The 59175-nt window shown below is 48.4% G+C and overlaps 2 protein-coding genes across 13 annotated transcripts in view; both read left to right on the plus strand.

The window, feature by feature from the left end:
• Window positions 1-7475: 7475 nt before the first annotated feature.
• Window positions 7476-46398, plus strand: Ilf3 (interleukin enhancer binding factor 3). Of its 12 annotated transcripts, none has more exons than XM_040729794.1 (21): window positions 7477-7671; window positions 27619-27719; window positions 28040-28078; window positions 28453-28697; window positions 29113-29290; window positions 32550-32697; window positions 33983-34074; window positions 34472-34567; window positions 35126-35237; window positions 35666-35763; window positions 36327-36438; window positions 36514-36624; window positions 38009-38208; window positions 38510-38677; window positions 39962-40099; window positions 40441-40617; window positions 40707-40863; window positions 40983-41036; window positions 44195-44557; window positions 45133-45261; window positions 45708-46398. In XM_040729794.1, the coding sequence occupies exons 2-21, from the start codon at window positions 27717-27719 to the stop codon at window positions 45842-45844; spliced, it is 2757 nt and encodes a 918-aa protein (XP_040585728.1). In that variant the 5' UTR covers window positions 7477-7671; window positions 27619-27716; the 3' UTR covers window positions 45845-46398. The 12 variants fall into 12 exon arrangements, with proteins under 12 accessions (XP_040585729.1, XP_021087712.1, XP_040585728.1 ...); XM_013119418.3 differs by having other exon boundaries at window positions 7478-7671; window positions 39974-40099; XM_005078545.4 differs by having other exon boundaries at window positions 7478-7671; window positions 28468-28697.
• A 7968-nt stretch (window positions 46399-54366) lies between these two features.
• Qtrt1 (queuine tRNA-ribosyltransferase catalytic subunit 1) overlaps window positions 54367-59175 on the plus strand; it is a 6636-nt gene continuing 1827 nt past the window's right edge. Inside the window, exons 1-5 of the mRNA XM_005078544.4 lie at window positions 54367-54643; window positions 54760-54828; window positions 54922-55060; window positions 57729-57807; window positions 57909-58024. Of these exons, the coding sequence (XP_005078601.1) occupies window positions 54401-54643; window positions 54760-54828; window positions 54922-55060; window positions 57729-57807; window positions 57909-58024 (646 nt within the window). The 5' untranslated portion in view covers window positions 54367-54400. The remainder of the gene's footprint in view (window positions 54644-54759; window positions 54829-54921; window positions 55061-57728; window positions 57808-57908; window positions 58025-59175) is intronic.

Here is a 59175-nt window from a genome sequence, read left to right on the forward strand (position 1 = left end):
TGTTCTACTGCATTCCCTCTTCTCTCTCCCAGGCACCTCGGGAACCTGTCTGCCTACATTGGCGCCCTGGAGCTTCGTCTGCATCCTACCCCACTCTGGTACCTCCAGCCTTAGTCCTTCTAAATACATCTTCGGCATTTTTCTCTTACTATTCCTGACTGGTTAGCATAAAAACAGCACTTCTCATCAAAAGCTGTGGATTGGCCTCTCTTTCCATGGTAGTTTTGGAGAACCCTTGCTGTGAATGACTTCACCTGATCCTAAATTGCAGCCATGCTTTCCTGAACAATAGTTAAGTTTTTCTTGATTTGGGTACAGAGCCGGCTGTGTTGAATTTGTTGAATGCCTAATGCAGCAGCATTGGTGCCACAGATCCTGTCAGGGCTATTCCTAGCAGGACCACCGGTAAAAGTTCTGGCTCTTCTTTTCTTTTTTCAGTGGTTTTGAGACAGGGTTTCACTGTGTAGCCCTGGCGTATTTTCTTTCTTCTTGACTCTAAGAGATGTAAGAACTGTAGGACCTCACTTCCTGGAAGCTCATCAAAGCATGCAACTGTCTCCCGGGGAGCAGGTGCCCACGTCTGGGGTGGACCAAGAGTGCAGTCTGCATCTGTCTCCCGGGGAGCAGGTGTCCATGTCTGGACCAAGAGTGCAGTCTGCCTGAGTTTCCCAGGGAGCAGGTGTCCATGTCTGGGGTGGACCAAGAGTGCAGTCTGCATCTGTCTCCCGGGGAGCAAGTGTCCATGTCTGAGGTGGACCAAGAGTACAGTCTGCATCTGTCTCCCGGGGAGCAGGTGTCCATGTCTGGGGTGGACCAAGAGTACAGTCTGCATCTGTCTCCCGGGGAGCAAGTGTCCATGTCTGAGGTGGACCAAGAGTGCAGTCTGCATCTGTCTCCCGGGGAGCAGGTGTCCATGTCTGGACCAAGAGTGCAGTCTGCATCTGTCTCCCGGGGAGCAGGTGTCCATGTCTGGACCAAGAGTGCAGTCTGCATCTGTCTCCCGGGGAGCAGGTGCCCACGTCTGGGGTGGACCAAGAGTGCAGTCTGCATCTGTCTCCCGGGGAGCAGGTGTCCATGTCTGGACCAAGAGTGCAGTCTGCATCTGTCTCCCGGGGAGCAGGTGTCCATGTCTGGACCAAGAGTGCAGTCTGCATCTGTCTCCCGGGGAGCAGGTGTCCATGTCTGGGGTGGACCAAGAGTACAGTCTGTATCTGTCTCCCGGGGAGCAAGTGTCCATGTCTGGGGTGGACCAAGAGTGCAGTCTGCATCTGTCTCCCGGGGAGCAGGTGTCCATGTCTGGGGTGGACCAAGAGTGCAGTCTGCATCTGTCTCCCGGGGAGCAGGTGTCCATGTCTGGGGTGGACCAAGAGTACAGTCTGCATGAGTTTCCCAGGGAGCAGGTGTCCATGTCTGGGGTGGACCAAGAGTGCAGTCTGCATCTGTCTCCCGGGGAGCAGGTGTCCATGTTATTTTTTCCAGGTTTTCCACCATAAGGCCCTTTATGGCCTTGACTCTTTGTTTCTCTGTGGAAGATCTCGTCCAGGTACCTTTCATGGCAAAGTTCACATGTATGACCAGTATTTAAGATAAAAGTAAAATTTCCCCCACAACTGTTCTTTTATTCTCTGGCCACTTGTTCACAGGCTGCCACTATCTGGGGCCATCTCCAAAAGGAATCACAGTCTGGTGCTGGTGGGTCAGTGCTGGCAACCTCAGGACCACCATATATCTTTATAACAATTCTTTAGGGCAGCTTTTTTTTTTTTTTTGGTTTTTCGAGACAGGGTTTCTCTGTATTGTTTTGGAGGCTGTCCTGGAACTAGCTCGGTAGACCAGGCTGGTGTCGAACTCACAGAGATCCACCTGTTGGGCAGCTTTTCAAGATAGGTTATTTCGTGACTTTGCTAGATAGACAGGAAGCAGTCTCCTGTGGAATTACTCTTTTTCTATCTGTGTTCATCAGCCAGTCCTCCTGGTTTTCAGTAGCTCCTTCATGGATTGCTCTTTTTCTTTCTTTTGACTTCTGTGAGGAAGGTCTCGGAGTATCAGGAGTATAAACATACCTTCTGGGGGCAAACAGAGGGGACTGCGGCGCTGTTGGCTTATGGTCTAGACCTTGGCTCTTCAGATGCACCTGGCAGAGCACGACCACCACAGCCCAGGTTGTGTGTGTGTGTGTGTGTGTGTGTGTGTGTGTGTGTGTGTGTGTGTGTGTGTGTGTGTTCAGGGCAGGCAGCTTCTAGGAGCTAGAGGATTTAGTCTCTATTTTAGTTCTTTGCCCCTTGAGGTAAGCAAGTCCCTTTCTCCACACATGGCTGCTTTGAGTCTCTTGATGATAGGGCCTATTTCTCTGCTGTAGGCATCAGTGCCCATCAGTAAAAAGTTTCATATCTGAATTGGAAAGCAGCTCATCCTTTAAGTTTGGCTGTGAGAAGAAAATCTCTTCTTAAAGTTTTTCTCCAATTGTGGAGGGATTCTCCTTTCTCTTCAGGCAAGCGTGTGGTTGGATTTAAGTCCTAGTAATGTTGCTATGTCTTCTTGGATGAGTGGGGAGTATGCATTTTCCTCAGTGTCAGGGTGGATGACGCTGAATGGACAGGATCAGGAGGTCTTGCCATGGTGCATACCTTCCTTGTGATGCTGAAAATTGAAGCCTGCAGAGCAGCAACCTGGGACAAATTTCATCCTCTGGTTCTCACAGTTCCTTTGGACACTGGAAGGGGACCCCAGAATCCTGTTGTGGTGCACTCTTCCCAGTTCCAAAGACTTTCAGAGTGCTGAGAGGCACAGGGGCATCAGTCTCTTTTACCAGTTTGGTCTGGTGAAGGAGCTCTTGTTGAGGGCTCTAGAAATGTTGTGGGAATCTTTCTGGACTAAGTACTCCAACACCGATGAGAGTGGCAGAGAAGAGACGTCATCGGAGGACCAAAGCCAGGGTCCTCTGAGAGGCTTCAGGCCTGGGGCCAGTGTGCATTCTCTCATTTTTTATACTCTGGGACCACAAGGTGGGGCAGGCAAGAAAGGGAGATAATAAACCTATGTGACAGCAGGTTGTTAAAGGCAACAACCTATTGTTCCGGCTATCATTTCTCCAGGCCATTCTGTCCCAGATAGCATGTGAAGTCATGTTTGGCAAATAGGCAGTACAAGCAGTACTTTAAGTCAATCACTGAATAGGTCACTAAGCCAGTGTCTAATATGTGGTCTTTTCTACCTTTTTCTACATCACCTGCAGGTGTGTGTACTGGATGCATGCCTGGTGCCCGAGGAAGTTGGAAGAGGGTGCTCCATACCCTGGAACTGGCATTACAGAGCACCGTAAGCCGCCATTTAGGAACTGGCATTGCAGAGCACCGTAAGCCGCCATTTAGGAACTGGCATTACAGAGCACCGTAAGCCGCCATTTAGGAACTGGCATTGCAGAGCACCGTAAGCCGCCATTTAGGAACTGGCATTACAGAGCACCGTAAGCCGCCATTTAGGAACTGGCATTGCAGAGCACCGTAAGCCGCCATTTAGGAACTGGCATTGCAGAGCACCGTAAGCCGCCATTTAGGAACTGGCATTGCAGAGCACCGTAAGCCGCCATTTAGGAACTGTAGCCCTGACTGACCTTGAATTTAGAGATTTGCACACCTTTGCCTCCTGAGTGCTGAGATTAAGGCTTGAATGTGTACAGCCAGCTAAAGATGTATTTAAGTTTCCTTTATTCTTTTTTTTTTTTACGAGACAGGGTTTCTCTGTATTGTTTCAGAGGCTATCGGTCCAGCCCGGCCTCGAACTCACAGAGATGCGCCTGCCTCTGCCTCCCGAGTGCTGGGATTAAAGGCGTGCACCACCACTGCCCGGCAAGTTTCCTTTATTCTTTTTTTTTTTTTTTCGAGACAAGGTTTCTCTGTGGCTTTGGAGGCTGTCCTGGAACTCATTCTGTAGACCAGGCTGGCCTTGAACTCACAGAGATCCGCCTGCCTCTGCCTCCCGAGTGCTGGGATTAAAGGCGTGCGCCACCAACGCCCAGCTAAATTTCCTTTATTCTTATTAATCTATGTATGTGTATTTGTTTGTGGGTACCCACAGAGCCCAGAAGAGAGCTGGAGTTACAGGCAGTTGTGAACTTACTGGTATGGGTGTTGGGAACCAAATTTAGGATCAGTTCCTGTTAATGATATGTTTTGTTTTGTTTGAGATCCTCCTGCCTCTGCCTCCCGAGTGCTGGGATTAAAGGCATGCACCACCACCGCCCAGCATGAAAGGTATTTTAATATGGGCTTATACAAAGGACGGGCAGGTAAAGCTCCCCAGTAAGAATTTCTCCAGACACCCATGGACTAATAAGGAACCAAATGTAGGTCCTCTGCAAGAGTAACAGGTGCTCTTAACTGCTGAGTCGTCCCTTTCTCCAGCCCCTCTTCAATTTTAAAAGTTGTGGAACAGCTGGGTGATGATGGCGTATGCCTTTAATCCCAGCGACTTGGGAGGCAGAGGCAGACCGAACTCTTTGAGGTCAGCCTGATTTAAAAACTACACAGAGAAACCAGGTCTCGCCAGGCGTTGGTGGCGCAGGCCTTTAATCCCAGCACTCGGGAGGCAGAGGCAGGCGGATCTCTGTGAGTTTGAGGCCAGCTTGGTCTACAAAGTGAGTTCCAGGACAGCCTCCAAAGCCACAGAGAAACCCTGTCTCGAGAAAAAAAAAAAAAGAAACCAGGTCTCTGAAAACAAAAGTTGTGGTCCAAACTGGATGTGTTGACAAAGGCTTTTCACTCTAGCATCCCAGAGGCAGAGGAGTGGGCTGTCTCTTCTGATCCGAGCTCAAGGCTAGCCTGGAGGAGAAGCTGTGTTTCAGGGGCTGGTGAGGTGACTCACTGGGTAGAGGTGCTTGCTCCCAAGCCTGAGGACTTTGAATTTGATCCCCTGCATCCACGTGGTAGAATGGGAGGACTCCCAGAAGTCGTGCTCCACCCTCCACACACATGCCCTCCCCGGTAAATAGACCAGTGCAGTGTAAAAAGAATGCTTTAGTACAACACTCAGCATTAGCTTTCCTTTCAAAGCCAGGCAGACTGGCTCTCATCCTTTAGCCTAGGAGTTGGAGGTTAGACTGGGTAATAAAGAGGCAGGTCTTGAAAGAAAGAAGAGGGAGGGGCCTTGAGAGGATTCAGTGGTGAGACGCCCAGCAGGCACATGGCAGCTCACAACCATCTGTAACTTTATTGATCCGACACCTCTTCTGCCTCCTGTGTGCATGTGGTGTAACCCAGACACACATAAAATAGAATAAATAAAATATAAAAAGAAAGAATCACTCCTCTAGCTGGGCTTTGGTGGTGCTCGCCTTTGATCCTAGCACTTGGGAGGCAGAGGCAGGAGGATCTCTGTGAACTTGGAGCCAGGACAGTTATGGCTGTCACACAGAGAAACCCTGTCTCAGGGCGGGGTAGGGGAAGCATCCAAGAGACAAGAAGAGAAAAAAAGGGTGGCAAATGGCACTTAATTTTTTTTTTTTTTTTTGGTTTTTCGAGACAGGGTTTCTCTGTGGCTTTGGAGGCTGTCCTGGAACTCACTTGGTAGTCCAGGCTGGTCTCGAACTCACAGAGATCCGCCTGCCTCTGCCTCCCGAGTGCTGGGATTAAACGCGTGCGCCACCAACGCCCGGCTGGCACTTAATTTTATCAGCATTTATGGTGACCAAATGAATGAGCAGCACAGGGAGAGTGAATGGAGCAGCTTATGACCATGGTCGGTGCCCTGTACTGAGCTGCTCACAGGTGGAGTGCACTGTTTTTGAGACTGGTTATTTTTGTATGGTGTACGAGGGTTCACAGGTTCCGTTGTGCACTTGGAGGTCAGAGGTCCATGTCTGTCTGGTGTCCTTATCATTCCCTGCTCTGTCTCAATAACCCTGGAGTTTGCTAACTCAGCTAGGTAGGCTGGTCAAGGATCCCCAAGGACTCATGCCTCCGCTTCTGCAGCCCTGGGTTCACAGGTGTGCACTATCATGCTTAACTTTTCACATGCACGCAGACAAGCAGCCTGAGTCCAATCTCAGGCTCCCATGTAAAGGTGGAAGGAGATAGTCCACTCTTTATACATTGCATGGCTACACACACACACACACACACACACAGTGACAGACACACACAGAGACACAGGCACTGAGAAAGACTGAGAAATAGTAATAATACAATAATACCTGTCCACAGAGGCTGGGAAGGTGGCTCAGAAGTTAAAAACACTTGCTTCCCAAGTTCGATTCCCAGTACCCACATGAAGGCTCACAATCATGTTAACTCCAGTTTCATTTGATTCAAACCCTCTTCTGACCTCCTAGGCACCACACACGTGATGCACAGACATATATGCAGTCAGAACACTCATACACATTAAAAAAAAAAATCCGTCTGCAAACAGACCTCAGGAAAACCTTATTAACCATGTTCGTCACTTGGTGGCGCTGTCAGAACAGGTTTGTCATTTTTAGACAGACCTTGTTCCCTGCGTCAGAAGCATCTTAGGCTCGTCTGGTTGAGATCGCAAACGACTTACAAATTGATTCATTTACAAATTTTTCTCCAATTTCAGATTGTGGATGAGATACTTATCTAAAATCTGTTTAGCGAGTTAAAATACAAATACCAACTTGTGTTAACTATTATTTATTGGTGTGACGGCTATAAATTCCTGCAGATACACAACGGATACGAAGAGGGAGGGGAGCTGGGTGTTTGAGACCTTTCTTTTTTCGTATCTTGTCTGGAGTCTGCCTTTTTTGTGTGTGTCACTGGGGTCAGTGTAAGCAAGCACTCAGCACCGAGGGAATCTATTAAAAACCTCAGCAGCTTGGTGCCACGGCCTTGTCTGTAACCCAGCTACGTTAGAGTGGAGGCAGAAGCGTCGCGTTCACCACGATCGCCCCGGGCATCATAGCAAACCCGCTCACTACAAAAATGGGGGCCGGCGAGATGGAGTCTCAACCCACCGGCGTCCGGCTGCGGCTGAGACCCGCACCAGCGTGAAAACCGTGCGCACGTGCCGGTCTTCCAGTCTGGTTTCCGGCAACGTACTGAGGCCGGCCAGAGCAGCACGGCGCATGCGCACGCGAGCCGGCGCGGTCAGCAGGCCCCCGCCCCTGCTCCGTTGCATCACGTGACAACGGTCGCTCCGAAAAACCGCCATCGGAAAAAGAAGAAACAAAACATATGAGTCGCGTCAGGTGATTCAGGTCTACCAATAGAGAAAACGAGACGAGAAACAACAACAACAAAAAAACTCCTGTCACCTGACAAAAGCGGAGGCCCGCCGCTGTCATGTGACTCGGCAAACCCGTGAGCACAGAGGCCCAGCACTCACGTCACGCACTCTGGAGCGGACCCCGCCCCCTCGAGCACGTTTCGTCCCACCCACCCACGGAGGGCTGGGCCGCGCTCGGCCGCCCACGTGACGCGGGGGCGGGGCCCTGCCAGTCACGTGGTCCCGCACCTCCCGGGCGCGCGCCCGCCCTCCGCTCGCCCCCGGCCCCCGGCTCCTCCTCCTCTTCTCGCCATTGCAGTTGGGACTGGAGCAGCCCCGGCGAAAACCGCGTGGCTTTTTTTGAGGGGGGGTTGTGAAGACTCCGCAAGGCTGGTGGCAGGAGGGCGGCGGCGGCTGAGGTCGAGGGACCGGAACGCCGACAAGGTAAGCGGCAATGTGGCGTCTCCCGCCTCCACCCCTCCCCCCTCGTCCGTTCTCCCACTTGTCAGCGCACGCCGAGCCGAGGGGACGCTAGTGACAGGGCGTTCGCCACCCTGCCGGTCCTCCCGGCTCGGATCTCCCACCCCTCAGCGTGTAGCTCCTTCCTTCTCCTCCGGCCTCGCTCCCGCGCTTGGCCGTTACTCTCCCCCATTGTGCGGAGGAAACAAAATGGCGGCGGCAGTGCCCCTGTGCGCGCGCATCCATCCTCCCCCTTGGTGGCCCCCTCGGCCGGGGCCTGGGCGCCGCTGTCGGGGGGTGCGCAAGCACTGGTCCCCCTTCCCGGGCCGCTTACTTTACCCTAGGCCCGGCTTTTGTCTGTTGCTTCGGCCCTGCGCAGGCGCGCACGTGTTGGAGCACACACCCCCTCACATCCCGGGCTTCCCGGCGGGCGAAGAAGAGACGATCTCCGTCCTTCACCAGCTTTCTCTCTTTGTTAAGCTACATCCCTGGCTTCCAGGAGCATGCCCGGTTCACCCCAGTTCCCAACGCGGGAAACATCTCTCCTTTGTCCCGAGCACGGTCCTCTCCCTAGATGATCGTTGCGGGGAAGCATTTCTAGATTCAGCGGGTCCTTAAAGCCCGAATCTGTAGGTTTCCTCCAGATGGAGACCCAAAGTTAGGACCGTTTGAGTTTCCGTTTTTCAGATCAGGTGACTTTCATTGATGGTGTTTCCCAAGTTGTTTAGGCTCTGCCTCCAGTCCCCAAAACGATGATGTGGTGTTGGGAACTCTGATCTGCTGGATTGACATGCTTGAAATCCTTCGAAGATGTGTGCTTTAAATTTTCTTTTATTAAAGTAGCTGAGTGATGGGAATTGACCGTAGGTTATTCACAATTCGGATACACTGTTTGGAGTGTATAACGTTCTGTTCGATTCTCCCATACGGATCCAAACTGGAGAAGAGTAAGCCATCTCTTAGTAAAATTGTTGGTAAGTTGCTGCTTCCGACACGTGGTGGACCAGCAAAGAGGCCTCTCAGTATCGGTGATACGCTTCGCTGTTGGGATTCTAGTATTTTGACTGTATCTTTATGGTTCAAAGTTCAGTTCTGTTTAAAATGCTTAGTATGGTGATGTATCCGCAGGAAAAGGAGAGGTGCCGTTGAAAGTTAGGGCTCATGTTTGACTTCCCCAGTGTCTTTCCCTCAGGTTTTTATGGATTTTGTGGATTGACTGGCATTATTCCACTGTTCTTTTGAGTGTGACCTCCTGGGGTAGCTACTGCAGTCACCCAAAATGTGAATGACGTGTGGGGAACCAGAGCCTCCTTCACAGCCCCAAAAGAGAAAGGCCACTGGCAGGTGTCCAGTAGACCTGAGGGTCTTTGCTTTTGGTCACTGGGGTTTATGAATGGGCTTTGCAGGCTCTGGGTATTGACTGGAAGTCTGTAGTCTAGATTGGAGGCTGGTGATTAGTGCCAGGCCGGCCTTGGCAGCATTGGGTGCTGTATCAGTCTCTGCTTCGAGCTGAAAAGTGCTGATTGTTACCTGTAAGCAAAAGTTCCTTTGTACTTTTTGTACAGTTTTCAAGACTGTTAAATAAACTGCTATTCCTTATTTTGCTCAAATTCTTCTGGTCTCAGCGTCTTACAAGACGTTTTGTTCGTAGACCTTGCTGGCCTTGAATCAGAAATTGCCTGCCCCTAAATCCTGAATGCTGGGATTAAAGGCATGTGCACCACCACCCAGTAGTGTCTCACTGTGTATCCCAGTGACCTTAAACTTGAAATCCTTCTGCCTCAACCTTCTGAGGGCTGGGATTATTTATACACTACCACACCAGGTCCAGTGTCTGTGTCCTCCAATGGAGCAGGTGGAGATGGGGTGGGGCGTATCATCCCCCCTCTCCCCAGCAATTTGCTGTATGGAGGGGATGATACGCCCCACCCCATCTCCACCCGCAATTTGCTGTATGGAGAAGGCGTCCAGGTATGGTCAGGATCTGTTACAGGTGTAAGGTGTAGATGTGAGTTAGAAGAATCTTTCTTTGGACAAGGTCCTGCTGGGTAGCTTCTGTGGCCTCTTAACTCTTTTGGAAATCTGTCTCTGCTTATTGAGTGCTGGGATCAAAGTCACCACATCTGGCCAAAAGTTCTCTCTGGGCTTCTCTCTATTCTCTCTGTATCCACTGAAGTTCAGGCTGGTCTCAAAGTGCCTCAAACCCTTTTGACCCTTGTTACTTTCCTTGTTCTAGAGGAATGATTTTTTTCCCCTGAGACAGGGTTTCTCAGTATTGTTTTGGAGGCTGTCCTAAGAACTCACTCTGTAGAACAGGCTGTCCTTGAACTCACAGAGATCCGCCTGCCTCTGCCTCCCGAGTGCTGGGATTAAAGACGTGCGCCACCAACGCCCGGCCTCAAGATTTTATCTATGTAGCTCTAACAACTTGTCCTGGAACCAGCTCTGTAGACCATGCTGTCCTTAAATTCTGAAATCTACCTGCCTCTGCCTCCCAAGTGCTGGGATTAAAGGCGTGCCCCACCCCGATTTAAGTATTTTTGATTTCAAAGTTTTGTAAAATGTTCGTGTCAGTCTCATGATCTCAGCGATTTGAAAGTCCTCTGCAGTTTGTAGTCTAAAGCTGATCTTAGGGATGGTGTTTGTCATCTTGCTGGCAGTCCTGGCAAGGTAGGACACAGCAGTCAACCCAACAGTGTCCATTGTTTGCGAAGAATCTGGCAGCAGAAGAGGCATGGAACAGTTTTCCCACCTTACCACAATCAAGGGTTAGGGTTAGGGTTAGTTGTTACAGGGCCCCATCATCTTCTTGGAAATCTCAAAGGTTACTGTTAGGAATGGTCACAGTATATTGTAGAAAATTTAAACATTTAAAATGCCTATTTGCAAGGTGGTAGTGTGTACTCTTAATCCCAGCACTTGGGAGGCAGAGGCAAGCGGATCTCTGTGTTTGAGGCCAGTCTACAGAGTTCCAGGACAGGTTAAAAGCTGCACAGAAACCCTGCCCTGAAAAAACAAATAAATAGAATGTCATATTCAGCAGTTCTCCATAAGGTTTGAAGACCACATTTTTTTTTTAAAGATTTATTATGTATACAGTGTTTTGCCTGCATGTATGCTTGCACACTAGAAGAGGGCACCAGATCTCATTACAGATGGTTGTGAACCACCATGTGGTTGCTCGGAATTAAACTCAGAACCTCTGGAGGAGTAGCCAGTGCTCTTAACTTCTGAGCCTTCTCTCCAGCCCCCTGAACACCATATATATCTATTAAGTACATCTGAGACACACAAACTTAGATCCTAGTTAACTGCTTCAGACTCAAACCGGAAAACACATACAGGAATCTAGATGAAGCATATTTCTAGAATTATTTAGTACACTCTATGATTACTACTATCACAGATTTTGAGATAATATTTATACCTTAAGAAGTTTTAGAGAGTCAAATGAAAACAAAGATTATGATAAGATTAGTCACAATGGAATAGTCCCTTATTTTTTGTTTTCTTCTGTCCCATATCAGGTGACAGGAGACAGAGATGATTTTACTTTAACAATAGGAGAGACCAACGCTTCCACCCCAAAGCCAGATCTCATTGTAGATGTTGTGAGTCACCATGTGGTTGCTGGGAATTCAGCCAGTCTTGTGGAAGAGCAACCATCTCCAGGCCCCACCAACTTTATTTATTTATTTATTTTTTTACTTTTTGTTTGTTTTTTGAGACAGGGTTTATGGCTTTGGAGCCTGTCCTGGAACTATGTAGACCAGGCTGGTCTCAAAGAGATCCGCCTGCCTCTGCCTCCGGGTGCTGGGATCAAAGGCATGTACCACCAACGCCCGGTTTTTTTTTTCTGGTTCATCTTTAATTTTTAAATGAATTGGAACCACATAAGACCATTTGCCACTCATGTCTGTAGAGGGCAGCAGTGACAAGCATTTGAAACTGCCTTGGGTGGACCAGCCACATGGTGGGAAGAAAATAGTGTCTTCCTGGGCTGTTCTGCCCTGGCCCTGGATGGTTGTCTGGTGGGAAGAGTTAGCGGCCCAAGCTAGATGGTAAAATCGGTGCCAGTGCTAGCTAGTCTGGTGCTGCCAGCCAGGATTTCAGGCCAGTTAGCTGGAGGTGGGTGATACTACTTGGCCATTTTACTCTTTTTCTTGGGATATTTTCTCTTGATGATCTGTCCTTTCTCTTCAGATGTTTCACTTTTCCAGTGGTCTCTGGATTCCTTAGTTGGAGGCTTTTCTCCTGGAAAAAGAAAAGCAAAACCATGTCCTGACTCTAACTCTGGAGGGGTTCCTTTTTTTTTTTTTTTTTTTTTTGCAGGTTATAGCTATTCAAGGGCAAAATGATTTTGGGCAACAGAAAAAGTAGTATCTTTCATTAAAAAAATTCATTTGAAAAAAATTTTTTTGGTTTTACGAGACAGGGTTTCTCTGTATTGTTTTGGAGGCTATCGGTCCAGACCAGCCTTGAACTCACAGAGATCTGCCTGCCTCTGTCTCCTGAGTGCTGGGATTAAAGGCGTGCACCACCACTGCCCGGCTTCATTTGAAATTTTGAAACTAAATATTCCCTTAGTATGTGTGGATAAATGTTCCTATATTCCCCTTTCTCTTTATTTTAGATCACAAAGACATTCACTTCGAATTTCAACCTGCCTCTTGAAATTGAAATTGGCTTTAAAATGAAATCATTCTCATTCTTTCTCTCTGTCTTTGTCTGTTGAGACAGGGTTCCTCTGTGAAACAGTCCTGGCTGTACTGAACTCGCTCTGTAGACCAAGCTGACCTCGAACTCCCAAAGATCCTGTTTCTGCCTCCCAAGTGCTGGGAATAAAGGCTTGAACCACCACCTGGCTATGGATTCCTTATAGTAGCTATTTTCATAGGGTTGTCCTGGTTTAATCTGGTTCTTCATTTCCCCTTATTTTTTAGTGTTAGGGGTAAATCACATTTTTTTGAATGTGTAAGCTGTCATTCTTGCTGATTTATTCTGAATTTGTTCCCGGGAAAATTTTAATATTCTAGTCTTAGTTAAGCATGAAGCCAATTTGCCACTATGTCATTATTTTTAGATATTTTGTTTGTTTTCCCTGTATGAGCTACATAAAATTTGATGTCTCTGCTAAGCTTTGCTATGTTTTGCCATTTCCATTCATGCTTCCCATGGCCAGGTATCTTTGCCATTTATTCCAGTGAGTGGTTTTCCATTTTGATGATCATACCATTGCACATGCATCATGAATTGGAGCAGATAGAGGTTTTCCTTCTGCTTTCTTAATTGTCTTGTAGTCAATAATGCTGTGCCAATTCTGTGGTTTCTTCCTCAGTACAGCACACTCCATTTCCCTGTCTATAGATAGACTGCTGCTTTCCAGTTTTGGTTCCATCAGTAGTTGATGAGCCAGCCAAGTGTTACACTCATTCCATTGGTCCCCACAGTTCAATAGGTGCCTTTCTTGGGGGAGAGCTGAGCAGTTTAGGGATGGGGTGTAAGACAAGTTCAAGTGGGACTTAATAATAAGAACTGGAATCAGATATGGGGCAAGTGCTGAAAGGTCAGAGAAGTAAAGGAGCAGCCACAAGAGAGACCTCTTTATTTTATTTTATTTTTTTGGTTTTTACGAGACAGGGTTTCTCTGTATTGTTTTGGAGGCTATCAGTCCAGCCCGGCCTCGAACTCACAGAGATCCGCCTGCCTCTGCCTCCCGAGAGCTGAGATTAAAGGCGTGCACCACCACCGCCCGGCAAGAGAGACCTCTTTTTTGGTTTTTCGAGACAGGGTTTCTCTGTAGCTTTGGAGGCTGTCCTGTAACTCACTTTGTAGACCAGGCTGGCTTCGAACTCACAGAGATCCGCCTGCCTCTGCCTCCCAAGTGCTGGGATTAAAGGCCCGGCCAAGAGAGACCTCTTAACCTCTACTGAATTTTCAGACAGAATGCAATGAGCTCCTGTCACCTTATATTCCTCTCTCTGCCTGGCTAGTGCTGTAGTTAGAGGCATGTGGCTCCCAAGTACTAGGATTAAAGATGTGAGCTACCACTGCCTAGCTGTTTCTCTTTTAGACTGGATCAATCCCATTTAGCTTTGAACTTAGAGAGACCCGACTTCTGTGGATAACTAGCGTGGCTAGCTCCACACTCTGTTCTTCAAGCAGGCTTTGTTAGATCACAGACAAAATATCAACACAATAGGGCAACTGAGTATTTAGTATGGGAAGGCCCCTTTGCTACCACATCCTGGTCGGGAAGAAATTCAGATAGGTACTAGTTCCTTTTATGGCTAAACCTGTGAAGGATTCTGCCTTTGAATGGATGCAGTCCATCATTGTAAGGGGAGCCCTTAACTATAGGATGGTTGACAATGACTGAGTATAAGATTCTCCATGTCTCATAAAATGTCTAGATTTGTTTCTCAAAGAGAGAATATTTATTCTCTGATTATGTAAAGTGTTTGCAATAGAAACCAACAGGCAAATGTTGGTGGATTTCTTTTTGCTTCGTGAAAAGTCCCAGTTTCACTAATAAATATGATATCCATAGTAAGGCTGTCCTCTGGTTCAGTATTGGTCAGGGTTGCATGGAGAAGAGCTTACTGGCAGTTGCAAAAGCTACTCTTTGTTCCTGTCCCCATTGGAAATTAGCTGCTTTTCTAGTAACTCTGTAGAGGGTTCTTATATGGGATGTGATTTCTCTAGTGTGTAAGCATACCAATTAGGGCCCGGTGTTGGTGGCGCACACCTTTAATCCCAGCACTTGGGAGGCATAGGCAGGCGGATCTCTGTGAGTTCGAGGCCAGCCTGGTTTACAGAGGGGAGTTCCAGGACAGCCTCCAAAACAATACAGAGAAACCCTGTCTCGAAACCCCCCCCAAAATACCAATTAGGAGCTCTGGCCCTAGAAGAACGTAAAAGGAGGACACCCAAAAGTTACCTGGCCTGCATGTCTGTTGAAGTATGCAGATATCCACACCACATACGCAATGAACAAATGCAATTACAAAAAAAGAAAGAAAGAAAAAAACTGGGTGTTGGTGGTGCACGCCTTTAATCCCAGCACTCGGGAGGCAGAGGCAGGCAGATCTCTGAGTTCGAGGCCAGCTGGGTCTACAGAGCAAGTTCTAGGACAGCCTTCAAACAATACAGAGAAACCCTATCTCAAAAAAGAAAAAATATAACTAGGTTAGTTAATATTGTTATTATTATTATTATTATTATTATTATTTTGGTTTTTCGAGACAGGGTTTCTCTGTGGCTTTGGAGGCTGTCCCGGAACTCACTCTGTAGACCAGGCTGGCCTTGAACTCACAGAGATCTGCCTGCCTCTGCCTCCCCCAGTGCTGGGATTAAAGGCGTGGGTCACCAACGCCCGGCTTTACTTTTTAATTTTATTTACTTACTATGTATACACTTGCCAGAAGCGGACACCAGAATATAGATGGTTGTGAACTACCATGTTGGTGTCAGAATCATAGTCAGGTTGTAGAACTCTGGTTTCTCAGAGCTGCATGTGTAGCTGTAGTCACTTCAGAATGAAGTTTTGCCAGGTGGTGACAGCGGCAGTGGTGCACACCTTTAATCCTAGCACTCCGGAGGCAGAGGCAGGAGGATCTCTGAGTTCGAGATCAGCCTGGTCTACAAGAGCTAGTTCCAGGACAGCCTTCAAAGCCACAGAGAAACCCTGTCTCGAAAAAACAACAACTAAAAAGAATGAAGTTTTATTTTCACTCTGGACAGGCATCTGTTCTCCCAGCTACTTGGGAGGCTACAGACTGGAGGACCTCCTGTGTCCATTGGACTCAACCTGCATAACACTGCAAGACTCCACCTTCTCTTCCCCTTGTGCAGGCTTGTGTGGTATATGTATCCATGCTTGCTTGTGTGTGTAGGTGATCGTGCACATGTGTGTACCAGAGAATATGGAGGGTCAAAGCTGAAGGCAGGTCTCGTACTCATTTGCTTTCTGTTTTATAGTGGCAAGGTTTCTCAGTTGAACCCAGAACAGATGTGCTAATCTAGCTAGACAGCTGGCTCAGGGAATCCTTTGCCTCCTAAGTGCTGGCATTGTAGCACTGTTGTGTGGGATCTGAGACTCCAAACTGGTTCTCATGCTTGCACACCTAGTATTTGTCACTGAGCACCCTCCCCATCTCAGAACTCTGTCTCTTTAACAACACTAACACTAGAATTGGGGGTATGTTTCACTCTTACCAGTCTTAACAATTTGCTGAAGACCATCCCCAGCACCTCCAGAAAAATGAAGAGGTTACCTTTGTTAGTAAGAAATCACACCTGTAAAGTACTTTTCAAAGAAGTAAACTCAGTAAATTGAGCATCGGCTTTTTTTTTTTTTTTTTTAATCTTGGCATGGTAGCATATACCCTTAATCCTAGCACTTGGGAGACAGGCAAACAGATCTCTGAGTTACACCAACCACTACAGCCCCTTCCTGTTGATCCTTACAGTCTACCCCTTTGACTCAGAGCTGTCTCCTTTCATCTTTGGGGTTTCTTCCTTTTAAAGAAATTATATGTGTGTTTTTTTGCCTACATGTATTTGTGCATCATATGTGTGCAGTGCCCAAGGAGGCCAGAAGGGTGTGTGTGATTCCCCTGGAACACACTGTTGTGAGCTGATGTGGGTGTAGTAACTGGCCCCTGGTCCTCTGTGAGAGAAGTTAAGTGCTCTTAACCACCGAGCCATCTCTTCAGCCTCTTTGAGTTTTTTGTTCAGGTTTTTTGTCTTGTTTATTTTAGTGGTACTAGGGATTGAATGCAGGGTCTTAATATATGCTGGGCAAAGCTCTGTACCATTGAGCTGTGCTGTAGGTCACACCCTTTCCTTTTTTTTCTGGTCTCACTATGTATCTCTGTTGACCTGGAACTCCTTATGTAGACCTGGCTAGTCTCAGAAATCCACCTGCCTTTGCCTCCTGAATGCCAGGATTAAAGACCTATACCCCCACACACACACACACACACACACACACACACACACACACACACACACACACACACACACAGCTAGAGTTATAGGAGGTTGTGAGCCACTCAGTGTGCGTGTGGGGAACTGAACTTTGGTCCTCTGCAAGAACAGCAAGTATCTTGAGACAAGGTCTTTTGCATTTGAGGCTTTCCTTGAACTGCTGATCCTTCATCTGAGTGCTGGGATTACAGTGTGTCACACATAGCTCATTCAGGACTATTTTATAATAAAAATAGAGTGCATGGCTTAAAGCCACATTTCCTGTAAAACAGGCATTCCTCTTCAGGACCGTTCCCCACAGTGTTGGGAACCTTACCCTGTATATAATTAGAGGTGGAAAGATGGCCAACATACCATAGGGTTAAGGCTTTTATGTAGACTTGCAACCCTGCTTCAAAATCAAGGGAGAGAATCTTTTCCCTGACCACTTGGAAGCTCTTAATCTCCATGCCTCCGTCACCCCCTGGCTTCTCAGAGAGGTTGGTATCCTAGTGCCCTAGCCTGAGTCCCAGCCTTGGAGAAAGGTGTGGATTCAGTGTGGAATAATGTGACTGGGGCTGTGGGCCTCTTGCCAGATAGTTTCTTCTTCCTAAAAACCTTTCATTTAGTAAGTCTCTCTGCCTATAGGAGGGCTGCTAGTGAGTTCATGAGATGCAGATCTGGGCTCTCAAAGACAGTGAGGCTTGCAGTGGCAGCCCAACCCTGGTTTTTTAGAAACACTGGAATTTTTAGAGATAACTAGGCCTTTTGCTTGTTTCATCCACCTGAATCAGGAGCCGTCTCCATGATAGTTGAATCCATGAGAGTGCACCACAGGCTCGCTAGGTGTGGTCATTGGCAGCCTGATGGCCCCTCCTGTCTGTGGCATCTGGATGAAGTTTAGGCAGCTGCTGTTTTCTCCTCAGCACTAGCTGTGGTAATTTGAAGTCACAGGGTTCTGTGAAAACAGAATACTGAGCTGGTGCTGCCCTTGAGGATAGATTCTTGTTGGTTCCAGTAGGGTTTTTCCTTGCTTGCTCACTGATAGATGCGTGTGAAGGCCAGAGGCTGGTTACCACCCCCAGTTGTCTTCCACCTTAGTCTCTGAGGCAGTGTCACTCACAGAACCTGGAATCTGTTCTTTCTGCTAGACTGGTCAGCCAACATAGGAATCTGCCTGTTTTGCCTCCCAAATGCTGGGGTTACAGACATGCACTACTGTGCCAGACTTAACTTGGTGCTGAGGATCCGAACTCAAGTCTTTAGGCATTTACAGCAAGCACTTGACCTACCAAGCCATCTTCCCAGGTCAATTCTTCATTTAAAAGATGGTGTGTGTGTGTGAGAGAGAGAGAGAGGGAGGGAGGGAGAATGTGTGAGTGAATGCAGTGTATGCTTGTGTGCATGCCTGTGCTTTTGGATACAGATGGTAGAAGAGGGTATCAAATGTCCTGTTGTTACTCTCCACCTTATTTCCCTTGGAAAGGGTTTCTCTCCAAACCTGAAGGTAGACTGACAGCCAGCAAACCCTGAGATCCTCCTGTTTTTGCCTCCTGTAGCACCAGGGTTTATAGGTAGGGATAGCTGTGCCCAACATCTTTCGCCAGTGCTGGGATCCAAATTTAGACTCTCATGCTTGCATGGCAAACACATGCATCCAGTAAGCCATCTCACCCAGCACCTCCATTATTTTTAAAGAAATAGGTGTATTTTTTAAAGATGCATTTATTTATTATGTATACAACAGTGTTCTGCTTGCATGCATGCTTGCACACACCAGATCTCATTACCAGATCTCATTGTGAGCCACCATGTGGTGGCTGGGAATTGAACTCAGGACTTCTGGAAAAGCAGAAAGTGCTCTTAACCTCTGAGCCATCTTTCCAGCCCCTTTTCCTGTTTTTTTATGATGCACTTAAGACCAAGGAGTAGAGTGTTGCCATCTTACAGAGTTATTTGGAGTTTGGTATTTATTTGCAGTTCTTTTGATTTGGGATGTTTTAAGTTTGTTTCTGAGGATATTATTTAGAAAAAAACTTTATTTTTGTGGATATTGCACCTCCATGTTTGTGTACCATGTGTGCGCAGTGCCTGCAGAGGTCAGAAGAGGATATTGGATCCCCTGGAACTGGAGGTATAGATGGTTGTGAGCCACCATGTTGGTTCTGGGAATTGAACCTGGGTTCTCTGCAAGAGCAGCCAGTGCTCTTAAATGCTGAGCCAGCTCTGCAGCCCCAGATTTTTTTTTAAACATTGATTTCGCTTTATCCCAGTGATACTTTATATTGTCTCTTACCATGAAAAATTTGTGGCTAAAATAAATACCATATTAAAGCTTAGCATCAGTAGTTGTTCCCTAAGGGCTTTAAGCCTCAGGCAGCAAGCACCAGGACCATCTGCTGGGAGACAGAAGTCCAGATCTCTCTACAGGGACAGCAGCCCTTGGTTCACCTCAGAAGTTCCCCTGGTCTCACGAGGCTTGGGTAGGAGACTTAATTTGATTTTTTTTTATTTAAAACTTTCCATATATTATTGTGCATGGGAATTTATTTTTTGTGGTCTATATCTGAGAGTGTATCTTATGGAAGTAGGTGCCTGAGGAAGCCTGAAAAGGGCATTGGATCTCCTGGAGCTGGATTCTTGGTAGCTCTGAACCACCTGATGTGGATGCTGGTGAGGGAACTCATGTCCCTCTGCAAGAGTAGCAAGGGCTCTTAATTACTACACCATCTCTCCTGCCCAGTTCTGTATCCTTTTGAAGTGACACACAGATCTTGAATATGCTATGTGGTGATTTGAACTTGGCATTCATTCTAGCCCCAGAAAATCCCCTTGGTGTCCCTATGCCAGATGTTCCTCGAAACCATCCTGTTCTGAGCTTGTCCTAACATTCAGGTTTTGCTTGTTGTTGGTTTTGGATCAAAGGTTGGTCCCAACAGTTTCTATAGCAGAAGACTTTCTGCCTCCTCCCAGGTGCTAGAATTAAAGGTGTGTGCCACTACGTCAAGTTCACGTGGTGTTCTGGAACTCAGGGCTTCATACATGTAGTATGTACCAGTTGAGCCACATTCCCATTGCTTGTTTGACATTTTCGACACAGGGCCTCTCTCCATAAATCTGGCTGGACTTGAACTCGGAGCAGTCCTCATGTCTCAGTGTTTTTTAAGTGCTGGGGTTACAGGCATGAGGAGTCACCACACCCTGCTCCACAATCTCCTTAATAAGTCAGCCTCTGTAGCCTTGGGTAAAGGGACTGTTCTTATAGTGGAGGCCAACAGAGTGTCCCCAAGACTTCCCTGAGGGGAGTGAACCATTGACTCCAGGCACCATACTGCATGAGGAGGGAAGGAAGATTTTTCTCCTTTACTGTTCTCTAGGTGGCCAAGACCCTAGGAATGGAACTAGGCTGCCTTAACTGTCACGGACCTACCATGTGATCTAATCCTGACATACAGAGATTAGAGATGCATGATAAATATTTGTTGTTTAAATAAATATGTCTTTGAGGCCTGAAGAGATGACTCTATTGGTAAAGTTCCTATAAGGAGAAACCTGAGTTTGGTCTCAGAACAAGTTTTTTTTTTTAAAGCCAGGTTGGGGGTTGGGAGTATAACTCTTAGTGGGTAAGAGCATGTGTAGCTCTTGGAGAGGACTTAGGTTTGCTTCCCAGCACCCGTATGTATGTTTACAACCATTCCTGTTCCAGGGCATCTGATGCCCTCTTCTGACCTCTTTGGTCACCAGGCCTTACATGGTGCACATACACTTGTGTGGGCAAAACACTTGTACACGTAAAATTAATAAATCTAATAAAATTTAAAAAGCCAGATACAGTGTTGCTTGCTTATAATCCCAGCTATGGGAACCAAGGGACAGGAGGGGATTGCTGGGCTTTGCTGGGTAGGCAGCCCTACTTACTAGAAGAACTCCAGGTTGGTGAGAGACAGTCTCAAAAAAGAGGTGGATGGCATTTGAGGATTGACACTTGAAGATGTCCTCTCCCAGACTCTATGTGCTGTCTGCACACTGATCTTCACATACACAGAAGGAAACTTCCTTCCTTCTTTCCTTCCTTCCTTCCTTCCTTCCTTCCTTCCTTCCTTCCTTCCTTCCTTCCTTCCTTCCTTCCTCCCTCCCCTCCCCTCCCCTCCCCTCCCCTCCCTCCCCTCCCCTCCCCTCCCCTCCCCTCCCCTCCCCTCCCTGAGACAGGGTTTCTCTGTATTGTTTTGGACTCTGTCCTTGAACTCGCTCTGTAGACCAGGCTGGTCTCGACCTCACAGAGATCCGCCTGCTTCTGCCTCCCAAGTGCTGGGATTAAAGGCGCGTCCCACCACCGCCTGGCGACATTTTTTATTAATGTGTCTGTGCACCACATTTGTGCCTGCTGCTGACTGAGGAAGCCAAAAGAGTAGATTTCCCCAGAACTGGAGTCATAGAAGGTTGTGAACCACCATGAAAATGCTGGGAGTTGAACGGGGTTCTCTGGAGGAAAAGCGCATACAGAACTGCCAAGCCACTTCTCCAGCATGCATAAATGTACTTCCAAATAGAAGCTGCATGATCATGCATTCAAATTTCACAAAGATTTGGCTTGATTGATAGTACTGTACATGGTACTTGGGATGACAGCAAGCTACAGCTAATGAGTATTTCCTTTGCCTGTCAGAATCCAGGCTGTGGTTGGTTTTCAGGATTCTGGATTTGTTTGTAGTTACTTGCCACTCGCTGTATTTTATCAAAAGGACCTAAGTTTATTGTGCAGTGAAAGTAAAGTTATGGGCTGGTGAGATAGCCCAGTGTGTAAAGCACTTTTTGCCAAGTCTAATGACTTGAGTTTATTCTCAGGACCCGTATGGTGGGAGGAGACTAACTCCTATAACCCTGACCACCACAGGCACACTGTGGCATGCATGTGTGCCCTCCTCCTCTCAGTTCCACTAGAGACACAACAACAGCTAATGGTGTGCACTGTTTTACACCTGTAACCCCAGCGTTTGGGGAAGCTAGGGCAGGAGGCAGGGTGAGTTGAAGGTCCATCTGGGAGAACTTGGCAGTATTTTCTCAACATAAAAAGTAAAAAGGAGCTGGGGCATGAAGTGGTATGACACTTACTTAACTCAGCATGCCCACTGCACTGGGTTTCATTCCCAGTACTGCAAACCAGAACAGAAGATCTGTCATGAGTGTCTCATGGAGCACAAATGAGCCCTAGGACAGCCACTTCCCAGCTTTAGCCCTGCTGAGTGCCTTGGAGTTTTTCTCATCCTTTTATATGTTCTCCCTGGAGTAATTTCAGCCATGTATTTATCTTCCAACCTCATCAGGGCCACTCCTCCCCTCCCCCTTTCTTCTCTTTTTGAGACAGGATCTCACTCACTGTGTAGTTCTGGCTGGTCTGGACCTGCTTTCTAGGCAGGATGACCCAAAGTTGAGCTTTTGCCTCCTGGGTGCTGAATTAAAGGTATTTCTTTTTTAAAGGTTTTTTTCCCCAATATTTTATTTATTATGTATGCAATCTTCTGCTTGCCAGCAGAGGGCATCTGATATCACTCAGGGTGGTTGTGAGCCACCATGTGGTTGTCGGGAATTGAACTCAGGACCTCTGGAAGAACAGTCAGTGCTCTTAACCAATGAGCCATCTCTCTAGCCCCTTGTTTTATTTTTTTGAGAAAAAGTTTCTTTGTAGCTTTGGAGCCTGCCTTGGAACTCTTTATAGAGACCAGACTGGTCTTGAACTCACAGAAATTCACCTGCCCCTGCTTCCTGAGTGCTGGGATTAAAGGGGTGCCTAAATTTTTTATTTGTACATCTAGTTATGTTTTAGTATGTGCACCTGTGTGCAGGTGCTGTGGAGTCCATAAGAGGGATGTCAGATCCTTTGGAATTGGAGGGAAAAGAGGAGGGAGGGTGTGAGCTGCCTCATGTGGCTATTAAGAGCTGAACTTGGGTCTTATGTTTGCTTTTGAGACATAGCCTTGGCTGTCTGCTGTGTAGTTCAAGCTGGCTTCAAACTCAGAGATCCCCCCTGCTTCTGCCCCCTGCATGCTGATATTAAAGGTGTGCCGTTATACCTGGCTAACTTGGATCTTTTTGAGAACACCAACTGCCAAGCCATCTATTTCCTAGTTACCACATCTAAGCATTACATTAAAAAGTCAGCCGGGTGTTGGTGGTGACACACACCTTTAATCCCAGCACTCAGGAGGCAGAGGCAGGTGGATCTCTGTGAGTTTGGACCAGCCTGGTCTATAGAGTGAGTTCCAGGATAGGCTCCAAAACAATACAGAGAAACCTTGCCTTGAAAAACCAAAATAAACAAACAAATAAAAGATCTCCCAGCACTTGGGAGGCAGAGGCAGGCAGATCTCTGTGAGTTCAAGGCCGGCCTGGTCTACAGAACTAATTCCAGGACATCTAGGGCTGTTACACAGAGAATCCCTATCTGGGGGGGGGGGTCTCTGTGTGTGTATAAGTATGAGAATAATACAGTCGTCTGTGGAGTCTGATGAAGGGCCCCTGGAGCTGGAATTACAAAATGCTGTAAACTGCTCCATATGGGTGCTGGGGGTTTGAACTCCAGTCCTCTACAAGAGCAGTCAGTGAGTGCGCTTAACCACAAAGGTGTCTCTCCAGCTCTCAAGTACTGGTTTCTGAGATGCATTTTCACTTAACATAGGCCTTTCTTGAACAGAACCCTGATCCTGATCCTGCCTCTACCTCCCAAGTGCGGAAATTATAGGTGTGTATAGGCATCCTTTTCCAACACAGCTATGCATAGTTGAGTTCCAGTATCTTCGTTGCCACGGGAAGAACCTGGATCAGCTGGTGACAGTAACTGTTGGGAGGAGGGGCTGCTGCCAGTGTCGGGTCAGGGGAACTTGGGCTTCACATTGAGGCAGGCTCATCTGCTTAGTTTTCAGGGGTGTTGTGCAGTGGCCCCTCTGTACTGCAGGTTAAGAAGAAAGCACCATAGAAAGCCAGGCGGGCAGCTTCCAACTCACAGGACTATGACCTTTCCCGCATTTACAGCCCAGGCATCCCATGCTCCTGCACTCTCCTCTTCCCTACTGTTTTCCTAGGAAGCCTTTCTCCTCTTTCCTGGTAGCCACCTCTACAGCTCTGTAGAGTTTAACGGTGGTGTTAAACTTTCTAACTTGACAGTGTTTAGTAGGCGGTTCTGAAGCCCTTTGGTAATTAATGTCTGTTTGGCCAGTATTGGCAGTTTGTCCTTGCAGCTTGCACCTTCTGAGAGATGTTCCTGCAGTCTTGGTTATAACAGTGTGGCTGGAGGGTGTGATGGAGCACAGAGTGCTGTGGATGGGCTGTTAGTAGGGCACAGAAGTTGAGTAGGTTGTAGTTTGCGTGTTGTTAAGAGAGTTGGTGTGTAGCTGCTTTTGCCCTGCAGACTTGTGTTACATATTTGGGTGTCTTTTTTTGTTTGTTTGTTTGTTTTTTGTTTTTTGTTTGGTTTTTACGAGACAGGGTTTCTCTGTATTGTTTTGGAGGCTATCGGTCCAGCCCGGCCTCGAACTCACAGAGATCCGCCTACCTCTGCCTCCGAGTGCTGGGATTAAAGGCGTGCACCACCACCACCCGGCCATATTTGGGTGTCTTAGCACTTCCAAAGTTCTGTCCATGGGTATATATATCTACTTGGTGCAGGTGTTTCTACTTTGTCTCTTTTGTTTTTTGTTTGGTTTTGTTTTTCGAGACAGGGTTTCCCTGTGGCTTTGGAGGCTGTCCTGGAACTCGCTCGGTAGACCAGGCTGGTCTCGAACTCACAGAGATCCGCCTGCCTCTGCCTCCCGAGTGCTGGGATTAAAGGCATGTGCCACCAACGCCCGGCTCTACTTTGTCTTTTAATTATAATTTTTTTATTGCTTGGGGGCTGGCACATGCTGTGACATGCCTGAGGAGGTACAGAGGACCTCTTGGGGGAGTAATGGGTTGTGAGTACCCTTACCCCCTAAGCCATCCTGCTGATTCTTCCTTTTAGAAATATTTTTTTCCAAAAGTTCTGTGCTTGTATATAATAGATTTTGATTATTCTCACCCCCCTGTCATATTCCTGCTGAATTCCTTTCAACAAGTCCCCCCTTGCACCAGGTTGATTTTTTTTTGTTGTTGTTGCTTTGTAACCCAATATCTTTAATTAGGGTTGCTTGTATAAGTGTGTATACATGGTTGTGGTGGGTGTTGTTCCATATTGGAGCATGGGCAACTTAACAATGGCTGCAGCTCTGAAGACAATGAATGTCTCCCTCACTAACTATTAACTACCAAGAGCTCTTCTGCAAGGGTGGGTGGGGCCTTAGAAGCTCCTTTTTCATCGATGCTAAAATGATGACAGGCTCCACATAGTCTAGATTTTGTGCAGTTAGCTACAGCTCATGAAAGCAGCTCTCCTGGCACATCTTTAGCTGTTAACGGTCTCTACCCTCTCTTCTCTTATGCGTCTGGAATCTTGAAGTGAGTGAATAGTGTTCCAGTCACTCACCTTCAACACTTGGACTGGTTATGAGTCTGCATCAATCCAGGTCCGCTGGAAACAAGGCTGAGCACTCTCCTTGCTTTTTGCATGTGACAGAAGCTCTTTAGGACCTTTTGTCTGACCCTGTCATGTCCTTATGGATCAGAGCTCCCACCTTTTTTTTCTTCTTCAAGCACCTAGAGTTGATAGTTTGGTGGGTGTGTGTCCGTCCTGCTGTATCACTCTGGAGACTTTAGTCTCCCTCAATGAATCTGGAGCTAGGCTGTCAGCAGAAAGCTGCAGCTGTCCTCCGGCTCTGACCCCTACAGTGCTGACATGAGAGACTTTGTTGGGGACTCAACCTCTGGTGCTCATGCTTAGCAAGCGCCTTCACCACTAGTCCATCCCTGCCCTGTCTATTGAGGTAGAGTTTTGCTGTGTAGCCTAGGCTGGCCTCAACTTTTTCACCCCTTGTTCTGCTTCCTGAATACAGGGGGTACTACCATTTCCAACAAGCAGCCCCCCCTTTGTTTTTGAGTCAGGGTTTCTTTGTGTGTGTAACCCTGGCTGCCCTGGAATTTGCTCTGTAGACCCAGTCTAGCCTTTATTTCACAGAACTCCTGCCTCTGTCCTCATCAAGTGCTAGGATTGTACAAGAATAGCACCCATACTTTGATGACTGTTTCTACTTGCAACATTTTTTTGGTAACTTATTAATCTTATGTTTTACTTTGTTTTTTTTTTTTTTTTCAAAAGAAAATTTTCCAAGACAGTGTTTCTTTGTGTAACAATCGTGGCTGTCCTGGAACTCACTCTGTAGATCAGGTTGACCCCAAACTTGCAGAGATCCACCTGCTTTTGCCTCCTGTGTGCTGGGATTAAAGGTGTACGCTACCATTACCTGGCTGATTTTTAAAAAATAATTTTTCTTAGATTGCTTTATTTTGTATAGTGTTCTGCTTGCATGTACGTCTGCAGGCCAGAAGAGGGCACCAGATCTCACTATACGCAGTTGTGAGCCACCATGTGGTTGCTGGGAATAGAACTCAGGACCTTTGGAAAAACAGGCAGTGCTTTTAACTGATGAGCCATCTCTCCAGACCTCAAAAATTTTTATCAAGTTTACTTGCACAGGGGAGGAATGTGCTATGCACACATGTGGTCAGGGGACAACTTGGGGATCTGTCCTTCCATTGTGTGGGACCTAGGATTTAAACTCAGGTCCTCAGGCTTGGTGGCCATCTTGCCAGCCCTCCTTCTTTGTTTTTTTTTGTTTTTGTTTTTGTTTTTTTTTTTTGCCAGAATGTTGTCATGTAGCTCATTCTGGCCTTGAACTCCAGACACCATGCCTGGATCACTTTATGTGTGCCACCATGCTCAATTTATATGTTTTGATGTTTCATTTTTAGCGCTGGGGATAGCACCCAGTGCCTGCAGTGTGTAAAGCATGAGCCCAGCTGCTGAGCAAACTCTCTTTATAAAGCCCAGCATGCTTTGGTGTTGGAATACAGCTAGTGAAATGAGCATTTGCTTAGCTCATATGGGTCTCTGTGGTTGAATCCAGAACTATAGACTAAGTAAAATCTTAATTTCTGTGACAGATGCCTGTAATCTAGCACTTGGAAGGTAGGGCTAGTGGAGAATCAGGAATTGAAGGTCATCTTCTCCTGTATAGCAAAATTTGAGGCCAGCCTGAGCTGCAGGAAATCTTAACCTTGAAAAACCAACCATGGGATTGGGGAGGTGACCTAATGGGTAGGAAAGCATGAAGATCTGAGTTAGACTTCCAGTGTCCTTACAAAGAGCTGGATATAGCCTTAGGAAAACTGTAACCCTAGTGCTGTGGGTGGGGCAGAGAGAGGAGGATACCAAGGGCTTTCTGGTTGCCAACATAGCTCTAGGTTTGATGAGAGGCTCTATTACAAGGGGATAAAGTGGGGAATAATAATAGAGCAGGGCACTTAAAACCTTTTGTCCTTCGTGTGTGCCTATAAAGACTTGTGTGCATGTACCACAACTTGCTTAGGACTGAGGGCTCTAGTCAGTAGTGGCTCATATGCCCATGAGTCCCTTTCTAGAATTGCAAAAGAAGTCAAGCTAGGCTTGATGGTGCACACCTGTAGTCTTAGCGCTTGGAGATGAAGCAGAAGGATTTGCACTTTGGGACCAGTCTGGGTTGCATAAAACCCTGACACCTCCCTCTGCTGTACCCTCCCCCCACGTGCATGCTATATAGGATGAAATGAAACAGAAAGCTCTTCAGTGTGTGGCTGCATTCAGATAGGTCTTCTGGAAGCCTGCTGTTTGTATATGAAGGGAAATTGGAGTGAGTTGTTTGGTGCCTTGGCTTGGCTGCCTGGGAAGACAGATTTGTCCTGCTGTGAGCAGGCTCCTTGTGAGCTACCACCTTCACCCTTGCTACCTAGTATATGGCTGCTGAGATCATCTGTCTCTGGGATATTTAAAACTAAAAAGGTTTTCTGATCTTATAGATAGTTGAAGTATTGGTAACTCCAAGGAAAGCTGTCACAATTTGAAAAGATAAGCCAAGACTGATTTCCAGAAACTACAAGAAAAAAAGAAAGGAAAAATGGTAAGACAGTTTTTTCTTTGCTTATAGACTCTATTTCTCCACTTATATACAAAGATGTCCATAGCATGTCCCCAAAACATTTGATGCTGTTAGCATTTTGTCTTAGTCATTTTGAATTCTCTAAGTAATTACGTGTCACGATGTGAATACAGTAGTCTCCCCTTAGCCGTGGTCTTGCTTCCCGCGGATTCAGTTACCTGCGGTCCACCGCGGTCTGAAAATATTAAGTGGAAATTTCCAGAAAGAAAAAATTGCTAAGTTTTAAATTGTGCGCCGTCCTGATGCCTGCGTCATTCACCTCACTTCATCTCATCACGTAGGCATTGTATCATCATCACTTCATCACAAGAAGAAGAAGGGTGAGTAGGATGATCAGCTACTTGGAGAGAGACCATATTCACATTCCGTCCTGTCTAAGCCCTTCCTGTGCCTGACTGACCAATTAAACTACCATACCTATGTGCGTAGAGGTTAAACCCAGACCGTATTTCGATTTTGGTGCTATCCGCGGCTTAAGGCATCCACTGGGGTCTTGGAATGTGTACCCCGCGGATAAGGGGGGACTACTGTAGTATAGTGAGCGATACGTAAGGTGCCCCATTTCTGCTGCTTGTGGAGAGTCTCCCCTAAGGCCCTGGGCCACATTCCCCTAGTCTATCTTCTGTGAAGGATGGAATGGTACTAAGTGGTGAGGGGTGGGCTGCTGGCTGTACTTGCATCATTTTTAGCGTAGTTTTCACATTTCCAGCGTCCCATGAGAATTTTTGTGAATGATGATCGCCATGTGATGGCAAAGCATTCTTCAGTGTACCCAACGCAAGAGGAGCTGGAGGCCGTGCAGAATATGGTATCTCACACTGAGCGGGCCCTCAAGGCTGTCTCTGACTGGATTGATGAGCAGGAGAAGGGCAGCAGCGAGCTCACAGAGGCAGAAAATATGGACACGCCCCCAGATGATGAGAGCAAAGAAGGGGCTGGGTGAGTCTCAGGTCCTCCCTCCCCCAGTGTGTTTGTGCGTGCCTGTGTGGGTGTGTGTGGGAAGGCTCAGGCCTTTTCAGGCAGCTTATGTAGCACAGACTTGCTACCTCACTGTGTATCAAAGCCTGCCCTTGAATTCTTGATGCCTCCTGCCTCTCCCTTGCCTAGTTCTTTTAGTGTTTTTTTGTGACAGGATCTCACGGGATAGCCCATGCTGACCTTCAACCTATTTTGTAGCCCAAGATAGCATCAGAATCACAGAAGTCCTTCTGCCTCAGCCTCCTGAGTGCTGGGATTACAGGCCTGTGTCACTGTGTGGCACATCTAAGTTAGAATCTCTTCTAAGAAGTGCCAGTCTCTCTGGTTTCTGGCTAGGCTGGCTTCCCATTGAGCCTGGCTTTTGTCTGTCTCTCAGGGAACAGAAGGCGGAACACATGACTAGGACCCTGAGGGGCGTGATGCGGGTCGGCCTGGTAGCCAAGGGTCTTCTGCTCAAGGGGGACTTGGATCTGGAGCTGGTTCTGCTCTGTAAGGAGAAGCCCACAACCACCCTTCTGGACAAAGTGGCTGACAACCTGGCCATTCAGCTCACTGTGAGTCACCACCACCACCACCACCATGCCAGAGGGGATCCTAGTGCTTGTGGAGAATATGGTCAGAGGAAGGGAAGGCCTATCTGTGCAATGTGCCAGTGAGCACCTCTTGTACCTGTCCTGTGTTCACCTTGAGAACAAGCAGGTCACCACAGAGCCATTGTGTGTCCATGGGAAATAATCCGCTGTTTATAGTTGGTCCCCAGTCTGCTAGTTAGCAAAACCTGTGCCCTCATGTGTGAAGCCTGGACCATTGGGCTAGAATATCATGTGTAGGCTGTATGGAAGGAAGGAAAGGTATTAACTCTTCATGGGTCAGACCTGGATATACTTAAAAGTCCACTCATCTGGCTGCAGCTGGAGCTCAGTGGTAGAGTTCAAGGAAAGAAAGAGAAAAACAATGTGCTCTTGGTGGCTTATACCTGTAATCCCAGCATTTAGGAGGCCGAGTCAGGAAGATTATGCTATTATAGTCTGTAGCCAGCCTGGACTACAGAGTAAGACCCTGACTCAAAAAAACAAACTAAAATAATACCTCAGTCTTTTCTTTTAATAAAATAGTGCATACGTAGTGATCTTTGATACTTATTGAACATTTACTGAGCCAGACCCCAGGTCATTCATATATGCGTATCTCCTCCACTTTCTTTGAGAGGCTGTCCACTTTGACCCACCCTCCCTTCCCTGACTTTTGAGAAAGAGTCTCTTATAGCCCAGGCTGATCTTGATGTCTTTGTCTTCCTGCCTCTAGAATGCTAGGCTTATAAGGAGTGGGCCTCCTTGGCCAGTTGTGGCTAATCTCATGCTTCTGAGTAATAGGGGTGAAAGGTGATCCCAGCATCCTCAGAGGGGGCAACCAGAGACAGCAAAGCTTCTTTACTTTCCAGAAAAGCTCTCCTAGATTTAACTTAAAAGCTAAGCATACTGAAATTCAAAGTTGGTTTACAAGGAGCAATACCTTAGTATGTCTCTAAACATTCCATAGTATAAGGCTTTTGGGTACATGCGCAGGAGAGTGATGTGAATGGAGATCTGGGAGATCAAGTACAGAGTGTTAGAAACTTGAGATGACTGTGATTGATTTCATAATTATTATTATCCCCTTTTATGTGGAAGAAAGAGCTTTGTGTTCTCTAAGGGTAGTAATGGACATGGTGGCTGCCTCACAACCTGTGTATACAGCTGTGTTTAGTGAATCTTCCCAAGTCCATCCCTAGTGTGTATACAAGGCATGCTCATTATGTCCATGGTTCTTGCTTGATAGCTGACATTTACCTTCCCTGGGAACTTGTGGCCATCTGGAGATAGGGAGAAGTGAGTAGTTGCCAGGGATGCTTTGAACAGGCTGTATGACACAGGATGGCCACCTCTCAGCAAGAATTAGTGTGGTCAAGAAATCTGCATGTCAATTTCCAGGGCACATACATGTCCTCCCTACAACATACACACTTTCCTTTTTTTGTTTTTTAAAGTAGATTCAACGATCTACCCTTTTTTTTTTTTTTAAGATTTATTTATTTATTACATATACAGTGTTCTGCCTACATACCAGAAGAGGGCACCAGATTGAATTGTAAATGGTTGTGAGCCACCATGTGGTTGCTGGGAATTGAACTCAGGACCTCTGGAAGAGCAGCCAGTGCTATTAACCTCTGAGCCCATCTCTCCAGCCCCCACACTTTCCTTTTTTGAGACAGCGTTTTTCTGCATAGCCCTGGCTGCTCTGGAAAGCTCTATAGACCAGGCTGGCTTGGAACTATGTTATAGAGATCCTCCTGTCCCTGCCTCCTGAGTGCTGGGGTTAAAGACCCCACTTTACTTCTTTTAACAAAAATAGTTTAAGAAGCTGGAGTTTTTTCCAGTTAAAATAAACTAGCTTATGTAGTTGAGGGTGGACTGTTGAGTATCTTGTAGACCTGCTCTGGGGGGTTGCAAGTGCTCCCGTGTCTGTCATTAGCTGTAGACTGGGCAGTGCACGTGCTTCTCTCCCATGTTGTCTGCTGATGGCTTCTCCCAGCGTGAGGACTCCCCTCTGTCATGGGCACAGGCTTCCCATACAGTGTCTCAGTGACATGGGCTTTGTTCTGCAGCCTTGAAGTATGCTCATGTTAGGTCCATGTTAGAAATTGGAAGCCTGAGACTTGAGCCAACACTGAGTCTAAGGCAGGAAAGCCCCTGGGCAAGAAGAGCCTGTCTCAAAAAATGGGAAAGAGGGGGCTGGAGAGATGGCTCAGTGGTTAAGAGTGATTATGCTCTTCCAGAGGTCCTGAGTTCAATTCCCAGCAACCACATGGTGGCTCACAACCATCTGTAATGAGATCTGGTGCCCTCTTCTGATCTGCAGGCACACATGCAGGCAGAACAGTATAAACATAATAAAAAAGTAAATACATCTTTTTTTTTTTTTTTTTTTTTTTTTTTGGTTTTTTTCGAGACGGGGGTTTCTCTGTGGCTTTGGAGGCTGTCCTGGAACTCACAGAGATCCGCCTGCCTCTGCCTCTCGAGTGCTGGGATTAAAGGCGTGCGCCACCAACGCCCGGCAAATCTTTTTTTAAAAATGAGAAAAAAGACTTTTTTTCCTCCAGATAGGCTTTCCCTTGTATCTCAGACTGGCCTTGAGTTTAGCATCCTGAGTGCTAGGGTTATAGTCATTACCTCCCTGGTTGGCTAGCTTTTGCATTTATTTATTTTTTACACTAGATTTCACTGTGTATTTGTGGCTTGCCTTGAGCTTGCTTTGTAGATCAGGTTGACCTCAAACAGCAGTGTCTTCTTGCTTTTGTCTTCAGGGTGCTGGGATTTCATGCTTGAATTGCATTTGGGGTTCTTTGGTTTTTTTCCTTCCTTTTCTTTCTAAATTGGCATTGTTGGTAGTGTCTTTATACTGCTCAGGCTTGCTGTAAACTCCTGGGCTGAAGTGATACTCTGTCTTCAGTTCTCCCAAGTCACTGGAATGGCTGCTTTTGTACTCACTAGCTCCTTTCACCCCTGCCGTTGAGATAGTCTTGTTCTGTGGCTGATGTCAGCTTTGAACTCATTATCCTGGCTTAGTCTCTTTAACTGCTGGGATTGTAGGTATGAGCCACCACAGCTGACTCTTCCCTTTAGATTTTAACATTCCTGGTGGAAACAGCTTCTCTGGTTATAGGGTTTGAGGCTCTACTAGTATTCATAGCCTAAGATCCAATGGAGTTTGTCGGAATTGTTGATTGCCTTACAGAGAAAATGTTTTGAAAGCTGCCTTCTTTTCCTCCTTCAGACTGTAACAGAAGACAAGTACGAAATACTCCAGTCTGTGGATGATGCTGCGATTGTGATAAAAAACACAAAAGAGCCCCCCTTGTCCTTGACCATCCACCTGACCTCCCCTGTTGTCCGAGAAGAAATGGAGAAAGTGTTAGCCGGAGGTAGGGAGGCCGAGAGAGGCCAGCAGAACATTGCAGACTTGGTGTTCCCTCTTGCTCAAATGTGCTATTCAGTTTTAGAATGCTTTGATTAGAGAGTGTCAGTGTACTCTGACTGCCTTTACTCTGAATTCATGTCTTCCAATGCCGTGTGTTCTTGGGAGTTTGACCCAACAGTGGCACTAAAAGTGAGTAGCACTGCATAGGGAGTGTACCATTTTGTTTCTCATACTCCTCGAATGGTCTTGAACCTCCTTGTTAAACTTGTTTCCCTCTTTGAAAAAAAGTGTGTCCCCAGGAATCTTCCAGTGGTTAGCAGCAACCAGATGGCTTCTATATGAACGGCACGTAGGAGTAGTGATCGACTGGTCCTGCGGCACAGCCTGGTGTTTTCATTTGGCCTCTGCCTATGGCACTCTTGGAGCTTTAGAGAGGCCAGGAGCTGCAGCAGAGTTTTGGATAAGGTTTTAAACCATTGTGCTGTCTTCCAGCCTCGTCTTGGCACTTCAGATGCTAAGCTAATACTTGATTGCACAATTCATGGTCTCCCTGCAGCCCTCCTGGGCCTACTGTCGGGCCTTATCCAAAGCCCTGATAGCTGGCAGAGTCAAACGATAGCCTAGCTGTACCGAGGTGCAGGCCGACTTGCTGACTTCTCTTTGGCACATGTATCTGATGCCAATGACCAAAGCCCTCTTAGCTTATCCACTCAGGGACGCTGGACCTTTGACCAACAGGACTCTCTCTGTCAAGGCCTGGGGCTAGGGCAGAACCACCTGGTGGGCGGAGGTGGTCCCCTGTGCTACAGGTGGATGCCTGTTTGTGAGAAGCAGTGAAGGGAGTTCATTTCCACTCCCCCCACCTTTTTTTTTTTTTTTTTTTTTTTTGGTCTGTTTTGTTTTTTGTTTTTCCTATTGTAAATTCTAGCCTAGCTAACTTATGGGGGAGAAGCAAGGGAAGGGGCTATTAGAAGATGGGATCAGCCTATCTTTTCCCTTCCCCACTGACTGTGCCTTTTAGAGTAACTTTTCTTTTTTTGATTTTGGTTTTTGTTTCTGTGGTTTAAAATTTTGGAGAGGGCCTCCCAGTTTTTTTTTTTTTTTTTTTTTGACTTCCTCTCAGAGCAGAGCTGGTGGCACTTTAGCCTCTCCCTTCCCCGTCCAGGGTGGACACAAATTGAGATTGTGGGAGACCCAGCTGCCCTTTAGGAAGCTGCCACATCCCCTTTGCACCTGACAGAACCCCTTGGTCAAACTGTGCCTTGTCTTCTTATTCCATCCATAAATAGAAACGCTATCAGTCAACGACCCCCCGGACGTTCTGGACAGGCAGAAATGCCTTGCTGCCTTGGCGTCCCTCCGACACGCCAAGTGGTTCCAGGTTTGCATTTTGTTCTTCTCTTTGTCTTTTGGTAGAGAATGCCTAAGTTTTACAACATGGCTAACTTTGACCATAAAGTGTCCATAACATTGACTGTAGCTGTGCTGATCTCATTAGCACCTGCGGCGTGCGGTTGCTAAAGGAGGCGCCTAAATCAATTTGACTTGACAACCCTGAGGAGGCTGGTGCTGAGCAGTGGGCTGCTTTGCAGTAAGAGTAACAAACAGGCTTCCACGCAGGTGGGGAGCTCAGTGCTGGCCACACACACTTGGTGGCTGTGCACCCCTGCAACCATTTACCCTTGGCAAAGCAGCACCATGAAACTCATTGTTCATGTTTGCCTGCCGTCTTGTGTGATGCCCTGAGTATGAAGTGCCTACATGCTTTCTTCCTCTAGGCCAGAGCCAATGGGCTGAAGTCTTGTGTCATTGTCATTCGTGTCCTAAGGGACTTGTGTACCCGAGTGCCCTCCTGGGGTCCCCTCAGAGGATGGGTAAGACACCTTGGGGGTAGTGTTTGTCCAGGCAGGCTCTTTCAGAACATGGCTTTCATATAGATAGCTTCGAGGTTGTTGACTTGGGGTGGCTATTGTGATCCATCAGACCCTGGGTTGGGGTGGAAGCAAGACTAAGCCTTCTTTGTGTATGTGGGGGTGGGGGCAGTAGTTCAGAAAGGATAGGTGTACCGGTGATCTTGAACAGCTTGCTATCAAAGGGCCTTAGGCCTGTTCTGCCTATATTCTTCTTTTGGTATTTTTTAAAAATTTATTTTATTTTTTAAACTGCCTTTTTTTAACAGCCCATTATTAAGAACATCCTTTTGAGTGGTTACAGTTTAAGCCTAATTACCCACTTATGTCTTCAGTGTTGTCCCTAGGCCCATCCTGCCTTTATGAAAATCTGCTAACCCCTTGCCTAGATGTCTGATGTTGGACTTTGGCCTCACTGGCTGACTTGAGTCTCAGGACCCCTAACCCCTCTAACTCAGTGATAGGGCTTCCTGGGGTGTCTCCTTCTGCAGCTGAAAGCTCATTGTTCCTCTTACCTTTTAGCCTCTGGAGCTGCTATGTGAGAAGTCCATCGGCACTGCCAATAGGCCGATGGGTGCTGGCGAAGCCCTTCGAAGAGTGCTCGAGTGCCTGGCATCCGGCATCGTAATGCCAGGTTGGGGCCTTGTGATTTTTTCAAGGGACAGGGAAAGGACAGGGATGAAGTCCTAACAGCCACTGCCTCACTGGTCCACTGCCTGGGTTAGGGATACAGCAGCTCCATGTTCCCCCCGGCTAGGGCCAAAGCACGTGACTACCCTCTTGCACCATCATATCCAGCCCTGTGCTGGGTCCGAAGCCATGAATCAGGGCGGACCCGTAAGCCAGTGGTGACCCACTCCACATGACTTTTCTTGCTCTGAGACACATGATTTATTTCTGTCAAGGTCTGGATGCTGAGTGGGTCACCAAGCTCGGTGTGTTTTCCAGAGCTGGGTGTGGATGGGGTGCGGGGGGGTAATACACCTGGTTCCCTCAGCCAACAACTCTTATGAGACGACAAGGGATAATCCTCTGCATATCTTCCTTGTTTCCTGCCTTCAGATGGTTCTGGCATTTATGACCCTTGTGAAAAAGAAGCCACTGATGCTATTGGGCATCTAGACAGACAGCAACGGGAAGATATCACACAGAGTGCGCAGGTATAGTCGTCGCCATTGCCAACATGAGCCCTTACCCAGTCTGCACTCACTGGCTCCCAGTTCCATTACTGGGCATTTGAAGGGCAGCCCCTGGATCATAGGCTCAGGTTGGGGACCAAGGCAAAGGCATCATGTCTGATACAGGGAGCCCCAATCTGGGCTTGTTTGTTCTGGGACCACATGTGATTGTTTGTCTGCCTGTCACCCTGCTCAGACTGCCATGTTGGCACAGCAAGGGCCGTGGGCCACAGCTTTGCTGTGAGAGCTGTTCTGGGGTTCTCCCCTGCAGGTCTACCACCTGGCTCCATGTGGGAACCAGCCCCCAGGTTGGGGTCTCCTGTACACATCTTGAGGGGGGTGGTCACAGGCTGGCACTCCCCCACAGCAAGGCTGGACCAGAGCTGTCAGGCCCTGCCCTGGCTGTCAGGGGACCCCTTGCTGACCTAGGGGAGACTATTAGCAGCACCCCTAGCTCCCGAATTGCAGAAGGAATTAGAGAGCACACATGTGGACGGTCAGGTGGCAGGAGGCAGCCACGTCAGACTCCTCTTCCCCTTCTCTAGCATGCTCTGCGGCTCGCTGCGTTCGGCCAACTCCATAAAGTCCTAGGAATGGACCCCCTGCCTTCCAAAATGCCCAAGAAACCAAAGAGCGAGAACCCAGTGGACTACACTGGTAAGGACACGTGGGCAGAGGGCAGGACTCTCTCGAGCACTGCTTGCATGTCTCAGCTGCTCCTACTCCTTTCAGTTCAAATCCCCCCCAGCACCACGTACGCCATCACACCCATGAAACGCCCCATGGAAGAGGATGGGGAGGAGAAGTCTCCCAGCAAAAAGAAAAAAAAGATCCAAAAGAAAGGTAGGAATGTGCCCTGGCTGGTACCCCCTTTCCTCTGGCCTGGTTACTGTGTATCTGGAAGTGATGAGTGTACTGTTTTGTTTTTCTTGGGCCATATTTTAGCCTTAATTTTTAAATCTGTAAATTTTTTTTTTTTTGGTCCGGGCGGGCCAGCCACCCGCGGCGGGGCAGAGCAAGGGGCCGAGCCCACGCCCATCCCCCCGGCCCCGCGCCCGTTTCCCTCGGCTGAGTCCCTCAGCCAGCGGCCTGGGGCTCTCCGGTCCCGCCACCCCCGCTGGGACATTCTTGCTCCCCTCGACCGCTCCCGGGTCCCCGAATCCCAGGGGCGATCTGGGAGGAGGTGGGGGAGGTAGACGCTGTTATTTAGGTTACTGGAGGATGTTTGAGGGAAGAGCGACCACATCCTGCCCTCCCCGTCCCCCGGAGCAGATGCTGGACCTGCTGGGTTCTTGCTGACTGCTCGTGCCCTGTCCGCGCGCCCCTCCGGGGACCCGCAGCTTTGATAAGTCGGCGGTGAGATCGAGAGCCAGTGGGTGATTGCTCCTGAGTGTCTGGTTTCTGCCGTGTAAATCTGTAAATGTTTAAGAAGAATTTGTGTGGGTGTGCATGTGCCGTGGTGTTTCCACATGGGTGCTAAAACGGCACCTTGGAGCCTGGCAGTGGTGGCGCACGCCTTTAATCCCAGCACTTGAGACAGAGGCAGGAGGATCTCTGTGAGTTGGAGGCCAGCTGGCCTACAGAGCGGGCTCCAGGACAGCCTCCAAAACAATACAGAGAAACCCTGTCTCAAAAAAGCAAAAAAAAAAAAAAACAAAAAAAAAAAAAAACTCCTTGGGTCTGTCCTTGCCTTCCCCCTTGTTTTATGCAAGATCTACAGTAGTCTCTTTATATAGGTTCTTGGGTCTGAACTATCACGCGCACGTGTTCACAGTAGGCCCCTTAGCCATCTTCCCTGCCCTTGATTTATTTTCTATTTTTTATTTTTTGAGACATTTTCTGTTATTGCTGTGTATCTCTAGTTGTCCTTGAACTGGCTATGTAGACTAGACTGCCCTTGATATTCAACCACTGTAAGAGCCTGATGTCTGCATCTGGTGGCTCACATCTGTAATCCCAGAATCCACAAGGCTGCGGTGAGAGAATTGCTTCCAAATATAGACTGAGGTACAGGGTAAGAGAGAGCCTTCTCATCACCTCACTTCCCCGAAAAGTAGTAACTGGCACAGGAACAGTGTGCAGGTTCCATGGTAAGTTGTGCCTCCATGGGCTGTAGGAGAGGCCCAGGCCAGGTTACGTGCCACAGAGTCATGTAATGGTTGTCTCCGGGCTTTGGCTTTTCTGGTCTCTAGAAGTTTCATCCTATTTTGCCTTGTTGTCTTCTTAGAGGAGAAAGCAGAGCCTCCCCAAGCTATGAATGCCCTGATGAGGCTAAACCAGCTGAAGCCAGGGCTGCAGTACAAGCTGATCTCCCAGACAGGTCCTGTTCATGCCCCCATCTTCACCATGGCTGTGGAGGTAGATGGCAGTACCTTCGAGGCCTCAGGGCCATCTAAAAAGACCGCCAAACTACATGTGGCTGTAAAGGTAAGTGCAGGTAGATATTCTTTCCAAAAGAGAAAATGCACTTACCATGTTGGCCTAAGCTTGCAGGCTTACAGTGTGCATCTCAGAAGTGGTTAGAATTTTTTTTATATCCTTTGACAAGTCACATGTCACACCTTCAGGGGCAACCTGCAAAACTGAAAGGGGCCAAAAACCTTTGCAGGTAGCTAAGATTGTGCTGAAAGTTATCATTAGGAAGCTCTGTAGAGTGTGTAAAGTATCTTTGTAAGTGGTTCCTTGAAAGCCTTATGTCACCTGATCCCTGGGTCTGTCTGCTCTACAGGTGTTACAGGACATGGGCTTGCCAACAGGTGCAGAAGGCCGTGACTCCAGCAAGGGGGAGGACTCAGCTGAAGAGTCAGACGGGAAGCCAGCAGTAGTGGCCCCACCCCCTGTGGTAGAAGCTGTCTCCAACCCTAGTTCTGTCTTCCCTTCAGATGCCACTACTGAGGTGAGCCTGTGGTGGGTGCTGGGAATGGCACTCCATTCATGTTGGGTGATATTGCCGGGGCAGAGCAGGTAGTCACTAGTCTTTACATGCAGAGCAGAGCCGGGCATGCCTAACTTGCGGCCCACCATGAAATCCTGAAATCACTTTAGACATTCAGAGATTGCTTAGCAGGTTTTGTTTGTTTGTTTGTTTGTTTGTTTTTTTAATAACTGGGATACATGGTTCTGAAGCTTGACATTGTCCCCCCTCATTTTATCTCTTATGTATGTGTATCTTTTCTCTGCAACACGTGTATGCAGTGCCCTCAATCCCTTGGAGTGAGTTAAAAAAGGTTGTAAGGCCAGGTGATTGATGGTGGTGCAAGCTTTAATCCCAGCACACTCAGGAGGTAGAGGCAAATGGATCTCTGTGAGTTCAAGGTCAGCCTAGTCTACAGAGCAAGTCCCAGGACAACCAAAGTTGTTACACAGAGAAACTCTGTCTACAAAGAAACAAACAAAAAACCCTACAAAAAAACCAAAAGGTTGTGAGCCACCGTGTGGATGCTGGGAGCTGAATCCATGTCTTGAGAGAGCCGCCATTGCTTTTAACCACTGAGCCATTTATTTGTTTATTTGGTTTTTTGAGATGGGGTTTTTCTGTATAGCTTTGGAGTCTGCCTTGGAACTCACTCTGTAGACCAGGCTGGTCTCGAACTCACAGAGATCCGCCTGCCTCTGCCTCCTGAGTGCTGGGATTAAAGGCATGCACCACCAATGCCTGGCCTAATTGAATTTTATTATTACTATTATTTAATTTTATTACATTCATTATTGTGTTCTGTACACACTTGAGGGCATAAGCATCCACAGCACATACTTAGTGGTCACAGTATGACTTCTAGAAGTCTATTTTTACTGTATGAATTCTAGAGACTGAATTGGGACCATTAGGCTTAGTGGCAAGTGTCTTTACCCATTGAGCCATCTTGCCGGTCCCTGTATGAGCTTGGTATATAGTAATGCTTTGCATTGTCAAAAGGTTGGATGCATCTGCCAGATCTTATAGCTAGTCACCTGCAAAGGGAGCTGTAGGAGTTGTAGAGCCCAGAACCTGTACCCAGGGAGTCAGAAGCGTGTGGTAGAGTTGATTGTATCACTGAGACATGTCAGCTGGTATACACATAGGCTGGTCCAGATCCAGTTAGGGGCTCAGGTGAGAGGGCTTGGCTCAGTGGCTGTTTGGCTTCTGGGTGGTGGGGTGCCCAAGTCTAATTTAGTGGGTTTTCTTTGTGCTTTCCCTGAGGACGTCAAGCAGCAGGGGCCGATATTGACTAAGCACGGCAAGAACCCAGTTATGGAGCTTAATGAGAAGAGGCGTGGCCTCAAATATGAGCTCATTTCTGAGACTGGAGGCAGCCACGACAAACGATTTGTTATGGAGGTGAGTAGTGAGTATTCAGGCAGCTAGAGGTAACCCTGAGCTTCCTGGGAAGGAAGGGTCTGAGAGAGCCTGGGCCTCTGCAGGAAGGCTTTTTTTTTTTTTTTTTTTTTTTTTGTCTTCGAGACAGGGTTTCTCTGTAGCTTTGGAGGCTGTCCTGGAACTCGCTCTGTAGACCAGGCTGGCCTCAAACTCACAGAGATCCACCTGCCTCAACCTCCCAAGTGCTGGGATTAAAGGCGTGTCCAATAACGCCCGGCTGCAGGAAGGCTTTTAGCTAGGCTGTCCTCACACTAGAGGAAATGCTGGGTTAGCTCAGTCCCCACACAGTGTGTTTCCCACAGGTTGAAGTGGATGGACAGAAGTTTCAAGGTGCTGGTTCCAACAAAAAGGTGGCAAAGGCTTATGCTGCTCTTGCTGCATTAGAAAAGCTTTTTCCTGATGCCCCCCTTGCCCTTGACGCCAACAAAAAGAAAAGAGCCCCTGTGCCTGTCCGAGGTGGACCCAAATTTGCTGCCAAGGTGAGGTTTCAACTGACCCCTGGCCTTGGGTAGGAATTTTAGTTGATGTGAGGGTGAAATGAAACCCACTCCTGTGTACTCTCTTTCAGCCACACAATCCTGGCTTTGGCATGGGAGGCCCCATGCATAATGAGGTGCCCCCACCTCCCAACCTTCGAGGCCGGGGTCGAGGAGGGAACATGCGTGGGCGAGGACGAGGGCGAGGATTTGGTGGCGCCAACCATGGAGGAGGCTACATGAATGCTGGTGAGGGTCTCCTCCTTCTTGTCACCAGTGACGTACTCCAGGGATGACCGTACCTTTCTTTGGAAGGAAGGTGCAGGATGGGTGCATACCTACCCTGGAACCTGTCTGCTCTCTTGTAGGCGCTGGATATGGAAGCTATGGGTACGGCAGCAACTCGGCCACAGCAGGCTACAGTAAGTGTGTGTTCTCTCTGTCTGCACTTGGGAAGCTGCAGCAGCATAGTCTGGGTCTGAGTCAGGGTAGGGTGCTGGCCTCAGCATCTCTGAGGCTCAGGGCCACCAGCCGTACCTTTTTGCGGTGATTAGGTTAGATGGTCCTCAAGTCCCTGTCCCCAAAGTGTGTCCTTGACTATTTTAATGCTAACACACCCTTGTGTACTACCTAAGTTCCTTTGAAGTCGGCTTTTTAAATTTCTCTGCTTTAAGCACTGGTCTTTGAGAATGCGCCTTCCTGCCCGTGCACCGCTCTTTGTCTTGAGAAGGAGCCTTCATTGGGGGGTCACACGAGCAGAGAAATCTAAAACCTGAATTTCAAATGTGGCGCTCTGTGCCCTTTTTCAAAAGAATTCTAATTTCTTCTCTCTGCTCTGTCTCCCCCTTTTGTAGGTGACTTTTTCACAGACTGCTACGGCTATCATGATTTTGGGGCTTCCTAGAGCGTCTAAAAGTATTGACACAAAATCAACTTTTTACTCCAATTTCCTCCAACTCCAAAACCCAAAGTGTCCGTGCTGTGTCCCTGTGCTTCACTGGGGTTCTCAACCGTGGCTTTCCACCGCAGCTTGTCTGAAACTGTTAGCCTGCAGACTTAAGACAATGGCAGTTTCTATCATGAATTTGCCTTTGAACTTGGTCATTTCAAAGTTCACACTAAGTGGAAAAACCTATTTCTCAGATTTTCCTTTCTTTCTATTCCTTTTTCTTTCTCTCTTTTCTTTCTTTCTTCCTTTCCTTTTTTTTCTTTTTTCTTTTTTCTTTCTTTTTTTTGTGCAGCCTCGCACAGAACTCTAGAGCCAGCGTTGTTCAGCATCAAGGCAAAAGTCCATCATTAATTTTTATGGAAAGCACTACTTTATTTAAAAAGACAGATAATGGCACGTTTTAATCTACCTTTGTCTTAATTTACAGCAGGTTTTGTATGCATTTTTAACCTTTTCACAAATTTTCACATCTGGTTGATGCCTTTGGCAGTGATGAAAACTGTTTTAGCACATCTGAATCCAGAACAGCTGACTTTTCTTGCCTTCTTAAGGCACATGTAAATTCTGGGATGGCCAGGACTTGTACACTGCATAGAGCAGGGCCTCCCACCTTTTGTAAGGCTCTGGTGGGCCCTTGGGTTGAGGGGCTTCTGTGACTGCTTTAGTTAAGAGAGTGAACTTGCAAAGGCATCAAAACTGCGCTTCCGTTACCTGTGTGAGAAATGAGACAGGCTTGAAAGGAGAGAATAACGTGAAATTTTGCAAGTCCTGATCACAGCTATCGATGCATGGACTCCGGGATTGGGTTTGGGTTTTTCTATTTCACTATGGGCCTTCATAAAACTGAGATAGAAGAGGTCCACACATCCCCGGATTTTTTTTTTCCTAACAAAGAGCTGGCTTTGGCCCCACCATGGACTACACTGCCAGGAACATAGAAATGTCTTCCTGTGTGTGTGAAGTTCAAGGCCTCTTCTTTCTGGGGGGGGATCCTTGTGATACTGTGATAGGCTTCTGCTCAGTAATCTTTGATGCAGAGCTGCCCCCACTTTGACTTGCAAGATTTGACGTTATTCAGGTAAAATGTGGCCAAAATGGTTACCACGTGATTTGTTCCCCAAGGTTTGAAAAGTCAGTGAAACCTTCTAAGACTTTGCATGATGTATTTTATTTTTATTTTATTTTTTAGAAAGTTATTGTTTGCGAATAATGTCTTTTTATACCAGGAAATAGTTCTGAATGACGTTGAAAACCTGCCCTTCCTTATTACTATTATTATTTTTTAAATGAATACACGTTTAAGTCATGAGCCCTCCGTACTGGCGTCTTCATTCATGCCCGGCTTCAGGCAGGCAGCTCAGTCGCTCAGCATAGGACCCTGGGGAAGCCAAGGCAGGGGCCTGGAGGAGGTGCTGGGGTTGGGGGTGGGTCTGGAACCCTGGGCCTCCCAGTATCCTCACTGAGCCTCCATGTGTTTGCTTTCTTGCGTTGTGGGACACTTCCTCCTCCGCAGGGTTGTGGCTTTGTGGGGGGCGGTGGGATAGATCTGTTGGAGTAAAGAAAGGCTTGCACAGGGATATTGCCTCTCCCCATGCTTGTGCCAGTAGCTGGGGGAGCGAGCATTAGCATGGGGTGGGGTGTATATTCACCAGTGGGTATAAGGAAGGAAGGACAGGCATTGTGGGAGTGTCCCTTCTCCATACTGCCTGTCTGGGACCTGATGGGGTTCACTGGACTAAAGGTCTGCATGCTGAGGCCACTTACTCTGGGAATCCAGGCTTTTGGGAGCTTCAAGGCCCCTGTTGAGCACTGAGAAATGTTCTGGCTTCCCCCAAGCCTGGAGGTGGGAACTCCCTTCTGCAGTGCGGCTGAAGTAATTAATGCCTTGGCCTGGCCGAGCCCTGCCTTGCCCTGTCATTCAACCCAAGTCTCCAGTAGGGAGCTTGTTAATAAAGCCAGTGACCAGATGTGGGGCCTGGAGACTATAGCAGCACAGTGCTAGCTCATCAGTCCTGCTGCTGAGGCACCATTCAGATATTTAACCTCAGCCTCAGCTTGTGTTGCCTTCTCAGGAGGCTAGGGATTCACTCTATGCCCTCAGTTGTGTTTCACACTGAGGAAGTGTCTTGAGTCTCTAGTCACTATCTTAAGAGCACTTGGTCTTTGAAGAACCATGTTGGTTTTAGGGACCTCATGGCAAGGCATCTCCTGGGGTCCACAAGGCTTTCGCCTGTTGAGCTCATTTCCTGCACGGAGGGAAAAGGGGGTGGCTCACTGCTTCTGGGTGCTTTGCTTTTCCTGTCACCGTTGGGGACATCTGGGTAGCCGTCAGCTAGTCCTGAATGTCATCCACGCTCGGAGCCCATCTCATTGTAATGTTGACATCTGCAAAGCTGCTGTCGTGCTGCTGCTTGGCAAAGACCCCTTGTCATCAGCTGAGGGTGAGTGGAGCTGAAGGCTGGGCTGGCTTAAGCCAGGCTGCCTCGACCAGCAGAGCCTTGTGCTCCAATCTGTTCCTCGCTGCTCTGAGCAGTAAGCTATGGGCCAGCCTTCAGAGCCCATGACTGTTGCTTCTCCCCTTCCAACCCTCACCCCGGGACCCTCCACCTGATGTGCTGCTTCCCTGTTTAGGTCAGTTCTACAGCAATGGAGGGCATTCTGGGAATGCCGGTGGTGGAGGCAGCGGGGGCGGTGGTGGCTCGTCCAGCTACAGCTCCTACTACCAAGGAGACAGCTACAACTCACCAGTGCCCCCGAAACATGCTGGGAAGAAGCCGCTGCATGGGGGCCAGCAGAAATCCTCCTACAGCTCGGGCTACCAGTCCCACCAGGGCCAGCAGCAACCCTACAACCAGAGCCAGTACAGCAGCTACGGCACGCCGCAGGGCAAGCAGAAAGGCTACGGCCATGGGCAGGGCAGCTACTCCTACTCTAACTCCTACAACTCCCCTGGTGGTGGTGGGGGCTCCGACTACAGCTACGACAGCAAATTCAGTGAGTTGGCTTCCAGTGTCCTCTTCCTGGTTGGGGATGGCCAAAAGCCCAGCTCTAGCCAGGAACTGTGAGGTATTCTGGGACAGTGAGTCTAGGGCGAAACCTGGAAGCATCACTGGGCCATAGGTACCTGCCCTGCCTCCATTTGTGGTATAGATGAGGCCTCTGCCTCCACGCTAGGTGCCAGAGTGGAAGTTGCAAGGCTGCCTTCTGGGATTTCTCAAGGCTGTGTTGCATCTAGCTCCTCGGTGAGCAAGCCTTATGCGCTGGCCCCGGACCTCGTGTGCACTGCTGCTGCCCAGCGCTGTGAGTAGGTGTGAGTTTGTCCTCATGACAGAGCAGCAGCCATCAGAAGGATTGGGGATTAAGCAAGCTTTGGGGGTGGGGAGCAGATAAAAAGCATTGTGTTCTAGGGGAGAAGAGGCAGTGGAAAGGCGAGACAGATGGACTTGAGAGTGGGTGACAGGCATGAGCCAGGGCAGGGTGACTGTGACAGGGCTTGCCACCAAGGCTCCTCACCTATCTGAGCCATCCTTGGCCCCAGGCCCTAATCACATTGATTTTCTTTCCCTCAGACTACAGTGGTAGTGGAGGCCGCAGTGGCGGGAACAGCTATGGCTCCAGTGGGTCATCCTACAACACAGGCTCACATGGGGGTTACGGCGGAGGTTCTGGGGGCAGCTCTTCATACCAAGGCAAACAAGGTGGGCCCGGACAGCAAGTGGCCCGATGGGGGCGGAATGGGGCTTTAGAGGTACAGGACTTGACAGGAGCAGGGCACTTATGAGCCGGGCTATATGGCAACTGCTGCTGGTTTCCCTTGGGGGCTGGGCTTGGGCTCTGGCCCCCACCTACTGCTCAGTCTTTTCAGGACCCAGAGACCTCAAGTTGCACAACTCTTAAATGTTGCATCTATACTGAGGAGCCGCTTGTGTCAGGGCACTGAACTGAGCTGTGGGGCTCCTTTCTCGGGTCAGTCAGTCAGCACTTGGCATCAGCCCCTTGAGGCAAAGGTGTTCCACCTCTTGGGGTAGCAGTGACTGATAGGCCTATATGACAAAGCAGGAGCCCACTGGACTGCCACCCTGGGGTACAGTAGTGTGTAACTGTTACCCGGACCTTTGTCCTCTAAGCTACCTCCATCTTGCAGGAGGCTACTCATCACAGTCGAACTACAGCTCCCCTGGGTCCAGCCAGAACTACAGCGGCCCTTCCAGCTCCTACCAGTCCTCACAAGGTGGCTACAGTCGGAACACAGAGCACAGCATGAACTACCAGTACAGATAAAGGCCCAGGCTGTCCCTCTCACCTTCTGCACCTCTGCCTCCAACTCGTCTCGGGAGATTGAGTCTGCACATCACCAGTTGCCATGTCCACTGGCGCAGTGCCCACCCGTCCATGTTGCCGACGTTGCCACGCTGTGAGGTGTGGTCCCTGGGACCCGTGCCGTGATCCCTATTTAGCTGTGTTTGGGACTCCGTGTCTTCAGTGGTTTGTTAGTTCCATTACACCTTGTCTGAGTAGTGTTCGAGTTCTTGCCGTGTAGTATCCCTCTGTCTGTTTATGCCCGGTGTGCATTCCATCGGGGGTCCTTAAATAGTTGCAGAAGGGATACGTCATCTGTTAATGCTTTTTGTGAAGTGAGTTAAATGAGCTTTCTTTATTTTAATGCTTTAGTGTTTCAGTTTTATAAGTGAAAATTTTATTTTAAAAACCAGTGGGAAAGAGTGTTTTGTTTTGTTTTATTTGTTTTTTTTTTTTTTTTTTTTTGTATGTCTGGATCATTCAGGCAGTACATTTGAATTCCGCTGAATGTAGACAAATAAAGAAAAACAAAACTGTGCTTGTCTTGGGCCTGGGCGTCTCTAAGTATAGGAGGAGGGGTGGCAGATCATGGAAAACCCTGAGTACTAGATCCAGCTGCAGGCCTTGTGATGTCTTCTCTGATTGGACTGTGTTTCTGCTCCAGTCATCATTCACCCTATGTTACCCTGCTTACTTCAGACTTGCAGTACCCCTGCCTTAGCCTCCCTAGTTCTGGGGTGACAGGTGTGAGCCACCACACCCAGCTTCTGAGGAGGTTCTAAGTGTGATCTCACATCATGGCAGAGCAGAATGTCCCTGTTGGGCTGGGAAAGAACAAGGGAGGGCTGGGTAAGGTCCCCAACTGCAGTCCTTCGTGGAGGTGCTGTGGAAATGGGAGAGCTGGGACTGAGACTTGGTGGATTCCCAAGGGTAGTGGTTGTCACTGTCAGAGGTCTTTGTCCCCTGGTGCAGTTCTGCACTGTGTGTGGGTGGGTGGGGGGTGCTTTCCCGAAACCCCTTTAGCATGGAGAGTACCTTGGGGAATTCTGTGTGCGCCTCTACCAGGGAAGGCCTTCTCACTTGTGACTGTGCCCGCAGAGGGTCTAGAGGGCATCCAGACCTGTTGGGAAAAGCCTAGGCACCCTCAACAGGCCCTCCTCACCTGTCAGCACCTCTCTTCCAAGCCCCTATACTACAGCCATCCTGAGTATGTCAGATCTGTGTGCTACTCCAAGCTCCTGCCTCAGTGCAGGAAGTCAGTGAGGGAGATGAATCTTTCTGGTGCAAGGGACACATGGGTGCCTTAGTTAGGTGAGACAATAGGCTGAGGAGGGGTCCTGAAGCTCACTACTCCAAAGGACTCACCTGACTGACTCCCCTCGTGTGGCTCTGGGTGATAGCTCCTTCCATCCACACTGAAGTTTCTCAGTGGACTCAGCAACAAGGGATTCCACACACTCAGCCCTGGTGCATCCAAGCTCATCGGTGTAGGAAGTTGGCTTCAGGAAAGTGTATCTAGCCACCTGAACATAGAGGTGACCTACTGATATCCCTTCATTTATGCATAGCTGGGAGACCTTGCTGGCAGTTGCTCTCCAGCCCTAGGAAGCCTTTTCCCTTTCCCCACCTAGTAGTAAGTAGACAGGAGCTGGTTTATGAAAGACACCCCTTGGGAGCTATTCTCTAGGTGGCTTTGGATGGTGTCTGGTCATCTGTTATCCGAGGTCACAAGAAATCTCAGCAGGAAGGTGCAGGGGTCATTCATGATTTTCCTCTGATGTCAAGGTACTTGGTATGTAAGCATAGGAGTTGGGGCCTGGGCTCCAGGGGTGAACTGCTCCAGGGTGTTAACACTTGTCAGAGGAGCGGCCTACCTTTGGATTCTTAACAGGGATGCAGACTCAGGGAGGGCTTCCACCTACTTGAGTGGCAGCCTGGACCTGGCATGTCTCCCTGGACTGTGACAGTCTCGTTTGCCAGTTTGCTGTCCACTTGATGGCTTCTGTCCCAGAGGTAAATGAGTGCTTCTGGCTTCTGCAGCTAAACATCCAGTCAGGGTGTGAGGTCAGGTCTAATAGTGCACATGACCTGCTGAGGCCTGGAGGCAAGCCAAGTCACGACAGGTGTGGGTACAGAGCTCCCTCTATCTCTTCCCAAAATAAACAGACTTCATGTGTGTTTGAATTTTTTGAAACAGGGTCTCACTTCCCTGGCTACTCTTTGGACCCGCCTCTGCTCCTGAGTACCAGGATGGCCGTGCGGTTTTCTGGGAGGCCTGTGTGTTCAAGCTGTGTGTGCTGCCTGTGGTGGCACTGCTGTTCATAGTCATGCTTCCAGGCCTCATGACACCTGGCCCTGCTCAGTAGCAAGTGTCAAGGTAGTCGTCAAGCAAGACAAGCTAGGGAGATTGGGGCCAGAAGGTAGGTTAGGTTCAGGGGTGAAGGACAAGTATGCCAGACAGGAACAGTCCAGAATAACAATAGGCAGGCCAACAGAGGTGCGTTTGGGCATGGATTGAAGCATTATGTATGTATCAAAGGGAATGATGAGCAGTGTGACTGGTGGGCAGGGGTAACCAGATGCCAACCCAAGAGCTTGTAACACTTGATCTGAGGGCAAGGGCCCTGAGCTGGGGGGCAAGGTCAGTGGCGATGGAAGACAAGACGGCATTACACACCCGGAGGTGAAGTTCTGGGATATTCTGAAATTGAAAGCCCTCTTGGATTTTTTTCCCCCCTGAGACAGGGTTTCTCTCTGTTGCTTTGGAAGCTGTCCTGGAACTAGCTCTTTTAGGCCAGGTCTCGAACTCACAGAGACCCACCTGCCTCTGCCTCCCGAGTGCTGGGATTAGAGTGCGCCACCATCGCTCGGCTCCTCTTGGATTTTTGATGGAGAACAGAGGTGGGCGTTTTGAAAGCAGAGGAGCCAGGACTCCCTTTTGCTATGAGGCAGGATTGTCGTAGCTACTGTGATTATTATTCCTTGACGCAGGCCTCTCCACCACCGAAGAAGTGTCACCCCAGCCTAGCCACTGTGGCACCTAGGCATTGAAGATTGTTGTGGGACACCTCTACCCTGGCTGGCTTAACAAGTTTAGTGGGTCTAGGAAGTACCACAGCACCTGCCAGAATCCATGGTCCTAAGACCACTGTTTCACTGTTGGTCCTGAAACCTTAATAATACATTTCTGAGAGTTCTCAACTTTTCTCTGAACCCAGAATTCTATCTAGTCCCCGCCTGTTTGGACCCCAGACCTCTGCCTTCTCACACCAGTCTCAATCATAGTTTGGGGGGACTCCGTGGAAGCCACAACAACCCTGGTTAATTGAGGACAGTCTGAGCTCTGGTCACCTGTTGTCTAGACAATGCAAGTGCAAGAAAATTCTCCCAGGCAGTTTCTGCACACAACACCTCTTCCAACCCAACCCCCCAGGATTTCCTGGACTTTCCCACACTGGGAACTCAGCTTTCTCATTGAGTACCCTCCCCTGGCTTCTCACCCCGCCTCTTGTGAAGCAGCTTCTCCATTCTCCAGGCAACACACTGGCGCTGTCCCTTGTGCTGAAGCGGAGCGCCCCATGGTGTCAGTTACAGGGGAGGGCTCAGGGCAGCCCCAGCCTTCCCACTGATGGAATTAAGTCACCATTCCCTTTCCTTGCCTACTTACCCCATGGCAAAGCCTGCACCTTCCTGCCGACCCTCTATCCTATTCCCTCAGTTCCACCATCCACCCAACGTCACCCAAGCACCTGGCACTCCCTTCTCCCTGATGCCTGAACTCGCCAGTCTGTTGACTGAACCACCCTTCAGGTCTTTCTGGTTTTTTGAGATACGGTTTCTCTGTGAAGCTTTGGAACGTGTGTAGACCATGCAGGCATTGAACTCACAGAGATCCACCTGCCTCTCCCTCCCCAGTGCTGGAATTAAAGGCGTGCCCCACCAACACCCAGTCACCATTCAAGTCTTAATTCACCAGGCTCATTCCTTGTTTCTGGACCGTGGGAGGCTAAGGAATAAGTGAGCTCAAAAATCTTGAGGCTAGTGTGTGCTACAAAACCATGTAAGCCCGGCATAGCGCCATTAAACTGCAACAAGAAAAAGCAAGGGGTGGTGGCGCACGCCTTTAATCCCAGCACTCTGGAGGCAGAGGCAGGTGGATCTCTGAGTTTGAGGCCAGCCTGGTCTACAGATTGAGTAATAGGAAACCCAGGGCTACACAGAGAAACCCTGTCTCATTAAATCAAAACAAACAAACAAATAAAAAAAACCCAAAAGCCACCACCACCCCAACAACAACAAAAAAAAGCCACCACTATCTAAAGGAAGAAGAAGAGGAATAAAAATCTGGACCCTAGAGAAGTCCACTCTGTTCATCCTTCATAAAATTGTCACCTTTCCAGGGGCTGGGAAGAAAGATCAGTCTATAAAACTTTCCAACCAATAGCAAGACACTAAGTTGACCCCAGCTCATACAAGACCATGGCAATGATGTTCGTCTGTAATCCTATTAACTGTGAACAAGGCAGATCCTTTGTGCTCTGGCACAGGGAGCTGGGTGTGGTGACATGTGCTTGTAATCCTAGCACCCAGGAGGCAGAGGCAGTTCAAGTACAGCCAGGGAAGGCTACATGGTGAGACCGTGTCAATAAAGGTGAACGTTGAAAGTGGCTGTGTTTGCGGGCAGTGGTGGTGCACGCCTTTAATGCCAGCACTCGGGAGGCAGAGGCAGGAGGATCTCTGTGAGTTCGAGACCAGCCTGGTCTAAAAGAGCTAGTTCCAGGACAGCCTCCAAAGCTGCAGAGAAATCCTGTCTTGAAAACAACAACAACAACAAAAAGAAGTGTCTGTGGCGGCTCACACCTATAATTCTAACACTTGGAGGCTGGGGCAGGCAGGGAAATTGCAGTGAGAGGTCAGGCTGGACTACATATTTCCAGAGCAGCCTAGTCTTCTACAGATTACAACCCTGTCTCAAGCTAAACCAAAACCAAAACTGCCAGGTATGGTGGTTGTCCCAGCATTTAAAAGATGAAGGCAACCTGGGTGTTTGTGGTGCATTCCTTTATTTAGTGATTTCTTGAGGCCAGCCTGGCTTACAGAGTGAGTTCCAGGACAGCCAGAGCTACACAGAGAAACTCTGCCTACACACATGACACACAGACACACGAAAGCAAAAGGATCAGCCTCGGCTTCATAGTGAATTTGAGGTCAGCATGAACAATGTGAGAGCTTGTCTTGTTTCAAAAACAAAAAAACCAACCAATACAGGAATGGAGAGCTGGTTCAGCAGGTACTAGGCCCATTAACCCCATGGTAGCTCACAATTGCAACCCCAGTTCCAGGAGTCCACCTGTCGCCCTCTGGAGTCAGAGCTTGCATTCAGTACACAGATGTTCATGTACTGAATTTCTGTAAAACACATACATATAATTTTTTTTCTTTTTGGTTTTATGAGACAGGGTTTCTCTATTGTTTTGGAGGCTGTCGGTCCAGCTGGGCCTTGAACTCACAGAGATCTGCCTGCCTCTGCCTCCCGAGTGCTGGGACTAAAAGCGTGCGCCGCCACCATCCGGCACATATAAAATTTTTAAACCAGGCAGTGGTGGTGCATGTCTTTAATCCCAACATTTGGGAGAAAAAGACAAATGGATCTTTGTAAGTTTTTTTTTTAAATAACTGGTCTGGGGATTAGGGAGATGGATCAGTACATTACGATGACTATCTGAATTTGACTTCTTGGGACCCATATGAGGAGAGTACAGATTCTTGGAAGTGACCTCCACAATAGTGCTATGGCAAGTGTGTGGGTACATGTGTACACTCACACACATAAAATGTAAGAATGGCAATGACCTGTAACACCAGCATTGGGGGTTGGGCAAATGTGGACATGAGGCTCAGTGAGGCTTGCTGCCTGACAGTAGTCTCAGGTTCAGTGGGCTGTCTGAAAAGAGCAACTTTTCAGAGTAGAGAGTAACTGAGCAGGACTTCGGACATCCTTTGGTATCTGCTCTTATGTGAGCACAGGGGCCTTGGATACGCTGGGCAGGTACTGTATCACTGAGTGACACCTCACCTTTGGTGTTCTGAGGCATCCCCACAACCTCTGGAAACTAGTCCTTTGGCCTTTATCATAGGGTAAGTAGCCCTGCCCTTTGCAGTGTGTGATGGTGCCGCCCTCTGCTGGCAGAAGGGACAGATCTGCTTTATGTTGACATTAACTCACCTGGTTTTATTCCTGTCTGGGAAGAGGGCTGACCTGGGGGACACATGAGCATGCACACACACTCACACCGAGTGAATAAAGCAATGGTGGAGGATGAGTTTCTGGACCTTAGGGTTCTTTTTGTAATGCTAGGATTCCTTTGAAAAAATGGCTGATGGCTGTGTCCTGTTCTAAACTCTTGAATGAATGAATGAATGAATGAATGAATGAATGAACGAACACCTGTAATCCCAGTACTTGGGAGACATTGCCAGTCATATCTCTGTGAATTTGAGACCAGTCTCAACCGAGTGAGTTTCAGGACAGTCAGGGCTACACAAAGAAACCCTGTCTTGAAAAATAAAACAACAGTTGAGTGTTGGTGGCGCACGCCTTTAATCCCAGCACTTGGAAGGCAGAGGCAGGTGGATCTCTGAGTTTGAGACCAGCCTGGTCTACAAGAACTAGTTCAGGACAGCCTCCAAAACTACAAGGGGAAGTCACGTCTCGAAAAGCAAAATAAAACAAGCAAGAAAAAAAAAAAAGGAATGAATGAACACAATATGACAGGCTAGTTAGGGACTACATGTATGAAATACAGGTACAGAAATATATCCATTCTCATGCTGTGTCTGTCTGCATGTATGTGAGTATGTGTTCTGGGGACAGAACCCAGAGCACACCAGCCAGAAAGCTTTTATTTTACTTAAAATTCTGAAGGGTGGCCGGGCGTTGGTGGCACACGCCTTTAATCCCAGCACTCGGGAGGCAGAGGCAGGCAGATCTCTGTGAGTTCGAGACCAGCCTGGACTACCAAGCGAGTTCCAGGACAGCCTCCAAAGCCACAGAGAAACCCTTGTCTCGAAAAACCAAAAAAAAAAAAAAATTCTGAAGGGTGTGTGTGTGTGTGTAAGTATTTTGCTTACATGTATGCATGAACAGCACCTATCTGTCTGGTAGTGTGGCTGGGAATTGAACCCACATCCTCTGCAAGAGCAACAGATGCACAGGGTGTTAGTGGTAAACACCTTTAATCCCAGCACTCAGGAGGCAGAGGCAGGCGGATCTCTTTGAGTTTGAGGCCAGCCTGGTCTATAGAGCAAGTTCCAGGACAGCCTCCAAAGCCACAGAGAAACCCTGTCTCAAAAAACAAACAATCAAAACAAAAACAACAAAAACCTCAAACCAAATGCTCTTAACTGCTGAGCCATCTCTCCAGCCCGTTTTGCTTTTTTTTTTTTTTCTTCAAGACAGGGTTTCTCTGTGACTTTGGGGGTGTCCTGGAACTAGCTCTTGTAAACCAGGTTGGTCTCAGACTCAGAGATCCTCCTGCCTCTGCCTCCCAAGTGCTGGGATTAAAGGTGTGCGCCACCACCACCGGACCCTATTTTGCTTTTTGAGGCTGGGCTTGAAATTACTTTATAGCTGGGGATGGTTTTGAACTCCTAACTCTCTTGCCTTTACCAAGTGCTGGGATTGCAGGGTGCTCTACAATGCCTTTTTCCCCGTTTTCCTCTCTCCTTCCTTCCCTCCCTGCTCCTTTCTTCCACCCTTTTTTTTGTTTTTTGTGTTTTTTTTTTTTGAGATAGCTCACAATGTAGCCCTAAGTGTCCTGGAGCTTGCTGTGTAGACCAGGCTATTCTATCTTCTCAGCGTGCAACAACAGGCCCTACTCAAGGTTTTGTTGTTGAGATTGGTTCTCTTGGTAGCCCAACCTGACCAGAAACTCACTGCAGTGTTGGTTCTGTTTGCTAAGCCTCTCAAATCCTGGGATTCCTGGTAAATCATCGTATCGAGGCGCTATATATTTTTTTCTTTCTTTCTTTCTTTCTTTTTTTTTTTATTTTGGTTTTTCGAGACAAGGTTTCTCTGTGGCTTTGGAGGCTGTCCTGGAACTAGCTCTTGTAGACCAGGCTGGCCTCGAACTCACAGAGGTCTGCCTGCCTCTGCCTCCCAAGTGCTGGGATTAAAGGCGTGCGCCACCAACGCCCGGCTTCAAGGCGCTATATTTTATACAGTAGAAAAAAACACGTATGTTTTAAAATTGCATTTATTGTGTGTCTGCCCACACGAGTTTGCGGGAATCCGTTCCGATTCTTGTGGATCCCACACAGTAAACTCAGGTCATCCGACACAGCTGCACGTATCTTCACTCACCGAGCCAAGGCTAAGGGCCTTCGAGCGGTTTTCATTAGTGAGCAAAAGCGGCCGCCCCAGGGCGAGGCGGTGCAGGCGTCGGTTGCCATGGTTCCCCGCCGCTCTCGGGTCACGTGATCGACGGCACTCCGGCGTCGTCTGCTGTGGTCTCAGCCCACGTGGTTCCGGCTCCGGAAATGGCGGCGGCAGGCAGCCCGGCTTCTCTCGAGTCCGCGCCACGGATCTTGCGGCTGGTGGCCGAATGCGGTCGTTCGAGGGCTCGGGCGGGGGAGCTGCGGCTGCCGCATGGGACCGTGGCTACCCCTGTGTTCATGCCTGTGGGGACGCAGGCCACCATGAAGGGCATCACGGCGGAGCAGCTGGACGGCCTGGGGTGCCGCATCTGCTTGGGCAACACCTACCACCTGGGGCTGAGGCCGGTGGGTGCGTGCGACCCGGGCTCGGGCTCGGCCCCCCGGGACTCGGCCGCGCGCGGGCTCCCGCGGGCCTGGCCAGGGGGCTGCGGGCTCCGCCTAACGTGGCCTTTCTTCCCCAGGGCCCGGAGCTCATCCAGAAGGCCCGGGGTCTCCACGGCTTCATGAGTTGGCCCCACAATCTGCTCACGGTGAGTCGGGGCCGCCGCCCTTGGGCGTTGCGAAGGGGTGAGAGGTCCCCAGACACCATCTCCTGACCGCTTCGCGGCGGGGTTCCCCACCAGGATAGCGGCGGCTTCCAGATGGTGTCCCTGTTCTCCCTGTCCGAGGTGACTGAGGAGGGCGTCCGCTTCCGCTCGCCCTACGACGGCGAGGAGACACTTTTGAGCCCAGAGAGGTCCGTGCAGATCCAGAACGCTCTGGGTAAGAGAACCTTGGGGCAGAGCCCCCTGTACCTGTAGCCTCAGGGCCTCGCGTCCGGTGTGGGTTGGGAAATCTGAGTTTGGACTCATTCACCCGACTAAAATAAGGATAACGAATAGGTCCTGTGTTGGGCATGTTTACTGCGGTGGTTTGCCGATGTCCTGGGCTAGACCCCCAGCACAGCATACAGAACAGAACAAAACAAATACATAAAAAATGCATGTGTTGGCTGCTTAGCGGGAAGATTGTTGCTGGTTCCAGGCTTGCTTGGGCTTCTCGGTAAGAACCTGTTTCCATTTCTGACTCTTGATACCGGTAGTATAAACACAGTGCTGGATATGGAGTTGTTCTTTTTGATTTGTTTTTGTTTTGTATGTATGTATGTATGTATGTATGTATGTATGTATGTAAGTATAAACACAGTGCTGGATATGTAGTTGTTTTTATTTTGTATGTATGTATGTATGTAGATTTAGATCAGGCTGACCTCAGGTACACAGAGATCTGCCTGTTTCTGCCTCCTGAGTGCTGGCAAACCCAATTGTTACTGTTCTTAGTAACAAACTGAATTTAATGAAATAATGGTGGCAACAACATGAGGTAGGGATGCTTTAGACCCCTTTTTCCTCGTCTGTATAATTTATTTTATTTTTTGTCTTCGTTTTGAGACAGTCCTACATAGTCTAGGCTGGCCTGGAACTTACTCCCACTCTGTAAACCAGCCCAGCTTCGAACTCACAGAGATCCGCCTGCCTCTGCCTCCCGAATGCTGGGATTAAAGGCGTGCACCACCAACACCCGGCTTGAATGTAGCTTTGTTGCTCAGCCCTGGACTTGACTTGTTCCCTCCTGATGTGGTTTTGATAAAAGCCATCCATCCATCTGTTGGTGTTTCTTTCTGTGCTGTGTGACCCGAGCAAGTTGAGGAGGAAAGCGTTCATTTTGAGTGGGTGTATACTTCCAGGTCACAGATGATCACTGAGGGAAGTCAAGGCAGGAGCAAAAGCCATGGGTGAACGCTGCTCATTGGCTTGCTTGTAGTCTCATGCTTAGTGAGCTATTTTGCTTTAAGATTTATTATTAATTTTTCAAGACAGAGTTTCTTTGTATAACAGTCCTGGCTGTCTTGGAACTCGCTCTGTAGACCGCCTGAGTGCTGGAGTTAAAGGCGTGCGCCGCCATGCTCAGCTTATTTTCATTTTAAACTGTGCATGTGTGTGCTGTGAGTGCAGGTGCCTGAGGTAGTATATTTTGCAGACCTGCAGTTATAGACAGCACCGACCTTTCTGGGGCTGGGAATCAAGTTTTGGTCTTCAGTAAGGACACTGGGTGCTCTTAAGCACAAAGTCATCTCCTCAGCCCCTAGCTAGGTTTTTCATACGACCCGGCATCTCTTGCCTAGAGGTAGTGCTGCTCAGAGACTCGGTCCTCCCTCATCAGTCCTGCGTCAGGACAGTCCCACAGACACGGCCACAAGCCAGTCTTACCTGTGAAACTTTTAAATTCTGGTGGTTCTCTCAGATGACTGTGGGCTGTCTGTCTCTGTCCATTAGTCCTTCCATCTATTCTGTCCATCTATCCATCTAAATCCATCTCTATCTAGACAGGGTTTCTCTGTGGCTTTGGAGGCTGTCCTAGAACTCTTGGCTGCCATGGTTTATTTGTATCTTGTTGTGTGCTCTTGTGCCACAGAGCAAGCATGGGAGAGAGGCCAGGCTTGGTTCTACTAGGCCTTGCCTCCATCTTGTCTGATACAGGGTCTCATGGTTCAGGCAGGCATCAAACTCTATGTAGCCAAGAATGACATTAAATTCTATTTTTCTCAGCCGGGCGTTGGTGGCGCACGCCTTTAATCCCAGCACTCGGGAGGCAGAGGCAGGCGGATCTCTGTGAGTTTGAGACCAGCCTGGACTACCAAGTGAGTTCCAGGACAGCCTCCAAAGCCACAGAGAAACCCTGTCTTGAAAAACAAAAAAAAATTCTATTTTTCTCAAAATACATTTTTTAATTGGTTTTCTTCGAGACAGGGTTTCTCTGTATTGTTTTTGGAGGCTGTACTGGAACTCACAGAGATCCGCATGCCTGTCCCCTGAGTGCTGGGATTAAAGGTGTGCGCCACCACTGCCTGGCTTGCAGTCAGCACTCTTAACCATGGAGGCAGCCCTCTAGTCCCTAACCTCAAACTCCTGATTAATCTGCCTCTACTTTCTGAATTCTGGGATCACAGGCCTGAACTCCACACCCACTTTATGCAGTGCTGGAACTAGAACCTGTGGCCTTGTGTATGCTAGACAATCCCTGCTGAGCTACACCGCAGATTCTGGAGCACAATTGCAATAGTTACCTGTAAAGCTGGGCACAGTAGGCAGAGAGAGGCAAGAAGATTGGGAGCTGGAGAACAGCCTGGGATCCATGAAGAAAATTTGCAGGGATCGGTTTCCTCCCTCTACCATGTGGGTCCTGGGGTTTGAACTTGGGTGGTCAGGCCAGGAGGAAAGCACGTTTACCTGTAGAGCCATTTTAATGGCCTGTGGGGTTATGTGTACAAATGAAAACAAAGTTTCCTAGCTTCTGCGCAGCCACATTAGGATGATGACGAGGAGGTGGTGGTGCCTGCAGAGCCCTCTGTGTCTTCCTGCCCCTCACCAGAGTGCCCTCTCTCCCTCAGGCTCTGACATCATCATGCAGTTGGATGATGTCGTGAGCAGCACAGTGACAGGCCCTCGAGTGGAGGAGGCTATGCACAGGTCTGTATGTGTGGGTTGTTGTCCGTGGGAGAAGGGTTTGGGCCCCGTGGCTCCCTTCCGCCTCCCTAGTCACGCAGTTCTGTGACCTGACCCTCTTACAGGTCAGTCCGCTGGCTAGACAGGTGCATTGCAGCCCATCAGCATCGGGACAAGCAGAACCTCTTTGCCATCATCCAGGGTGGACTGAATGCCGATCTCCGCACCACTTGCCTGAAAGGTAGAGTCAGGAACTGGAGGAGGTGGGCTGGTCCAGGCGGAGGATGATGTTAACTTACAAGTGTAAGATGCGCGAGTCAGTGTGCAGCAGGCGGGTCTAGAAACTGGAAGTAAAAGGACAACTTTGGGAGTCAGTTCTGTCCACCATGTAGATTCTGGGGACAGAACTCAGGTCATCAGACCTGACAGCAAGTGCCTTTGCTTGCTGAACCGTCTTGCTGGCCCTTTTCACACACTTTGTTGAAATATTACGTTGACTTCAGACAGACTTTCATGTAGCTCAGGCTGGCCAGGACTATCCTTGTAGCAGAGGATAGTCGTGTAGTTATCCTCCTGCCTCCTCTGCTGAAATCACTGGCATGCATCACCAAACTCAGATGATGTGCCTGATGGGACCAAGTGCCTCACTCGCCCCTGGTGAGCAAACACCCTACCGCTGAGCTACATCCTTGCCCACAGTGGGTTTACTACATTAAACTGCTGAGGTTATAAAGCTGAAACCATTACCATCACCCCCTTTACTTCTTTCCTATTTCTAGTTTTTGTTTCTTAAAATTTTTTTAAAATAATTATTTAATTTTTTAAAAACAGATTTATTTATTTATTATGAATGCAACACCCTGCCTCCATGTATGCCTGCAGGCCAGAAGAGGGCACCAGATCTCACTACAGATGGTTGTGAGCCACCATGTGGTTGCTGGGAATTGAGCTCAGGATGTCTGGAAGAGCAAGCAGTGCTCTTAACCTCTGAGCCATCTCTCCAGCCCCTTAATTATTTAATTTTTGAGACAGTCTGTCACGTAGCAGCTCTGGCTGCCCTGCTGTTTAAAGGCATGTGCCAGCATGCTTGGCAAGTTATTTATTTTATTTTTTGGTTTTACGAGACAGGGTTTCTCTGTATTGTTTTGGAGGCTGTCGGTCCAGCCCGGCCTCGAACTCACAGAGATCCGCCTGCCTCTGCCTCCCGAGTGCTGGGATTAAAGGCTTGCGCCACCACCGCCCGGCTTGGCAAGTTATTTTTATTTTAAGTGTATGAGTATTTTCCTGCATGTGTGTATACCGCATGTATACAGGGCCCAAGAAGGCCAGAAGAGGGCAATGGTAAACGCTTGATCCTCCAGTCTCAGTCTCCTGAGAGTATCCAGATGTGGT

Source organism: Mesocricetus auratus, unplaced genomic scaffold (assembly GCF_017639785.1).
Source record: "Mesocricetus auratus isolate SY011 unplaced genomic scaffold, BCM_Maur_2.0 Super-Scaffold_100022, whole genome shotgun sequence".
In the NCBI taxonomy this organism is placed as follows: Eukaryota; Metazoa; Chordata; class Mammalia; order Rodentia; family Cricetidae; genus Mesocricetus; species Mesocricetus auratus.

Excerpts from the sequence above, each read along its gene's own strand:
- Ilf3 (XM_040729794.1), top strand. Across the intron at positions 36,625-38,008 it reads AAAAAAGATCCAAAAGAAAG|AGGAGAAAGCAGAGCCTCCC; the intron begins GTAGGAATGTGC and ends TTGTCTTCTTAG. Across the intron at positions 40,100-40,440 it reads ACAAACGATTTGTTATGGAG|GTTGAAGTGGATGGACAGAA; the intron begins GTGAGTAGTGAG and ends TGTTTCCCACAG.